The sequence below is a fragment of the Anser brachyrhynchus genome (assembly GCF_964034855.1).
Source record: "Anser brachyrhynchus genome assembly, contig: SCAFFOLD_246, whole genome shotgun sequence".
Classification (NCBI taxonomy): domain Eukaryota; kingdom Metazoa; phylum Chordata; class Aves; order Anseriformes; family Anatidae; genus Anser; species Anser brachyrhynchus.
In genome coordinates this window covers 1-72089 of record NW_027663494.1, presented here as the reverse complement: position 1 = coordinate 72089, position 72089 = coordinate 1, and the positions used below count along the sequence as shown (strand labels likewise).

Here is a 72089-nt window from a genome sequence, read left to right as displayed (position 1 = left end):
CGAGCTGGGTGATAGCTGGTTACCTGTGAAACGAATCTAAGTTCCCCCTTAATCCTCCCTACCGGACATCCTGAACCCTAATGAGATGATTAAGAGCTATTTAATGGAGGGACAGCTCCATTAAAAAAGGACACAACCTCGACTAGCGGATAATTCTTACTACTGATCCTACCGTGGGCCCTAAAGCAGCCATCAAAAAAGAGTGCGTCAAAGCTCCACCACCTAAAAATACCAAAATAAGATGATTCCCTTATCACAAACAGGTCAACCTATGAATATAGGAGAATTAATGCTAAAATAAGTAACTCAGGGCCACACCCCTCTAACGGCGCAAGCTTACATAGAAACATTATTAACAGACCTAGACAGATACAAAAACCCCTACAAGACCACGTATTAACTAACCCTGTTAACCCGACTCAGGAGCGCCTATAAGAGCGATTAAAATCTGTGAAAGGAACTCGGCAAATTAATAAGGCCCGACTGTTTACCAAAAACATAGCCTTCAGCAAATTAAACAAGTATTGAAGGTGATGCCTGCCCGGTGACTTAGGTTTAACGGCCGCGGTATCCTAACCGTGCAAAGGTAGCGCAATCAATTGTCCCATAAATCGAGACTTGTATGAATGGCTAAACGAGGTCTTAACTGTCTCTCACAGATAATCAGTGAAATTGATCTCCCCGTGCAAAAGCGGGGATGTGAACATAAGACGAGAAGACCCTGTGGAACTTAAAAATCAACGACCACCGCGAATCCTCAATCAACCCCACTGGGGCCACTACCATCGCAGAGCCTGGTCGATATTTTTCGGTTGGGGCGACCTTGGAGGAGAACAAATCCTCCAAAAACAAGACCATACCTCTTTACCTAGAGCTACCCCTCAAAGTGCTAACAGTGACCAGACCCAATATAATTGATTAATGGACCAAGCTACCCCAGGGATAACAGCGCAATCCCCCTCAAGAGCCCATATCGACAGGGGGGTTTACGACCTCGATGTTGGATCAGGACATCCTAATGGTGCAGCCGCTATTAAGGGTTCGTTTGTTCAACGATTAACAGTCCTACGTGATCTGAGTTCAGACCGGAGCAATCCGGGTCGGTTTCTATCTATGACACACTCTCCCCAGTACGAAAGGACCGGGAAAGTGGGGCCAATACCACAAGCACGCCCCCCCCCTCCAAGCAGTGAAACCAACTAAACCGTGAAGAGGGCCTTCCCCCACCACTTTCAATCCTAGAAAAGGACCAGCTAGAGTGGCAGAGCCCGGCAAGTGCAGAAGGCTTAAGCCCTTTCCCCAGAGGTTCAAATCCTCTCCCTAGCTTCACCCATGATTCAAATAACAACACTAAGCTGCCTCATTATATCCCTCCTATACATCATCCCAATCCTGATTGCCGTAGCCTTCCTAACCCTAGTAGAACGGAAAATCCTAAGCTACATACAATCCCGCAAAGGCCCTAACGTTGTCGGGCCTTTTGGCCTACTTCAACCATTTGCGGACGGACTGAAACTATTTACCAAAGAGCCCATCCGACCCTCTACCTCTTCCCCACTTCTATTCATTCTGATACCAATACTAGCCCTTGTCCTAGCCCTCACCACTTGAGCACCACTACCACTCCCATTTCCCCTAGCAGATCTAAACCTCGGAGTTCTCTTCCTAATAGCCATGTCAAGCCTAGCCGTCTACTCAGTCCTATGATCAGGCTGAGCCTCGAACTCAAAATACGCACTAATCGGAGCCCTACGGGCAGTAGCACAGACCATTTCATACGAAGTGACACTGGCCATAATCCTGCTATCAATAATCATACTAAGCGGAAGCTACACACTCAGCTCCTTTGCCGTCGCACAGGAGCCTCTATACTTCATTTTCTCCTCATGACCCCTAGCAATAATATGATACGTATCCACCCTAGCAGAGACAAACCGAGCTCCTTTTGACCTCACAGAGGGCGAATCTGAGCTAGTCTCAGGGTTTAACGTTGAATACGCCGCAGGACCCTTCGCCTTATTCTTCCTAGCTGAATATGCGAACATTATGCTAATAAATACACTTACAGCCATCATATTCCTAAACCCAAGCGCCCTAGGGCCACCCACAGAACTATTCCCCGTCATCCTAGCCACAAAAGTCCTCCTACTATCTTCTGGTTTCTTATGGGTCCGAGCTTCATACCCACGATTCCGATATGACCAACTAATGCACCTACTATGAAAAAACTTCCTACCCCTCACACTAGCTCTGTGCCTCTGACACATCAGCATACCTATCTGCTATGCAGGCCTACCTCCTTACATAAGGAAATGTGCCTGAACTACAAAGGGTCACTATGATAAAGTGAACATAGAGGTATAACAGCCCTCTCATTTCCTGTTGACCTTAGAAAAGTAGGAATTGAACCCACACAAGAGAAATCAAAATTCTCCATACTTCCCTTATATTATTTTCTAGTAGAGTCAGCTAATCAAGCTATCGGGCCCATACCCCGAAAATGATGGTTTAACCCCCTCCTCTACTAATGAACCCTTACGCGACCCCAATCATAACCTTCAGCCTCATCTTGGGCACCACAATCACAATTTCCAGCAACCACTGAGTTCTGGCCTGGACAGGACTGGAGATCAACACACTAGCCATCATTCCCCTAATTGCCAAATCCCACCACCCACGAGCAGTAGAAGCCGCAACGAAATACTTCCTAACCCAAGCAGCTGCTTCCGCCCTGGTCCTATTCTCTAGCATAACCAATGCCTGAGTCACTGGCCAATGAGACATCACACAAATAAACCACCCAACCTCCTGTCTACTACTGACAGCAGCAATCGCTACTAAACTGGGCCTAGTGCCATTTCACTTCTGATTCCCAGAAGTACTACAAGGATCGCCACTAATAACAGCCCTGCTACTCTCGACCCTCATAAAATTCCCCCCACTAACCCTGCTCCTACTAACATCCAAATCCCTCGACCCAGCTCTAATCACCGCCATGGCCCTAGCCTCAACAGCACTAGGAGGCTGAATAGGACTGAACCAAACACAAACACGCAAAATCCTAACTTCCGAACTTCCAAGCCCCCATAAACCCCCCAAACACCAACCCCCCAAAAACAATTGCCACAAACGCTACTGCACATCCAATCACCCGTCAATCCCCCCAAGCCCCAGGGAAAGGCTCCGCTGCTAAAGCTACTGAATAAACAAACACCACCAGCATACCCCCCAAATACACCATAAACAGCACTAAAGCCACGAACGAAACCCCAAGGCCCAGCAACCACCCGCACCCCGCCACAGACGCTAACACCAAACCAACAACCCCATAATACGGCGAAGGATTCGACGCCACACCCAAAACACCCACCGCAAAGCAAATCCCTAAAAAAAACATAAAATAAGTCATTATTCCTGCCCGGACACTACCCGAGGCCTGCGGCTCGAAAAGCCGCCATTGTTCTCAACTACAGGAACTAACCGCAAGCCCCCAATAATTCTACCCCATCTATGCCATTATGCTTAACCCCCCCCCCCTCCCCCCGAGGCGGGGGTATTTGGTTATGCATATTCGTGCATAAATTTATATACCCCATATACATACATACTATAGTACCAGTAATATACATTATATACGGACTATCTTATAAGCAGGTGCTAAACCCATACATGTACACGGCCATTAAACCCTTAAACACACTCCTACCAAACCACCCGGCATGAATGTTCTAGGACCATACCGCACAACACCCAATACAACTCCACTCAAGCGCATAACAAGACCCCATTTTAATGAATGCTCACAGGACATGCTCCAACAACAACTCTCCACCACATATCTCATGCAGTTCGTATCAGACGGATTTATTAATCGTACTCCTCACGTGAAATCAGCAACCCGTTGCACATAATGTCCGGTATGACTAGCTTCAGGCCCATACGTTCCCCCTAAACCCCTCGCCCTCCTCACATTTTTGCGCCTCTGGTTCCTCGGTCAGGGCCATCCATTGGGTTCACTCACCCCTCCTTGCCCTTCAAAGTGGCATCTGTGAGTACTTTCACCTTCTCAATGCGTAATCGCGGCATGTTCCAGCTTTTTGGCGCCTCTGGTTCCTCTTATTTTTTCCGGGGTTACCTCACAGGTGGCTATTCCCAGTGATCTCGGGGGTCCCACAATCTAAGCCTGGACACACCTGCCTCACGGCCTATCCTATATTTCAAGGGTCCCTCGATGAGACGGTTGGTGTATACGGGGAATCATCCTGACACTGATGCACTTTGACCACATTCAGTTAATGTTACCTCCACCCTCCGGGTTAAATGGGGCTATTGGATGAATGCTCGTTGGACATAGCACAAAACAGCAAATCATTAAGCGCAACCCCTGCGCTTCACAAACTAAACCAGTAAACTTTCGCTAACCACCATGTAGCATAAACCTTCATCGCCCAATCCCAGCAAACTACCTCTAAAACTCCATTAATCATCCCTTCCATGACATCATCGGAACGATGTATATATACACACAAACACATACAAAATAACTTAAACTTATTAGAGAAACTCCAGTACTAAAAATAGTAAACACAAGCAATAATTTCATATACTTCACTCTCACTCACCACTCAACTATCAGCTAACCACACCCCCGTCCACATAGCTTAACACAAAGCATGGCACTGAAGTTGCCAAGATGGCATAAAACATGCCTGCGGACAAAAGACTTAGTCCTAACCTTACGGTTGGTTTTTGCAAATATATACATGCAAGTATCCGCGCCCCAGTGTAAACGCCCTCGACCACCTACCCCCATACAGGCCTTGAGGAGCGGGTATCAGGCACACCCAAGTAGTAGCCCAAGACGCCTCGCTAAGCCACGCCCCCACGGGTATTCAGCAGTAATTAACATTAAGCAATGAGTGCAAACTTGACTTAGTTATAGCAACAGCCTAACTTCAAGGGTTGGTAAATCTTGTGCCAGCCACCGCGGTCATACAAGAAACCCAAATCAACCGTCCTATTGACACGGCGTAAAGAGTGGTAAAATGCCTATCCTAGCTAACTAAGATCAAAATGCAACTGAGCTGTCATAAGCCCAAGATGCACCTAAACACACCATTAAGATGATCTTAGGAACTAACGACTGATTTAAACCCACGAAAGCCAGGGCCCAAACTGGGATTAGATACCCCACTATGCCTGGCCCTAAATCTTGATACTTACTTTACCGAAGTATCCGCCAGAGAACTACGAGCACAAACGCTTAAAACTCTAAGGACTTGGCGGTGCCCCAAACCCACCTAGAGGAGCCTGTTCTACAATCGATAATCCCCGATTAACCCAACCACCCCTTGCCAACACAGCCTACATACCGCCGTCGCCAGCCCACCTCGAATGAGAGCACAACAGTGGACACAATAGCACCCCGCTAATAAGACAGGTCAAGGTATAGCCTATGGAGTGGAAGAAATGGGCTACATTCCCCATTCATAGGGCACACGGAAAGAAGCGTGAAACCACTTCTGGAAGGCGGATTTAGCAGTAAAGTGGGACAATAGAGCCTACTTTAAGCCGGCCCTGGGGCACGTACATACCGCCCGTCACCCTCCTCAAAAGCCACATCCCACATAACTAATACCATAAATACGCTGAAGATGAGGTAAGTCGTAACAAGGTAAGTGTACCGGAAGGTGTACTTAGAATATCAAGACGTAGCTATAACACCAAAGCACTCAGCTTACACCTGAAAGATATCTACTAGACCGGATCGTCTTGAAGCCCCCCCTCTAGCTCAACCACACAAATAGTACACCAAAACTAAAGAATTTACTAAACTAATTAAACTAAAGCATTTTACAGTCTTAGTATAGGCGATAGAAAAGACACTTAGACGCGATAGAGACCCCAGTACCGTAAGGGAAAGATGAAATAGCAGTGAAACAATCAAAGCGACAGACAGCAAAGATCAACCCTTGTACCTTTTGCATCATGGTTTAGCGAGAACAACCAAGCAAAGTGAACTAAAGTTTGCCCCCCCGAAACCCAAGCGAGCTACTTTCAAGCAGTTAAAGAGAGCGAACCCGTCTCTGTTGCAAAAGAGTGGGATGACTTGTCAGTAGAGGTGAAAAGCCAACCGAGCTGGGTGATAGCTGGTTACCTGTGAAACGAATCTAAGTTCCCCCTTAATCCTCCCTACCGGACATCCTGAACCCTAATGAGATGATTAAGAGCTATTTAATGGAGGGACAGCTCCATTAAAAAAGGACACAACCTCGACTAGCGGATAATTCTTACTACTGATCCTACCGTGGGCCCTAAAGCAGCCATCAAAAAAGAGTGCGTCAAAGCTCCACCACCTAAAAATACCAAAATAAGATGATTCCCTTATCACAAACAGGTCAACCTATGAATATAGGAGAATTAATGCTAAAATAAGTAACTCAGGGCCACACCCCTCTAACGGCGCAAGCTTACATAGAAACATTATTAACAGACCTAGACAGATACAAAAACCCCTACAAGACCACGTATTAACTAACCCTGTTAACCCGACTCAGGAGCGCCTATAAGAGCGATTAAAATCTGTGAAAGGAACTCGGCAAATTAATAAGGCCCGACTGTTTACCAAAAACATAGCCTTCAGCAAATTAAACAAGTATTGAAGGTGATGCCTGCCCGGTGACTTAGGTTTAACGGCCGCGGTATCCTAACCGTGCAAAGATAGCGCAATCAATTGTCCCATAAATCGAGACTTGTATGAATGGCTAAACGAGGTCTTAACTGTCTCTCACAGATAATCAGTGAAATTGATCTCCCCGTGCAAAAGCGGGGATGTGAACATAAGACGAGAAGACCCTGTGGAACTTAAAAATCAACGACCACCGCGAATCCTCAATCAACCCCACTGGGGCCACTACCATCGCAGAGCCTGGTCGATATTTTTCGGTTGGGGCGACCTTGGAGGAGAACAAATCCTCCAAAAACAAGACCATACCTCTTTACCTAGAGCTACCCCTCAAAGTGCTAACAGTGACCAGACCCAATATAATTGATTAATGGACCAAGCTACCCCAGGGATAACAGCGCAATCCCCCTCAAGAGCCCATATCGACAGGGGGGTTTACGACCTCGATGTTGGATCAGGACATCCTAATGGTGCAGCCGCTATTAAGGGTTCGTTTGTTCAACGATTAACAGTCCTACGTGATCTGAGTTCAGACCGGAGCAATCCGGGTCGGTTTCTATCTATGACACACTCTCCCCAGTACGAAAGGACCGGGAAAGTGGGGCCAATACCACAAGCACGCCCCCCCCCTCCAAGCAGTGAAACCAACTAAACCGTGAAGAGGGCCTTCCCCCACCACTTTCAATCCTAGAAAAGGACCAGCTAGAGTGGCAGAGCCCGGCAAGTGCAGAAGGCTTAAGCCCTTTCCCCAGAGGTTCAAATCCTCTCCCTAGCTTCACCCATGATTCAAATAACAACACTAAGCTGCCTCATTATATCCCTCCTATACATCATCCCAATCCTGATTGCCGTAGCCTTCCTAACCCTAGTAGAACGGAAAATCCTAAGCTACATACAATCCCGCAAAGGCCCTAACGTTGTCGGGCCTTTTGGCCTACTTCAACCATTTGCGGACGGACTGAAACTATTTACCAAAGAGCCCATCCGACCCTCTACCTCTTCCCCACTTCTATTCATTCTGATACCAATACTAGCCCTTGTCCTAGCCCTCACCACTTGAGCACCACTACCACTCCCATTTCCCCTAGCAGATCTAAACCTCGGAGTTCTCTTCCTAATAGCCATGTCAAGCCTAGCCGTCTACTCAGTCCTATGATCAGGCTGAGCCTCGAACTCAAAATACGCACTAATCGGAGCCCTACGGGCAGTAGCACAGACCATTTCATACGAAGTGACACTGGCCATAATCCTGCTATCAATAATCATACTAAGCGGAAGCTACACACTCAGCTCCTTTGCCGTCGCACAGGAGCCTCTATACTTCATTTTCTCCTCATGACCCCTAGCAATAATATGATACGTATCCACCCTAGCAGAGACAAACCGAGCTCCTTTTGACCTCACAGAGGGCGAATCTGAGCTAGTCTCAGGGTTTAACGTTGAATACGCCGCAGGACCCTTCGCCTTATTCTTCCTAGCTGAATATGCGAACATTATGCTAATAAATACACTTACAGCCATCATATTCCTAAACCCAAGCGCCCTAGGGCCACCCACAGAACTATTCCCCGTCATCCTAGCCACAAAAGTCCTCCTACTATCTTCTGGTTTCTTATGGGTCCGAGCTTCATACCCACGATTCCGATATGACCAACTAATGCACCTACTATGAAAAAACTTCCTACCCCTCACACTAGCTCTGTGCCTCTGACACATCAGCATACCTATCTGCTATGCAGGCCTACCTCCTTACATAAGGAAATGTGCCTGAACTACAAAGGGTCACTATGATAAAGTGAACATAGAGGTATAACAGCCCTCTCATTTCCTGTTGACCTTAGAAAAGTAGGAATTGAACCCACACAAGAGAAATCAAAATTCTCCATACTTCCCTTATATTATTTTCTAGTAGAGTCAGCTAATCAAGCTATCGGGCCCATACCCCGAAAATGATGGTTTAACCCCCTCCTCTACTAATGAACCCTTACGCGACCCCAATCATAACCTTCAGCCTCATCTTGGGCACCACAATCACAATTTCCAGCAACCACTGAGTTCTGGCCTGGACAGGACTGGAGATCAACACACTAGCCATCATTCCCCTAATTGCCAAATCCCACCACCCACGAGCAGTAGAAGCCGCAACGAAATACTTCCTAACCCAAGCAGCTGCTTCCGCCCTGGTCCTATTCTCTAGCATAACCAATGCCTGAGTCACCGGCCAATGAGACATCACACAAATAAACCACCCAACCTCCTGTCTACTACTGACAGCAGCAATCGCTATTAAACTGGGCCTAGTGCCATTTCACTTCTGATTCCCAGAAGTACTACAAGGATCGCCACTAATAACAGCCCTGCTACTCTCGACCCTCATAAAATTCCCCCCACTAACCCTGCTCCTACTAACATCCAAATCCCTCGACCCAGCTCTACTCACCGCCATGGCCCTAGCCTCAACAGCACTAGGAGGCTGAATAGGACTGAACCAAACACAAACACGCAAAATCCTAGCCTTCTCGTCCATCTCCCACTTAGGCTGAATCGCCATCATCCTAGTTTACAGCCCCAAATTGGCCTTACTTACCTTCTACCTATACACAATCATAACATCAGCCGTATTCCTAGCCCTTAACAAAATCAAAGCCCTTAACCTATCCATGATCACAACCTCATGAACAAAAACCCCAGTGCTAAACGCCACCCTAATACTAGTACTTTTATCCCTAGCAGGCCTCCCCCCATTAACAGGCTTTATACCAAAGTGACTTATCATCCAAGAACTAACTAAACAGGAAATAACACCAGCAGCCATGGCAATTGCCATGCTATCACTGCTCAGCCTCTTCTTCTACCTACGCCTCGCATACCACTCAACAATTACCCTTCCCCCCAACTCCTCTAACCACATAAAACAATGATACACTAGCAAAGCCCCAAGCACACCTACTGCGGTCCTTGCCTCACTATCAATCCTCTTACTTCCCCTGTCCCCAATAATACATGCCATTGTCTAGAAACTTAGGATAACACCCCAAACCGAAGGCCTTCAAAGCCTTAAATAAGAGTTAAACCCTCTTAGTTTCTGCACATTAAGACTTACAGAATATTAACCTGTATCTTCTGAATGCAAGTCAGACGCTTTAATTAAGCTAAAGCCTCCCTAGACAGATGGGCTTCGATCCCACAAAACTCTAGTTAACAGCTAAATGCCTAAACCAATTGGCTTCTGCCTACAAAGACCCTGACGCACCCTAGTGCGCATCGATGAGCTTGCAACTCAACATGAATTTCACTACAGAGCCGATAAGAAGAGGAATTAAACCTCTGTAAAAAGGACTACAGCCTAACGCTTCAACACTCAGCCATCTTACCCGTCACCTTCATCAACCGATGACTATTTTCCACTAACCATAAGGATATTGGCACCCTGTACCTCATCTTCGGGGCATGAGCAGGAATAGTCGGCACCGCACTCAGCCTATTAATCCGCGCAGAACTAGGACAACCAGGAACTCTCCTAGGCGACGACCAAATTTACAATGTAATCGTTACCGCTCACGCCTTTGTAATAAGCTTCTTTATAGTCATACCCATCATGATCGGAGGATTCGGCAACTGATTAGTCCCCCTCATAATCGGTGCCCCCGACATAGCATTCCCGCGAATAAACAACATAAGCTTTTGACTCCTCCCCCCATCATTCCTCCTCCTACTAGCCTCATCCACTGTAGAAGCTGGCGCCGGCACAGGCTGAACTGTCTACCCTCCCCTAGCAGGTAACCTTGCCCACGCCGGAGCTTCAGTAGACCTGGCTATCTTCTCACTCCACTTAGCCGGTATCTCCTCCATCCTTGGGGCCATCAACTTTATCACCACAGCCATCAACATAAAACCCCCCGCACTCTCACAATACCAAACCCCACTATTTGTCTGATCCGTACTAATTACCGCCATCCTACTCCTTCTATCACTCCCCGTACTCGCCGCCGGTATTACAATATTACTAACTGATCGAAACCTAAACACCACATTCTTCGACCCCGCTGGAGGAGGAGACCCAATCCTGTACCAACACCTATTCTGATTCTTCGGACACCCAGAAGTCTATATTCTGATCCTACCGGGGTTCGGAATCATCTCACACGTAGTCACGTACTACTCAGGCAAAAAGGAGCCCTTCGGCTACATGGGAATAGTCTGAGCCATACTATCCATCGGCTTCCTAGGATTCATCGTCTGAGCTCACCACATGTTTACAGTAGGAATAGACGTTGATACCCGAGCCTACTTTACATCAGCCACTATAATCATTGCCATCCCTACCGGAATCAAAGTATTTAGCTGACTAGCCACCCTGCACGGAGGAACAATCAAATGAGACCCCCCCAATACTATGAGCTCTAGGATTTATCTTCCTATTTACCATCGGAGGATTAACAGGAATCGTTCTTGCAAACTCTTCCCTAGACATCGCCCTGCACGACACGTACTACGTAGTTGCCCACTTCCACTACGTCCTATCCATAGGCGCCGTCTTTGCCATTCTAGCAGGATTTACTCACTGATTCCCACTACTCACTGGGTTTACCCTACACCAAACATGAGCAAAAGCCCACTTCGGGGTAATATTTACAGGAGTAAACCTAACGTTCTTCCCCCAGCACTTCCTAGGCCTAGCAGGAATACCCCGACGATACTCGGACTATCCCGACGCCTACACACTATGAAACACCATTTCCTCCTAGTCCTAGGACTTAGAGAAACTCCAGTACTAAAAATAGTAAACACAAGCAATAATTTCATATACTTCACTCTCACTCACCACTCAACTATCAGCTAACCACACCCCCGTCCACATAGCTTAACACAAAGCATGGCACTGAAGTTGCCAAGATGGCATAAAACATGCCTGCGGACAAAAGACTTAGTCCTAACCTTACGGTTGGTTTTTGCTAAATATATACATGCAAGTATCCGCGCCCCAGTGTAAACGCCCTCGACCACCTACCCCCATACAGGCCTTGAGGAGCGGGTATCAGGCACACCCAAGTAGTAGCCCAAGACGCCTCGCTAAGCCACGCCCCCACGGGTATTCAGCAGTAATTAACATTAAGCAATGAGTGCAAACTTGACTTAGTTATAGCAACAGCCTAACTTCAAGGGTTGGTAAATCTTGTGCCAGCCACCGCGGTCATACAAGAAACCCAAATCAACCGTCCTATTGACACGGCGTAAAGAGTGGTAAAATGCCTATCCTAGCTAACTAAGATCAAAATGCAACTAAGCTGTCATAAGCCCAAGATGCACCTAAACACACCATTAAGTTGATCTTAGGAACTAACGACTGATTTAAACCCACGAAAGCCAGGGCCCAAACTGGGATTAGATACCCCACTATGCCTGGCCCTAAATCTTGATACTTACTTTACCGAAGTATCCGCCAGAGAACTACGAGCACAAACGCTTAAAACTCTAAGGACTTGGCGGTGCCCCAAACCCACCTAGAGGAGCCTGTTCTACAATCGATAATCCCCGATTAACCCAACCACCCCTTGCCAACACAGCCTACATACCGCCGTCGCCAGCCCACCTCGAATGAGAGCACAACAGTGGACACAATAGCACCCCGCTAATAAGACAGGTCAAGGTATAGCCTATGGAGTTGAAGAAATGGGCTACATTCCCTATTCATAGGGCACACGGAAAGAAGCGTGAAACCACTTCTGGAAGGCGGATTTAGCAGTAAAGTGGGACAATAGAGCCTACTTTAAGCCGGCCCTGGGGCACGTACATGGTTAAACATGCCTGTTAGTAGTGTGGCGAGCCATAGTGGGAAGGCTAGGGCTATGTTCATAGATAGTTGGGTGGTTGGGGTGAATGTATATGGAAGGAGGCCTAGAAGGTTGATTGTAAGAAGTATGATTATTAGGGATGTAAATATTATGGCTCATTTGTGGCCATTTTTGTTGAGTGGGACTATTAGTTGTTTTGTGATTAGGTGAAGGAGTCATGTTTGGATAGTAGAAAGGCGGTTGTTGATTCATCGGTTGTTTGGGGACGGGAATAGTGGGGCTGGGAAGAGTAGGGATAGTAGGATTAAGGGGATGCCGAATAGATTGGGGCTGGAAAATTGGTCACAGAAGCTTAGGTTCATGGTCAGGATCATGGTGTGGGTTTGGTAGTGAGGGAGGTCTTATTTGATGGGGGGTTGGTTGTGGTGAAGGCTCGTAGTGTTGGTTGGATGAGGAGTGCTAGGGTTAATCAGGTTATAATTATGATTGAAAATCATGGTGCGGGGTTAAGCTGTGGCATATCATTATGGAGGGGGAAGTCCCTCTTTGGCTAGCTTAAAAGGCTAGTGCTGTTGCATAGCTTCTTAATGATTAGGATGATGATAGAAGGGACGATCAGGCCTCGAAATGTGGGAGTGGGGTTGATTCTACTACAATGGGTATGTAGCTGTGATTAGCCCCGCAAATTTCTGAGCATTGTCCGTAAAAAATCCCAGGCCGGGTGGTAATGAATGAAGTTTGGTTTAGTCGGCCTGGGATTGCGTCTGTTTTAACTCCGAGCGTTGGGACTGCTCAGGAGTGGAGTACGTCTCCTGCAGTAATGATTACGCGGATGGGGGATTCTGTTGGGATAACTACGCGGTGGTCAACTTCTAGCAGTCGGAAGTGGCCGTTGGGTAAGTCTGGGGTGGGCACTATGTAGGAGTCGAATGATAGGTCTTTGAAGTCTGTGTATTCGTAGCTTCAGTATCATTGGTGGCCGATGGCTTTTAGGGTGAGGTCTGGTTCGTCGATTTCGTCCATTATGTAGAGGATTTGTAGGGATGGGAGGGCGAGGAGTACCAGGACGATAGCAGGTAGGATTGTCCAGATCAGCTCTACTTCTTGGGCGTCTACAGCATTGGACGAGAGTTTTTCTGTTAGTATGTGGGCTAAAAGGTAGAGAACTAGGCTGTTTTTGTATCTGTCTAGGTCTGTTAATAATGTTTCTATGTAAGCTTGCGCCGTTAGAGGGGTGTGGCCCTGTACATGAGGGGCCTAGGATGATTCCTAGGATTGTTATGAGGATGGCAGCGGTTTTGGTGATAAGGGGTATGGTTATTGGGGGGGTTTTGGTTGGTGTGATGAAAGAGGTAATGATTATTCCTGCTGTAATGCTGCCTAGGGCGAGTCGGGTTAGGGGGGCGGTGATTAGTGGGTTGTTTTCGTTTATTGATACTTCTGGGGGGATTCGGGTTTGTCCAGCTTGGACTAGGATGGTTATGCGGATGCTGTAGGTTGCGGTGAATGCTGTGGCTATAAGGGTTAGGAGTAGGGCTCAAGTATTTAGGTATGATGTGTTTAAGCTTTCGATGATGAGGTCTTTTGAGTAGAATCCGGCTAGGAATGGGGTTCCTATCAGCGCCAGGTTTCCGATGGTTAGGCAGGAAGTAGTGACTGGGAGTATTTTCTGTAGGCCTCCTATCTTTCGGATATCTTGTTCTCCGTTTAGGTTGTGGATGATAGACCCTGAGCATAGGAATAGTATGGCTTTAAAGAAGGCATGGGTTGAGATGTGTAGGAAGGCTAGTTGTGGGAGGTTTAGTCCGATAGTGACTATTATTAGTCCTAGTTGGCTGGATGTTGAGAAAGCAATGATTTTTTTGATGTCATTTTGGGTTAGGGCGCATGTGGCAGCGAATAGGGTTGATAGAGCACCTAGGCATAGGCAGGCAGTTAGGGCTGTCTGGTTGGTGGCTAGCAGGGGGTGCATGCGGATGAGCAGGAAGATTCCGGCTACTACTATGGTACTGGAGTGCAGTAGGGCTGATACTGGGGTGGGGCCTTCTATTGCTGCGGGCAGTCATGGGTGGAGTCCAAATTGGGCGGATTTTCCTGCGGCTGCGAGGATTAATCCTATGAGGGGGAGGATTGGGGTTTGGTGGGGGTGTACGGCTTGTTGGATCTCTCAGGTGTTGAATGTTGAAGCTAGTCATGCTATGCTCAGGATCAGTCCGACGTCTCCGATTCGGTTGTAGATTACGGCTCGTAGGGCGGCGGTGTTGGCATCTGCTCGGCCTTGTCATCAGCCGATGAGAAGGAAGGACATGATTCGTACTCCTTCCCAGCCTACGAATAGGAGGAATATGTTGTTTGCGGTTGTTAGGAGGAGTATGGCGACTAGGAATGTCAGTAGGTAGGTGAAAAATTTTGTTACGTATGGCTCTGAGGCCATGTATCATATGGCGAATTGTAGGATTGATCATGTTACAAATAGGGCGATTGGAAGAAATGTTATTGAGTATTGGTCTATTTTTAGGCTCAGGGGGATTTTAAAGTTTATAATGAATTTTCACTCCCAGTGGCAGGTGACAGATTCTACTCCCGAGTAGATGAATGCGGTTGTAGGGGCTAGGCTAATTAGGAATGCGGTTTTAACAGCGCGGGTGGTGGCTTGTGGGGTGTTTTTAAAGTTTTTAAATAGAAATGGCAGGATGATTGGGGTTAGGAGGATTGTCAGCGTGAGTAGTGTGAGGGAGTTGATTAGTAGTGTGGGGTTCACTATTTTTACTTGGATTTGCACCAAGATGGGTGGTTCCTAAGACCAGTGGATTGCTGTTATCCTTTAAAAGTAAGGGGGCTGAGGTTTTAGGCTCAGATGTAAGAGTTAGCAGCTCTTGTTGGTTAAACCCTCCCCTCGGCAGGTAAGAAGGTTTGAACTTCTATTCTTAGAATCACAGTCTAATGTTTGGTTTAAACTATACTTGCATGAGGGGATTCCGGAGATCAGTTCGGGTTTGAGGATTAGGAGGAATATTGGGATAATGTGGAGTGTTATGAGCAGGTGTTCTCGCGTGGTTGAGTTTTGCATAGATGTGATGTGGGAGGGGATTGAGCCTCGTTGGGTCATTAGTAGTATGAATAAGGTGTAGGAGGCGGTTAGTAGGGTTGCGATTCCTGTTAGGATGATCGTGAAGGCAGATCAGTTGAATAAGGTGATTATAATGGTTAGCTCTGCTATGAGGTTTGTTGTTGGGGGTAAGGCTATGTTTGTTAGATTGGCCAGCAATCATCAGGTAGCTATGAGTGGTAGGAGAGGTTGTAGGCCTCGTGTGAGTAGTAGAATTCGGCTGTGCGTACGTTCATAGTTTGTGTTGGCTAGGCAGAATAGTATGGAGGAAGTTAGTCCATGGGAAATTATTAGGATCATTGCCCCTGAGAATGATCAGTGGGTTTGGATTATTCCTGCGGCGATAACTAGGCCTATGTGGCTAACGGATGAATAAGCGATTAGTGATTTTAGGTCTGTCTGTCGTAGGCAGATTGAGCTAGTCATTAGGGCGCCTCATAGGGCCAGGGTTAGGAAGGGGTAGTGCAGGAGGTTGGACAGTGGGCCCATAAATAGAGTGACTCGTATAATTCCGTATCCTCCTAGCTTTAGTAGTAGGGCGGCGAGGAGTATTGAGCCTGCGATGGGTGCTTCTACGTGGGCTTTTGGCAGTCAGAGGTGTAGGCCGTATAGTGGGGCTTTTACTATGAATGCTATGAGCAGTGCTAGACCTGATAGTATTCCTGTCCATGAGGTGGATAGGGTTGGGTGGGTTAGTTGTAGGGTTGGCAGGTGCAGGGTGCCAATTTTCACGTATAGGTGTATGATTGTGATTAGCAGGGGTAGAGAGCTTACTGGCGTGTAGAATAGCAGGTAGATGCCAGCGCTTAGGCGTTCTGGTTGGTTCCCCCATCGGGTGATTAAGATTAGGGTGGGAATGAGGGTTGCTTCAAATGAGATGTAAAATAGTGCTAGTTCTGTGGTGGAAAAGGCTAGTAGGATGAATGGCTGGACTGCGACTAAGGTTGAGATAAAGATTCGTTTGCGTTGTAGGGGTTCTTGTTGCAGGTGGTTTTGGCTTGCTATGATTATGAGTGGGAGTAGTCAGCAGGATAGTACTAGGAGGGGGGATGAGATTTGGTCAATTCCTGTTCAGTTGGATAAAAATTTGTAGGGGTAGTAGGTTGGGATTAATCACTGTAGGAGGCGATTAGGAGGCTGTATAAGGTGGTGTTAGTCCATAGAAATTTTGGTGGAGACAGCAGGGCTGTTGGAAGAAGTATGATTGTGGGTAGGATGATTTTTAGCATTGCAGGAGGTTTAGGTTGTGTAGATGGTCGGAGCCATGTGTGCGGGTGGAGGCTACTAGGATGGCCAGGCCTGTGCCCGCCTCACACGCTGAGAAGGTTAGCATGAGAATTGGTACCATGGTGAATGAGGAGACTTGGTTTTCGATGGATCATATTGATAGGCCTACGAATATCGATAATATTATGCTTTCAAGGCATAGTAGGGCGGATACTAGGTGGGTTCGGTGGAAGGCTAGTCCTAGTCCGCTGAAAATGAAGGCTGAGTAGAAGCTTAAATGTAGGGGCGACATAAGAAAGTTACAGGGTTGGCTGTAATCTGCTGGGTCGAAACCAGCTATCTTTTTGGTTAGACTAACTTTCTGTTATTCTGCTCATTCTAGGCCCCCTTGAATTCACTCGTAGGCCAGTCCGAGTGTTAGGAGAAGGAGGATCACTACAGTTCAGGTGAGGGTCATTAGGGGGGATTGGAGTTGGACGGCTCATGGCAGGGGGAGTAGGAGGGCGATTTCTAGGTCGAATAGGACGAACAGGATGGCTACTGAGAAAGAATCGGACTGAGAATGGTAATCGAGCAGATCCAAGTGGGTCGAATCCACATTCGTACGGTGAGAGTTTCTCTGAGTCGGGGTTTATTTGGGCGAGTCAGAAGTTTAATGCGGTTAGGGCGGCGCTTAGGATTGATGATAGGGCGAATATGAACATGAGTGCGTTCATTGCTCTCCTCTGGGTTTATACCAGATTCTAGAGATTGGAAGTCAATTGTAATTAATATACTAGAAGAGCAAGATCCTCATCAGTAGATGGTTATGTAGAGGAATAGTCAGATGACGTCTACGAAGTGTCAGTATCAGGCTGCTGCCTCGAATCCGAAGTGGTGGTCTGATGTAAAGTGGAACTTGATCAGTCGGAAGAGGCAGACGGTCAGGAAGGAGGATCCGATGATTACGTGGAGTCCGTGGAATCCAGTGGCAACGAAGAAGGTAGATCCGTAGACGCTATCGGCGATTGAGAATGGGGCTTCGTGGTATTCTATTGCTTGTAGGGCTGTGAAGTAGAATCCCAGGAGGATCGTTAGGGTTAGGGCGTGGATGGCGTGTTTTCGGTTTCCTTCTGTGATGCTGTGATGGGCTCACGTTACGGTAACGCCTGAGGCTAGTAGGATGGCTGTGTTTAGTAGGGGGACTTCTATCGGGTTGAGTGGTTTAATTCCTGTTGGGGGTCATTGGCCTCCTAGTTCTGGGGTTGGGGCCAGGCTCGAGTGGAAGAACGCTCAGAAGAACCCTAAGAAGAAGAATGCTTCGGATGTGATGAAAAGGATTATGCCGTATCGTAGGCCTTTTTGGACTGTGGGAGTGTGATGGCCTTGGAAGGTGCTTTCTCGTACAATGTCTCGTCATCATTGGAGTATTACTAGGAGTATTGAGATGAGGCCTAGGGTTAGTAGTATGGATGAGTTGTAGTGGAATCACATGATTAATCCTGAGGTTGTGAGTAGGGCGGCGGCTGCCCCGAAGATTGGTCAAGGGCTTGGGTCAACTATGTGGTATGAGTGTGCTTGGTGTGCCATTAGATGTTTTCTTGTAAGTATAGGCTTAGAAGGAGCACGAAGACGTAGGCCTGGATTATGGCTACTGCTACTTCTAGGATGGTTAGGAGTAGTAGGATGATTATTGTTAGGATGGATACTGCAGGAAGGGTGGGTATTAATGCAATGGAGGCTGTAGAGATGAGTTGGATGAGTAAGTGTCCTGCTGTAAGGTTGGCTGTAAGGCGGACTCCGAGGGCTAGGGGGCGGATTAGTAGGCTGGTTGTTTCGATCAGGATTAGTGCGGGGATTAGGGGTGTAGGGGTACCTTCGGGTAATAGGTGGGCTAAAGAGGCTGATGGTTGGTTTCGTAGGCCTGTTAGTAGTGTGGCGAGCCATAGTGGGAAGGCTAGGGCTATGTTCATAGATAGTTGGGTGGTTGGGGTGAATGTATATGGAAGGAGGCCTAGAAGGTTGATTGTAAGAAGTATGATTATTAGGGATGTAAATATTATGGCTCATTTGTGGCCATTTTTGTTGAGTGGGACTATTAGTTGTTTTGTGATTAGGTGAAGGAGTCATGTTTGGATAGTAGAAAGGCGGTTGTTGATTCATCGGTTGTTTGGGGACGGGAATAGTAGGGCTGGGAAGAGTAGGGATAGTAGGATTAAGGGGATGCCGAATAGATTGGGGCTGGAAAATTGGTCACAGAAGCTTAGGTTCATGGTCAGGATCATGGTGTGGGTTTGGTAGTGAGGGAGGTCTTATTTGATGGGGGGTTGGTTGTGGTGAAGGCTCGTAGTGTTGGTTGGATGAGGAGTGCTAGGGTTAATCAGGTTATAATTATGATTGAAAATCATGGTGCGGGGTTAAGCTGTGGCATATCATTAAGGAGGGGGAAGTCCCTCTTTGGCTAGCTTAAAAGGCTAGTGCTGTTGCATAGCTTCTTAATGATTAGGATGATGATAGAAGGGACGATCAGGCCTCGAAATGTGGGAGTGGGGTTGATTCTACTACAATGGGTATGTAGCTGTGATTAGCCCCGCAAATTTCTGAGCATTGTCCGTAAAAAATCCCAGGCCGGGTGGTAATGAATGAAGTTTGGTTTAGTCGGCCTGGGATTGCGTCTGTTTTAACTCCGAGCGTTGGGACTGCTCAGGAGTGGAGTACGTCTCCTGCAGTAATGATCACGCGGATGGGGGATTCTATTGGGATAACTACGCGGTGGTCAACTTCTAGCAGTCGGAAGTGGCCGTTGGGTAAGTCTGGGGTGGGCACTATGTAGGAGTCGAATGATAGGTCTTTGAAGTCTGTGTATTCGTAGCTTCAGTATCATTGGTGGCCGATGGCTTTTAGGGTGAGGTCTGGTTCATCGATTTTGTCCATTATGTAGAGGATTTGTAGGGATGGGAGGGCGAGGAGTACCAGGACGATAGCAGGTAGGATTGTCCAGATCAGCTCTACTTCTTGGGCGTCTACAGCATTGGACGAGAGTTTTTCTGTTAGTATGTGGGCTAAAAGGTAGAGAACTAGGCTGCAGATAGCTAGGGCAACGATTAGGGCGTGGTCGTGGAATTCAACGAGTTCTTCTATGATGGGTGATGAGGCGTCTTGGAATCCTAGTTGGGAGTGGTTGGCCACATGAGATGTACAGGATTTTTACCTGTGATTTAGTCTTGACAAGGCTATGTAATTGGTTTACTAACGTCTCATAAGAAAGAAGCATGAGCGGTTAATGCAGTTGGCTTGAAACCAGCATGTGAGGGTTCGATTCCTTCCTTTCTTGTACTTGGACGAAGGCCGGTTCCTCGAAAGTATGGTATGGGGGAGGGCAGCCGTGGATTCATTCAACGTTTGTGGTAGTTAGTTCTGGTTGTAGGACTTTTCGTTTGGCCGGAAAGGCTTCTCAGATGATGAATATTAGTATGATTACGGCTACTATTGAGATTAGGGAGCCGATGGAGGAAATGGTGTTTCATAGTGTGTAGGCGTCGGGATAGTCCGAGTATCGTCGGGGTATTCCTGCTAGGCCTAGGAAGTGCTGGGGGAAGAACGTTAGGTTTACTCCTGTAAATATTACCCCGAAGTGGGCTTTTGCTCATGTTTGGTGTAGGGTAAACCCAGTGAGTAGTGGGAATCAGTGAGTAAATCCTGCTAGAATGGCAAAGACGGCGCCTATGGATAGGACGTAGTGGAAGTGGGCAACTACGTAGTACGTGTCGTGCAGGGCGATGTCTAGGGAAGAGTTTGCAAGAACGATTCCTGTTAATCCTCCGATGGTAAATAGGAAGATAAATCCTAGAGCTCATAGTATTGGGGGGGTCTCATTTGATTGTTCCTCCGTGCAGGGTGGCTAGTCAGCTAAATACTTTGATTCCGGTAGGGATGGCAATGATTATAGTGGCTGATGTAAAGTAGGCTCGGGTATCAACGTCTATTCCTACTGTAAACATGTGGTGAGCTCAGACGATGAATCCTAGGAAGCCGATGGATAGTATGGCTCAGACTATTCCCATGTAGCCGAAGGGCTCCTTTTTGCCTGAGTAGTACGTGACTACGTGTGAGATGATTCCGAACCCCGGTAGGATCAGAATATAGACTTCTGGGTGTCCGAAGAATCAGAATAGGTGTTGGTACAGGATTGGGTCTCCTCCTCCAGCGGGGTCGAAGAATGTGGTGTTTAGGTTTCGATCAGTTAGTAATATTGTAATACCGGCGGCGAGTACGGGGAGTGATAGAAGGAGTAGGATGGCGGTAATTAGTACGGATCAGACAAATAGTGGGGTTTGGTATTGTGAGAGTGCGGGGGGTTTTATGTTGATGGCTGTGGTGATAAAGTTGATGGCCCCAAGGATGGAGGAGATACCGGCTAAGTGGAGTGAGAAGATAGCCAGGTCTACTGAAGCTCCGGCGTGGGCAAGGTTACCTGCTAGGGGAGGGTAGACAGTTCAGCCTGTGCCGGCGCCAGCTTCTACAGTGGATGAGGCTAGTAGGAGGAGGAATGATGGGGGGAGGAGTCAAAAGCTTATGTTGTTTATTCGCGGGAATGCTATGTCGGGGGCACCGATTATGAGGGGGACTAATCAGTTGCCGAATCCTCCGATCATGATGGGTATGACTATAAAGAAGCTTATTACAAAGGCGTGAGCGGTAACGATTACATTGTAAATTTGGTCGTCGCCTAGGAGAGTTCCTGGTTGTCCTAGTTCTGCGCGGATTAATAGGCTGAGTGCGGTGCCGACTATTCCTGCTCATGCCCCGAAGATGAGGTACAGGGTGCCAATATCCTTATGGTTAGTGGAAAATAGTCATCGGTTGATGAAGGTGACGGGTAAGATGGCTGAGTGTTGAAGCGTTAGGCTGTAGTCCTTTTTACAGAGGTTTAATTCCTCTTCTTATCGGCTCTGTAGTGAAATTCATGTTGAGTTGCAAGCTCATCGATGCGCACTAGGGTGCGTCAGGGTCTTTGTAGGCAGAAGCCAATTGGTTTAGGCATTTAGCTGTTAACTAGAGTTTTGTGGGATCGAAGCCCATCTGTCTAGGGAGGCTTTAGCTTAATTAAAGCGTCTGACTTGCATTCAGAAGATACAGGTTAATATTCTGTAAGTCTTAATGTGCAGAAACTAAGAGGGTTTAACTCTTATTTAAGGCTTTGAAGGCCTTCGGTTTGGGGTGTTATCCTAAGTTTCTAGACAATGGCATGTATTATTGGGGACAGGGGAAGTAAGAGGATTGATAGTGAGGCAAGGACCGCAGTAGGTGTGCTTGGGGCTTTGCTAGTGTATCATTGTTTTATGTGGTTAGAGGAGTTGGGGGGAAGGGTAATTGTTGAGTGGTATGCGAGGCGTAGGTAGAAGAAGAGGCTGAGCAGTGATAGCATGGCAATTGCCATGGCTGCTGGTGTTATTTCCTGTTTAGTTAGTTCTTGGATGATAAGTCACTTTGGTATAAAGCCTGTTAATGGGGGGAGGCCTGCTAGGGATAAAAGTACTAGTATTAGGGTGGCGTTTAGCACTGGGGTTTTTGTTCATGAGGTTGTGATCATGGATAGGTTAAGGGCTTTGATTTTGTTAAGGGCTAGGAATACGGCTGATGTTATGATTGTGTATAGGTAGAAGGTAAGTAAGGCCAATTTGGGGCTGTAAACTAGGATGATGGCGATTCAGCCTAAGTGGGAGATGGACGAGAAGGCTAGGATTTTGCGTGTTTGTGTTTGGTTCAGTCCTATTCAGCCTCCTAGTGCTGTTGAGGCTAGGGCCATGGCGGTGAGTAGAGCTGGGTCGAGGGATTTGGATGTTAGTAGGAGCAGGGTTAGTGGGGGGAATTTTATGAGGGTCGAGAGTAGCAGGGCTGTTATTAGTGGCGATCCTTGTAGTACTTCTGGGAATCAGAAGTGAAATGGCACTAGGCCCAGTTTAATAGCGATTGCTGCTGTCAGTAGTAGACAGGAGGTTGGGTGGTTTATTTGTGTGATGTCTCATTGGCCAGTGACTCAGGCATTGGTTATGCTAGAGAATAGGACCAGGGCGGAAGCAGCTGCTTGGGTTAGGAAGTATTTCGTTGCGGCTTCTACTGCTCGTGGGTGGTGGGATTTGGCAATTAGGGGAATGATGGCTAGTGCGTTGATCTCCAGTCCTGTCCAGGCCAGAACTCAGTGGTTGCTGGAAATTGTGATTGTGGTGCCCAAGATGAGGCTGAAGGTTATGATTGGGGTCGCGTAAGGGTTCATTAGTAGAGGAGGGGGTTAAACCATCATTTTCGGGGTATGGGCCCGATAGCTTGATTAGCTGACTCTACTAGAAAATAATATAAGGGAAGTATGGAGAATTTTGATTTCTCTTGTGTGGGTTCAATTCCTACTTTTCTAAGGTCAACAGGAAATGAGAGGGCTGTTATACCTCTATGTTCACTTTATCATAGTGACCCTTTGTAGTTCAGGCACATTTCCTTATGTAAGGAGGTAGGCCTGCATAGCAGATAGGTATGCTGATGTGTCAGAGGCACAGAGCTAGTGTGAGGGGTAGGAAGTTTTTTCATAGTAGGTGCATTAGTTGGTCATATCGGAATCGTGGGTATGAAGCTCGGACCCATAAGAAACCAGAAGATAGTAGGAGGACTTTTGTGGCTAGGATGACGGGGAATAGTTCTGTGGGTGGCCCTAGGGCGCTTGGGTTTAGGAATATGATGGCTGTAAGTGTATTTATTAGCATAATGTTCGCATATTCAGCTAGGAAGAATAAGGCGAAGGGTCCTGCGGCGTATTCAACGTTAAACCCTGAGACTAGCTCAGATTCACCCTCTGTGAGGTCAAAAGGAGCTCGGTTTGTCTCTGCTAGGGTGGATACGTATCATATTATTGCTAGGGGTCATGAGGAGAAAATGAAGTATAGAGGCTCCTGTGCGATGGCAAAGGAGCTGAGTGTGTAGCTTCCGCTTAGTATGATTATTGATAGCAGGATTATGGCCAGTGTCACTTCGTATGAAATGGTCTGTGCTACTGCCCGTAGGGCTCCGATTAGTGCGTATTTTGAGTTCGAGGCTCAGCCTGATCATAGGACTGAGTAGACGGCTAGGCTTGACATGGCTATTAGGAAGAGAACTCCGAGGTTTAGATCTGCTAGGGGAAATGGGAGTGGTAGTGGTGCTCAAGTGGTGAGGGCTAGGACAAGGGCTAGTATTGGTATCAGAATGAATAGAAGTGGGGAAGAGGTAGAGGGTCGGATGGGCTCTTTGGTAAATAGTTTCAGTCCGTCCGCAAATGGTTGAAGTAGGCCAAAAGGCCCGACAACGTTAGGGCCTTTGCGGGATTGTATGTAGCTTAGGATTTTCCGTTCTACTAGGGTTAGGAAGGCTACGGCAATCAGGATTGGGATGATGTATAGGAGGGATATAACGAGGCAGCTTAGTGTTGTTATTTGAATCATGGGTGAAGCTAGGGAGAGGATTTGAACCTCTGGGGAAAGGGCTTAAGCCTTCTGCACTTGCCGGGCTCTGCCACTCTAGCTGGTCCTTTTCTAGGATTGAAAGTGGTGGGGGAAGGCCCTCTTCACAGTTTAGTTGGTTTCACTGCTTGGAGGGGGGGGGCGTGCTTGTGGTATTGGCCCCACTTTCCCGGTCCTTTCGTACTGGGGAGAGTGTGTCATAGATAGAAACCGACCTGGATTGCTCCGGTCTGAACTCAGATCACGTAGGACTGTTAATCGTTGAACAAACGAACCCTTAATAGCGGCTGCACCATTAGGATGTCCTGATCCAACATCGAGGTCGTAAACCCCCCTGTCGATATGGGCTCTTGAGGGGGATTGCGCTGTTATCCCTGGGGTAGCTTGGTCCATTAATCAATTATATTGGGTCTGGTCACTGTTAGCACTTTGAGGGGTAGCTCTAGGTAAAGAGGTATGGTCTTGTTTTTGGAGGATTTGTTCTCCTCCAAGGTCGCCCCAACCGAAAAATATCGACCAGGCTCTGCGATGGTAGTGGCCCCAGTGGGGTTGATTGAGGATTCGCGGTGGTCGTTGATTTTTAAGTTCCACAGGGTCTTCTCGTCTTATGTTCACATCCCCGCTTTTGCACGGGGAGATCAATTTCACTGATTATCTGTGAGAGACAGTTAAGACCTCGTTTAGCCATTCATACAAGTCTCGATTTATGGGACAATTGATTGCGCTATCTTTGCACGGTTAGGATACCGCGGCCGTTAAACCTAAGTCACCGGGCAGGCATCACCTTCAATACTTGTTTAATTTGCTGAAGGCTATGTTTTTGGTAAACAGTCGGGCCTTATTAATTTGCCGAGTTCCTTTCACAGATTTTAATCGCTCTTATAGGCGCTCCTGAGTCGGGTTAACAGGGTTAGTTAATACGTGGTCTTGTAGGGGTTTTTGTATCTGTCTAGGTCTGTTAATAATGTTTCTATGTAAGCTTGCGCCGTTAGAGGGGTGTGGCCCTGTACATGAGGGGCCTAGGATGATTCCTAGGATTGTTATGAGGATGGCAGCGGTTTTGGTGATAAGGGGTATGGTTATTGGGGGGGTTTTGGTTGGTGTGATGAAAGAGGTAATGATTATTCCTGCTGTAATGCTGCCTAGGGCGAGTCGGGTTAGGGGGGCGGTGATTAGTGGGTTGTTTTCGTTTATTGATACTACTGGGGGGATTCGGGTTTGTCCAGCTTGGACTAGGATGGTTATGCGGATGCTGTAGGTTGCGGTGAATGCTGTGGCTATAAGGGTTAGGAGTAGGGCTCAAGTATTTAGGTATGATGTGTTTAAGCTTTCGATGATGAGGTCTTTTGAGTAGAATCCGGCTAGGAATGGGGTTCCTATCAGCGCCAGGTTTCCGATGGTTAGGCAGGAAGTAGTGACTGGGAGTATTTTCTGTAGGCCTCCTATCTTTCGGATATCTTGTTCTCCGTTTAGGTTGTGGATGATAGACCCTGAGCATAGGAATAGTATGGCTTTAAAGAAGGCATGGGTTGAGATGTGTAGGAAGGCTAGTTGTGGGAGGTTTAGTCCGATAGTGACTATTATTAGTCCTAGTTGGCTGGATGTTGAGAAAGCAATGATTTTTTTGATGTCATTTTGGGTTAGGGCGCATGTGGCAGCGAATAGGGTTGATAGAGCACCTAGGCATAGGCAGGCAGTTAGGGCTGTCTGGTTGGTGGCTAGCAGGGGGTGCATGCGGATGAGCAGGAAGATTCCGGCTACTACTATGGTACTGGAGTGCAGTAGGGCTGATACTGGGGTGGGGCCTTCTATTGCTGCGGGCAGTCATGGGTGGAGTCCAAATTGGGCGGATTTTCCTGCGGCTGCGAGGATTAATCCTATGAGGGGGAGGATTGGGGTTTGGTGGGGGTGTACGGCTTGTTGGATCTCTCAGGTGTTGAATGTTGAAGCTAGTCATGCTATGCTCAGGATCAGTCCGATGTCTCCGATTCGGTTGTAGATTACGGCTCGTAGGGCGGCGGTGTTGGCATCTGCTCGGCCTTGTCATCAGCCGATGAGAAGGAAGGACATGATTCGTACTCCTTCCCAGCCTACGAATAGGAGGAATATGTTGTTTGCGGTTGTTAGGAGGAGTATGGCGACTAGGAATGTCAGTAGGTAGGTGAAAAATTTTGTTACGTATGGCTCTGAGGCCATGTATCATATGGCGAATTGTAGGATTGATCATGTTACAAATAGGGCGATTGGAAGAAATGTTATTGAGTATTGGTCTATTTTTAGGCTCAGGGGGATTTTAAAGTTTATAATGAATTTTCACTCCCAGTGGCAGGTGACAGATTCTACTCCCGAGTAGATGAATGCGGTTGTAGGGGCTAGGCTAATTAGGAATGCGGTTTTAACAGCGCGGGTGGTGGCTTGTGGGGTGTTTTTAAAGTTTTTAAATAGAAATGGCAGGATGATTGGGGTTAGGAGGATTGTCAGCGTGAGTAGTGTGAGGGAGTTGATTAGTAGTGTGGGGTTCACTATTTTTACTTGGATTTGCACCAAGATGGGTGGTTCCTAAGACCAGTGGATTGCTGTTATCCTTTAAAAGTAAGGGGGCTGAGGTTTTAGGCTCAGATGTAAGAGTTAGCAGCTCTTGTTGGTTAAACCCTCCCCTCGGCAGGTAAGAAGGTTTGAACTTCTATTCTTAGAATCACAGTCTAATGTTTGGTTTAAACTATACTTGCATGAGGGGATTCCGGAGATCAGTTCGGGTTTGAGGATTAGGAGGAATATTGGGATAATGTGGAGTGTTATGAGCAGGTGTTCTCGCGTGGTTGAGTTTTGCATAGATGTGATGTGGGAGGGGATTGAGCCTCGTTGGGTCATTAGTAGTATGAATAAGGTGTAGGAGGCGGTTAGTAGGGTTGCGATTCCTGTTAGGATGATCGTGAAGGCAGATCAGTTGAATAAGGTGATTATAATGGTTAGCTCTGCTATGAGGTTTGTTGTTGGGGGTAAGGCTATGTTTGTTAGATTGGCCAGCAATCATCAGGTAGCTATGAGTGGTAGGAGAGGTTGTAGGCCTCGTGTGAGTAGTAGAATTCGGCTGTGCGTACGTTCATAGTTTGTGTTGGCTAGGCAGAATAGTATGGAGGAAGTTAGTCCATGGGAAATTATTAGGATCATTGCCCCTGAGAATGATCAGTGGGTTTGGATTATTCCTGCGGCGATAACTAGGCCTATGTGGCTAACGGATGAATAAGCGATTAGTGATTTTAGGTCTGTCTGTCGTAGGCAGATTGAGCTAGTCATTAGGGCGCCTCATAGGGCCAGGGTTAGGAAGGGGTAGTGCAGGAGGTTGGACAGTGGGCCCATAAATAGAGTGACTCGTATAATTCCGTATCCTCCTAGCTTTAGTAGTAGGGCGGCGAGGAGTATTGAGCCTGCGATGGGTGCTTCTACGTGGGCTTTTGGCAGTCAGAGGTGTAGGCCGTATAGTGGGGCTTTTACTATGAATGCTATGAGCAGTGCTAGACCTGATAGTATTCCTGTCCATGAGGTGGATAGGGTTGGGTGGGTTACTTGTAGGGTTGGCAGGTGCAGGGTGCCAATTTTCACGTATAGGTGTATGATTGTGATTAGCAGGGGTAGAGAGCTTACTGGCGTGTAGAATAGCAGGTAGATGCCAGCGCTTAGGCGTTCTGGTTGGTTCCCCCATCGGGTGATTAAGATTAGGGTGGGAATGAGGGTTGCTTCAAATGAGATGTAAAATAGTGCTAGTTCTGTGGTGGAAAAGGCTAGTAGGATGAATGGCTGGACTGCGACTAAGGTTGAGATAAAGATTCGTTTGCGTTGTAGGGGTTCTTGTTGCAGGTGGTTTTGGCTTGCTATGATTATGAGTGGGAGTAGTCAGCAGGATAGTACTAGGAGGGGGGATGAGATTTGGTCAATTCCTGTTCAGTTGGATAAAAATTTGTAGGGGTAGTAGGTTGGGATTAATCACTGTAGGCTTAGGGCAGCGATTAGGAGGCTGTATAAGGTGGTGTTAGTCCATAGAAATTTTGGTGGAGACAGCAGGGCTGTTGGAAGAAGTATGATTGTGGGTAGGATGATTTTTAGCATTGCAGGAGGTTTAGGTTGTGTAGATGGTCGGAGCCATGTGTGCGGGTGGAGGCTACTAGGATGGCCAGGCCTGTGCCCGCCTCACACGCTGAGAAGGTTAGCATGAGAATTGGTACCATGGTGAATGAGGAGACTTGGTTTTCGATGGATCATATTGATAGGCCTACGAATATCGATAATATTATGCTTTCAAGGCATAGTAGGGCGGATACTAGGTGGGTTCGGTGGAAGGCTAGTCCTAGTCCGCTGAAAATGAAGGCTGAGTAGAAGCTTAAATGTAGGGGCGACATAAGAAAGTTACAGGGTTGGCTGTAATCTGCTGGGTCGAAACCAGCTATCTTTTTGGTTAGACTAACTTTCTGTTATTCTGCTCATTCTAGGCCCCCTTGAATTCACTCGTAGGCCAGTCCGAGTGTTAGGAGAAGGAGGATCACTACAGTTCAGGTGAGGGTCATTAGGGGGGATTGGAGTTGGACGGCTCATGGCAGGGGGAGTAGGAGGGCGATTTCTAGGTCGAATAGGACGAACAGGATGGCTACTGAGGAAGAATCGGACTGAGAATGGTAATCGAGCAGATCCAAGTGGGTCGAAGCCACATTCGTACGGTGAGAGTTTCTCTGAGTCGGGGTTTATTTGGGCGAGTCAGAAGTTTAATGCGGTTAGGGCGGCGCTTAGGATTGATGATAGGGCGAATATGAACATGAGTGCGTTCATTGCTCTCCTCTGGGTTTATACCAGATTCTAGAGATTGGAAGTCAATTGTAATTAATATACTAGAAGAGCAAGATCCTCATCAGTAGATGGTTATGTAGAGGAATAGTCAGATGATGTCTACGAAGTGTCAGTATCAGGCTGCTGCCTCGAATCCGAAGTGGTGGTCTGATGTAAAGTGGAACTTGATCAGTCGGAAGAGGCAGACGGTCAGGAAGGAGGATCCGATGATTACGTGGAGTCCGTGGAATCCAGTGGCAACGAAGAAGGTAGATCCGTAGACGCTATCGGCGATTGAGAATGGGGCTTCGTGGTATTCTATTGCTTGTAGGGCTGTGAAGTAGAATCCCAGGAGGATCGTTAGGGTTAGGGCGTGGATGGCGTGTTTTCGGTTTCCTTCTGTGATGCTGTGATGGGCTCACGTTACGGTAACGCCTGAGGCTAGTAGGATGGCTGTGTTTAGTAGGGGGACTTCTATCGGGTTGAGTGGTTTAATTCCTGTTGGGGGTCGTTGGCCTCCTAGTTCTGGGGTTGGGGCCAGGCTCGAGTGGAAGAACGCTCAGAAGAACCCTAAGAAGAAGAATGCTTCGGATGTGATGAAAAGGATTATGCCGTATCGTAGGCCTTTTTGGACTGTGGGAGTGTGATGGCCTTGGAAGGTGCTTTCTCGTACAATGTCTCGTCATCATTGGAGTATTACTAGGAGTATTGAGATGAGGCCTAGGGTTAGTAGTATGGATGAGTTGTAGTGGAATCACATGATTAATCCTGAGGTTGTGAGTAGGGCGGCAGCTGCCCCGAAGATTGGTCAAGGGCTTGGGTCAACTATGTGGTATGAGTGTGCTTGGTGTGCCATTAGATGTTTTCTTGTAAGTATAGGCTTAGAAGGAGCACGAAGACGTAGGCCTGGATTATGGCTACTGCTACTTCTAGGATGGTTAGGAGTAGTAGGATGATTATTGTTAGGATGGATACTGCAGGAAGGGTGGGTATTAATGCAATGGAGGCTGTAGAGATGAGTTGGATGAGTAAGTGTCCTGCTGTAAGGTTGGCTGTAAGGCGGACTCCGAGGGCTAGGGGGCGGATTAGTAGGCTGGTTGTTTCGATCAGGATTAGTGCGGGGATTAGGGGTGTAGGGGTACCTTCGGGTAATAGGTGGGCTAAAGAGGCTGATGGTTGGTTTCGTAGGCCTGTTAGTAGTGTGGCGAGCCATAGTGGGAAGGCTAGGGCTATGTTCATAGATAGTTGGGTGGTTGGGGTGAATGTATATGGAAGGAGGCCTAGAAGGTTGATTGTAAGAAGTATGATTATTAGGGATGTAAATATTATGGCTCATTTGTGGCCATTTTTGTTGAGTGGGACTATTAGTTGTTTTGTGATTAGGTGAAGGAGTCATGTTTGGATAGTAGAAAGGCGGTTGTTGATTCATCGGTTGTTTGGGGACGGGAATAGTAGGGCTGGGAAGAGTAGGGATAGTAGGATTAAGGGGATGCCGAATAGATTGGGGCTGGAAAATTGGTCAAAGAAGCTTAGGTTCATGGTCAGGATCATGGTGTGGGTTTGGTAGTGAGGGAGGTCTTATTTGATGGGGGGTTGGTTGTGGTGAAGGCTAGTAGTTTTGGTTGGATGAGGAGTGCTAGGGTTAATCAGGTTATAATTATGATTGAAAATCATGGTGCGGGGTTAAGCTGTGGCATATCATTAAGGAGGGGGAAGTCCCTCTTTGGCTAGCTTAAAAGGCTAGTGCTGTTGCATAGCTTCTTAATGATTAGGATGATGATAGAAGGGACGATCAGGCCTCGAAATGTGGGAGTGGGGTTGATTCTACTACAATGGGTATGTAGCTGTGATTAGCCCCGCAAATTTCTGAGCATTGTCCGTAAAAAATCCCAGGCCGGGTGGTAATGAATGAAGTTTGGTTTAGTCGGCCTGGGATTGCGTCTGTTTTAACTCCGAGCGTTGGGACTGCTCAGGAGTGGAGTACGTCTCCTGCAGTAATGATCACGCGGATGGGGGATTCTATTGGGATAACTACGCGGTGGTCAACTTCTAGCAGTCGGAAGTGGCCGTTGGGTAAGTCTGGGGTGGGCACTATGTAGGAGTCGAATGATAGGTCTTTGAAGTCTGTGTATTCGTAGCTTCAGTATCATTGGTGGCCGATGGCTTTTAGGGTGAGGTCTGGTTCATCGATTTTGTCCATTATGTAGAGGATTTGTAGGGATGGGAGGGCGAGGAGTACCAGGACGATAGCAGGTAGGATTGTCCAGATCAGCTCTACTTCTTGGGCGTCTACAGCATTGGACGAGAGTTTTTCTGTTAGTATGTGGGCTAAAAGGTAGAGAACTAGGCTGCAGATAGCTAGGGCAACGATTAGGGCGTGGTCGTGGAATTCAACGAGTTCTTCTATGATGGGTGATGAGGCGTCTTGGAATCCTAGTTGGGAGTGGTTGGCCACATGAGATGTACAGGATTTTTACCTGTGATTTAGTCTTGACAAGGCTATGTAATTGGTTTACTAACGTCTCATAAGAAAGAAGCATGAGCGGTTAATGCAGTTGGCTTGAAACCAGCATGTGAGGGTTCGATTCCTTCCTTTCTTGTACTTGGACGAAGGCCGGTTCCTCGAAAGTATGGTATGGGGGAGGGCAGCCGTGGATTCATTCAACGTTTGTGGTAGTTAGTTCTGGTTGTAGGACTTTTCGTTTGGCCGGAAAGGCTTCTCAGATGATGAATATTAGTATGATTACGGCTACTATTGAGATTAGGGAGCCGATGGAGGAAATGGTGTTTCATAGTGTGTAGGCGTCGGGATAGTCCGAGTATCGTCGGGGTATTCCTGCTAGGCCTAGGAAGTGCTGGGGGAAGAACGTTAGGTTTACTCCTGTAAATATTACCCCGAAGTGGGCTTTTGCTCATGTTTGGTGTAGGGTAAACCCAGTGAGTAGTGGGAATCAGTGAGTAAATCCTGCTAGAATGGCAAAGACGGCGCCTATGGATAGGACGTAGTGGAAGTGGGCAACTACGTAGTACGTGTCGTGCAGGGCGATGTCTAGGGAAGAGTTTGCAAGAACGATTCCTGTTAATCCTCCGATGGTAAATAGGAAGATAAATCCTAGAGCTCATAGTATTGGGGGGGTCTCATTTGATTGTTCCTCCGTGCAGGGTGGCTAGTCAGCTAAATACTTTGATTCCGGTAGGGATGGCAATGATTATAGTGGCTGATGTAAAGTAGGCTCGGGTATCAACGTCTATTCCTACTGTAAACATGTGGTGAGCTCAGACGATGAATCCTAGGAAGCCGATGGATAGTATGGCTCAGACTATTCCCATGTAGCCGAAGGGCTCCTTTTTGCCTGAGTAGTACGTGACTACGTGTGAGATGATTCCGAACCCCGGTAGGATCAGAATATAGACTTCTGGGTGTCCGAAGAATCAGAATAGGTGTTGGTACAGGATTGGGTCTCCTCCTCCAGCGGGGTCGAAGAATGTGGTGTTTAGGTTTCGATCAGTTAGTAATATTGTAATACCGGCGGCGAGTACGGGGAGTGATAGAAGGAGTAGGATGGCGGTAATTAGTACGGATCAGACAAATAGTGGGGTTTGGTATTGTGAGAGTGCGGGGGGTTTTATGTTGATGGCTGTGGTGATAAAGTTGATGGCCCCAAGGATGGAGGAGATACCGGCTAAGTGGAGTGAGAAGATAGCCAGGTCTACTGAAGCTCCGGCGTGGGCAAGGTTACCTGCTAGGGGAGGGTAGACAGTTCAGCCTGTGCCGGCGCCAGCTTCTACAGTGGATGAGGCTAGTAGGAGGAGGAATGATGGGGGGAGGAGTCAAAAGCTTATGTTGTTTATTCGCGGGAATGCTATGTCGGGGGCACCGATTATGAGGGGGACTAATCAGTTGCCGAATCCTCCGATCATGATGGGTATGACTATAAAGAAGCTTATTACAAAGGCGTGAGCGGTAACGATTACATTGTAAATTTGGTCGTCGCCTAGGAGAGTTCCTGGTTGTCCTAGTTCTGCGCGGATTAATAGGCTGAGTGCGGTGCCGACTATTCCTGCTCATGCCCCGAAGATGAGGTACAGGGTGCCAATATCCTTATGGTTAGTGGAAAATAGTCATCGGTTGATGAAGGTGACGGGTAAGATGGCTGAGTGTTGAAGCGTTAGGCTGTAGTCCTTTTTACAGAGGTTTAATTCCTCTTCTTATCGGCTCTGTAGTGAAATTCATGTTGAGTTGCAAGCTCATCGATGCGCACTAGGGTGCGTCAGGGTCTTTGTAGGCAGAAGCCAATTGGTTTAGGCATTTAGCTGTTAACTAGAGTTTTGTGGGATCGAAGCCCATCTGTCTAGGGAGGCTTTAGCTTAATTAAAGCGTCTGACTTGCATTCAGAAGATACAGGTTAATATTCTGTAAGTCTTAATGTGCAGAAACTAAGAGGGTTTAACTCTTATTTAAGGCTTTGAAGGCCTTCGGTTTGGGGTGTTATCCTAAGTTTCTAGACAATGGCATGTATTATTGGGGACAGGGGAAGTAAGAGGATTGATAGTGAGGCAAGGACCGCAGTAGGTGTGCTTGGGGCTTTGCTAGTGTATCATTGTTTTATGTGGTTAGAGGAGTTGGGGGGAAGGGTAATTGTTGAGTGGTATGCGAGGCGTAGGTAGAAGAAGAGGCTGAGCAGTGATAGCATGGCAATTGCCATGGCTGCTGGTGTTATTTCCTGTTTAGTTAGTTCTTGGATGATAAGTCACTTTGGTATAAAGCCTGTTAATGGGGGGAGGCCTGCTAGGGATAAAAGTACTAGTATTAGGGTGGCGTTTAGCACTGGGGTTTTTGTTCATGAGGTTGTGATCATGGATAGGTTAAGGGCTTTGATTTTGTTAAGGGCTAGGAATACGGCTGATGTTATGATTGTGTATAGGTAGAAGGTAAGTAAGGCCAATTTGGGGCTGTAAACTAGGATGATGGCGATTCAGCCTAAGTGGGAGATGGACGAGAAGGCTAGGATTTTGCGTGTTTGTGTTTGGTTCAGTCCTATTCAGCCTCCTAGTGCTGTTGAGGCTAGGGCCATGGCGGTGAGTAGAGCTGGGTCGAGGGATTTGGATGTTAGTAGGAGCAGGGTTAGTGGGGGGAATTTTATGAGGGTCGAGAGTAGCAGGGCTGTTATTAGTGGCGATCCTTGTAGTACTTCTGGGAATCAGAAGTGAAATGGCACTAGGCCCAGTTTAATAGCGATTGCTGCTGTCAGTAGTAGACAGGAGGTTGGGTGGTTTATTTGTGTGATGTCTCATTGGCCGGTGACTCAGGCATTGGTTATGCTAGAGAATAGGACCAGGGCGGAAGCAGCTGCTTGGGTTAGGAAGTATTTCGTTGCGGCTTCTACTGCTCGTGGGTGGTGGGATTTGGCAATTAGGGGAATGATGGCTAGTGCGTTGATCTCCAGTCCTGTCCAGGCCAGAACTCAGTGGTTGCTGGAAATTGTGATTGTGGTGCCCAAGATGAGGCTGAAGGTTATGATTGGGGTCGCGTAAGGGTTCATTAGTAGAGGAGGGGGTTAAACCATCATTTTCGGGGTATGGGCCCGATAGCTTGATTAGCTGACTCTACTAGAAAATAATATAAGGGAAGTATGGAGAATTTTGATTTCTCTTGTGTGGGTTCAATTCCTACTTTTCTAAGGTCAACAGGAAATGAGAGGGCTGTTATACCTCTATGTTCACTTTATCATAGTGACCCTTTGTAGTTCAGGCACATTTCCTTATGTAAGGAGGTAGGCCTGCATAGCAGATAGGTATGCTGATGTGTCAGAGGCACAGAGCTAGTGTGAGGGGTAGGAAGTTTTTTCATAGTAGGTGCATTAGTTGGTCATATCGGAATCGTGGGTATGAAGCTCGGACCCATAAGAAACCAGAAGATAGTAGGAGGACTTTTGTGGCTAGGATGACGGGGAATAGTTCTGTGGGTGGCCCTAGGGCGCTTGGGTTTAGGAATATGATGGCTGTAAGTGTATTTATTAGCATAATGTTCGCATATTCAGCTAGGAAGAATAAGGCGAAGGGTCCTGCGGCGTATTCAACGTTAAACCCTGAGACTAGCTCAGATTCACCCTCTGTGAGGTCAAAAGGAGCTCGGTTTGTCTCTGCTAGGGTGGATACGTATCATATTATTGCTAGGGGTCATGAGGAGAAAATGAAGTATAGAGGCTCCTGTGCGATGGCAAAGGAGCTGAGTGTGTAGCTTCCGCTTAGTATGATTATTGATAGCAGGATTATGGCCAGTGTCACTTCGTATGAAATGGTCTGTGCTACTGCCCGTAGGGCTCCGGTTAGTGCGTATTTTGAGTTCGAGGCTCAGCCTGATCATAGGACTGAGTAGACGGCTAGGCTTGACATGGCTATTAGGAAGAGAACTCCGAGGTTTAGATCTGCTAGGGGAAATGGGAGTGGTAGTGGTGCTCAAGTGGTGAGGGCTAGGACAAGGGCTAGTATTGGTATCAGAATGAATAGAAGTGGGGAAGAGGTAGAGGGTCGGATGGGCTCTTTGGTAAATAGTTTCAGTCCGTCCGCAAATGGTTGAAGTAGGCCAAAAGGCCCGACAACGTTAGGGCCTTTGCGGGATTGTATGTAGCTTAGGATTTTCCGTTCTACTAGGGTTAGGAAGGCTACGGCAATCAGGATTGGGATGATGTATAGGAGGGATATAACGAGGCAGCTTAGTGTTGTTATTTGAATCATGGGTGAAGCTAGGGAGAGGATTTGAACCTCTGGGGAAAGGGCTTAAGCCTTCTGCACTTGCCGGGCTCTGCCACTCTAGCTGGTCCTTTTCTAGGATTGAAAGTGGTGGGGGAAGGCCCTCTTCACGGTTTAGTTGGTTTCACTGCTTGGAGGGGGGGGGCGTGCTTGTGGTATTGGCCCCACTTTCCCGGTCCTTTCGTACTGGGGAGAGTGTGTCATAGATAGAAACCGACCTGGATTGCTCCGGTCTGAACTCAGATCACGTAGGACTGTTAATCGTTGAACAAACGAACCCTTAATAGCGGCTGCACCATTAGGATGTCCTGATCCAACATCGAGGTCGTAAACCCCCCTGTCGATATGGGCTCTTGAGGGGGATTGCGCTGTTATCCCTGGGGTAGCTTGGTCCATTAATCAATTATATTGGGTCTGGTCACTGTTAGCACTTTGAGGGGTAGCTCTAGGTAAAGAGGTATGGTCTTGTTTTTGGAGGATTTGTTCTCCTCCAAGGTCGCCCCAACCGAAAAATATCGACCAGGCTCTGCGATGGTAGTGGCCCCAGTGGGGTTGATTGAGGATTCGCGGTGGTCGTTGATTTTTAAGTTCCACAGGGTCTTCTCGTCTTATGTTCACATCCCCGCTTTTGCACGGGGAGATCAATTTCACTGATTATCTGTGAGAGACAGTTAAGACCTCGTTTAGCCATTCATACAAGTCTCGATTTATGGGACAATTGATTGCGCTACCTTTGCACGGTTAGGATACCGCGGCCGTTAAACCTAAGTCACCGGGCAGGCATCACCTTCAATACTTGTTTAATTTGCTGAAGGCTATGTTTTTGGTAAACAGTCGGGCCTTATTAATTTGCCGAGTTCCTTTCACAGATTTTAATCGCTCTTATAGGCGCTCCTGAGTCGGGTTAACAGGGTTAGTTAATACGTGGTCTTGTAGGGGTTTTTGTATCTGTCTAGGTCTGTTAATAATGTTTCTATGTAAGCTTGCGCCGTTAGAGGGGTGTGGCCCTGTACATGAGGGGCCTAGGATGATTCCTAGGATTGTTATGAGGATGGCAGCGGTTTTGGTGATAAGGGGTATGGTTATTGGGGGGGTTTTGGTTGGTGTGATGAAAGAGGTAATGATTATTCCTGCTGTAATGCTGCCTAGGGCGAGTCGGGTTAGGGGGGCGGTGATTAGTGGGTTGTTTTCGTTTATTGATACTACTGGGGGGATTCGGGTTTGTCCAGCTTGGACTAGGATGGTTATGTGGATGCTGTAGGTTGCGGTGAATGCTGTGGCTATAAGGGTTAGGAGTAGGGCTCAAGTATTTAGGTATGATGTGTTTAAGCTTTCGATGATGAGGTCTTTTGAGTAGAATCCGGCTAGGAATGGGGTTCCTATCAGCGCCAGGTTTCCGATGGTTAGGCAGGAAGTAGTGACTGGGAGTATTTTCTGTAGGCCTCCTATCTTTCGGATATCTTGTTCTCCGTTTAGGTTGTGGATGATAGACCCTGAGCATAGGAATAGTATGGCTTTAAAGAAGGCATGGGTTGAGATGTGTAGGAAGGCTAGTTGTGGGAGGTTTAGTCCGATAGTGACTATTATTAGTCCTAGTTGGCTGGATGTTGAGAAAGCAATGATTTTTTTGATGTCATTTTGGGTTAGGGCGCATGTGGCAGCGAATAGGGTTGATAGAGCACCTAGGCATAGGCAGGCAGTTAGGGCTGTCTGGTTGGTGGCTAGCAGGGGGTGCATGCGGATGAGCAGGAAGATTCCGGCTACTACTATGGTACTGGAGTGCAGTAGGGCTGATACTGGGGTGGGGCCTTCTATTGCTGCGGGCAGTCATGGGTGGAGTCCAAATTGGGCGGATTTTCCTGCGGCTGCGAGGATTAATCCTATGAGGGGGAGGATTGGGGTTTGGTGGGGGTGTACGGCTTGTTGGATCTCTCAGGTGTTGAATGTTGAAGCTAGTCATGCTATGCTCAGGATCAGTCCGACGTCTCCGATTCGGTTGTAGATTGCGGCTCGTAGGGCGGCGGTGTTGGCATCTGCTCGGCCTTGTCATCAGCCGATGAGAAGGAAGGACATGATTCGTACTCCTTCCCAGCCTACGAATAGGAGGAATATGTTGTTTGCGGTTGTTAGGAGGAGTATGGCGACTAGGAATGTCAGTAGGTAGGTGAAAAATTTTGTTACGTATGGCTCTGAGGCCATGTATCATATGGCGAATTGTAGGATTGATCATGTTACAAATAGGGCGATTGGAAGAAATGTTATTGAGTATTGGTCTATTTTTAGGCTCAGGGGGATTTTAAAGTTTATAATGAATTTTCACTCCCAGTGGCAGGTGACAGATTCTACTCCCGAGTAGATGAATGCGGTTGTAGGGGCTAGGCTAATTAGGAATGCGGTTTTAACAGCGCGGGTGGTGGCTTGTGGGGTGTTTTTAAAGTTTTTAAATAGAAATGGCAGGATGATTGGGGTTAGGAGGATTGTCAGCGTGAGTAGTGTGAGGGAGTTGATTAGTAGTGTGGGGTTCACTATTTTTACTTGGATTTGCACCAAGATGGGTGGTTCCTAAGACCAGTGGATTGCTGTTATCCTTTAAAAGTAAGGGGGCTGAGGTTTTAGGCTCAGATGTAAGAGTTAGCAGCTCTTGTTGGTTAAACCCTCCCCTCGGCAGGTAAGAAGGTTTGAACTTCTATTCTTAGAATCACAGTCTAATGTTTGGTTTAAACTATACTTGCATGAGGGGATTCCGGAGATCAGTTCGGGTTTGAGGATTAGGAGGAATATTGGGATAATGTGGAGTGTTATGAGCAGGTGTTCTCGCGTGGTTGAGTTTTGCATAGATGTGATGTGGGAGGGGATTGAGCCTCGTTGGGTCATTAGTAGTATGAATAAGGTGTAGGAGGCGGTTAGTAGGGTTGCGATTCCTGTTAGGATGATCGTGAAGGCAGATCAGTTGAATAAGGTGATTATAATGGTTAGCTCTGCTATGAGGTTTGTTGTTGGGGGTAAGGCTATGTTTGTTAGATTGGCCAGCAATCATCAGGTAGCTATGAGTGGTAGGAGAGGTTGTAGGCCTCGTGTGAGTAGTAGAATTCGGCTGTGCGTACGTTCATAGTTTGTGTTGGCTAGGCAGAATAGTATGGAGGAAGTTAGTCCATGGGAAATTATTAGGATCATTGCCCCTGAGAATGATCAGTGGGTTTGGATTATTCCTGCGGCGATAACTAGGCCTATGTGGCTAACGGATGAATAAGCGATTAGTGATTTTAGGTCTGTCTGTCGTAGGCAGATTGAGCTAGTCATTAGGGCGCCTCATAGGGCCAGGGTTAGGAAGGGGTAGTGCAGGAGGTTGGACAGTGGGCCCATAAATAGAGTGACTCGTATAATTCCGTATCCTCCTAGCTTTAGTAGTAGGGCGGCGAGGAGTATTGAGCCTGCGATGGGTGCTTCTACGTGGGCTTTTGGCAGTCAGAGGTGTAGGCCGTATAGTGGGGCTTTTACTATGAATGCTATGAGCAGTGCTAGACCTGATAGTATTCCTGTCCATGAGGTGGATAGGGTTGGGTGGGTTAGTTGTAGGGTTGGCAGGTGCAGGGTGCCAATTTTCACGTATAGGTGTATGATTGTGATTAGCAGGGGTAGAGAGCTTACTGGCGTGTAGAATAGCAGGTAGATGCCAGCGCTTAGGCGTTCTGGTTGGTTCCCCCATCGGGTGATTAAGATTAGGGTGGGAATGAGGGTTGCTTCAAATGAGATGTAAAATAGTGCTAGTTCTGTGGTGGAAAAGGCTAGTAGGATGAATGGCTGGACTGCGACTAAGGTTGAGATAAAGATTCGTTTGCGTTGTAGGGGTTCTTGTTGCAGGTGGTTTTGGCTTGCTATGATTATGAGTGGGAGTAGTCAGCAGGATAGTACTAGGAGGGGGGATGAGATTTGGTCAATTCCTGTTCAGTTGGATAAAAATTTGTAGGGGTAGTAGGTTGGGATTAATCACTGTAGGCTTAGGGCAGCGATTAGGAGGCTGTATAAGGTGGTGTTAGTCCATAGAAATTTTGGTGGAGACAGCAGGGCTGTTGGAAGAAGTATGATTGTGGGTAGGATGATTTTTAGCATTGCAGGAGGTTTAGGTTGTGTAGATGGTCGGAGCCATGTGTGCGGGTGGAGGCTACTAGGATGGCCAGGCCTGTGCCCGCCTCACACGCTGAGAAGGTTAGCATGAGAATTGGTACCATGGTGAATGAGGAGACTTGGTTTTCGATGGATCATATTGATAGGCCTACGAATATCGATAATATTATGCTTTCAAGGCATAGTAGGGCGGATACTAGGTGGGTTCGGTGGAAGGCTAGTCCTAGTCCGCTGAAAATGAAGGCTGAGTAGAAGCTTAAATGTAGGGGCGACATAAGAAAGTTACAGGGTTGGCTGTAATCTGCTGGGTCGAAACCAGCTATCTTTTTGGTTAGACTAACTTTCTGTTATTCTGCTCATTCTAGGCCCCCTTGAATTCACTCGTAGGCCAGTCCGAGTGTTAGGAGAAGGAGGATCACTACAGTTCAGGTGAGGGTCATTAGGGGGGATTGGAGTTGGACGGCTCATGGCAGGGGGAGTAGGAGGGCGATTTCTAGGTCGAATAGGACGAACAGGATGGCTACTGAGGAAGAATCGGACTGAGAATGGTAATCGAGCAGATCCAAGTGGGTCGAATCCACATTCGTACGGTGAGAGTTTCTCTGAGTCGGGGTTTATTTGGGCGAGTCAGAAGTTTAATGCGGTTAGGGCGGCGCTTAGGATTGATGATAGGGCGAATATGAACATGAGTGCGTTCATTGCTCTCCTCTGGGTTTATACCAGATTCTAGAGATTGGAAGTCAATTGTAATTAATATACTAGAAGAGCAAGATCCTCATCAGTAGATGGTTATGTAGAGGAATAGTCAGATGACGTCTACGAAGTGTCAGTATCAGGCTGCTGCCTCGAATCCGAAGTGGTGGTCTGATGTAAAGTGGAACTTGATCAGTCAGAACAGGCAGACGGTCAGGAAGGAGGATCCGATGATTACGTGGAGTCCGTGGAATCCAGTGGCAACGAAGAAGGTAGATCCGTAGACGCTATCGGCGATTGAGAATGGGGCTTCATGGTATTCTATTGCTTGTAGGGCTGTGAAGTAGAATCCCAGGAGGATCGTTAGGGTTAGGGCGTGGATGGCGTGTTTTCGGTTTCCTTCTGTGATGCTGTGATGGGCTCACGTTACGGTAACGCCTGAGGCTAGTAGGATGGCTGTGTTTAGTAGGGGGACTTCTATCGGGTTGAGTGGTTTAATTCCTGTTGGGGGTCATTGGCCTCCTAGTTCTGGGGTTGGGGCCAGGCTCGAGTGGAAGAACGCTCAGAAGAACCCTAAGAAGAAGAATGCTTCGGATGTGATGAAAAGGATTATGCCGTATCGTAGGCCTTTTTGGACTGTGGGAGTGTGATGGCCTTGGAAGGTGCTTTCTCGTACAATGTCTCGTCATCATTGGAGTATTACTAGGAGTATTGAGATGAGGCCTAGGGTTAGTAGTATGGATGAGTTGTAGTGGAATCACATGATTAATCCTGAGGTTGTGAGTAGGGCGGCGGCTGCCCCGAAGATTGGTCAAGGGCTTGGGTCAACTATGTGGTATGAGTGTGCTTGGTGTGCCATTAGATGTTTTCTTGTAAGTATAGGCTTAGAAGGAGCACGAAGACGTAGGCCTGGATTATGGCTACTGCTACTTCTAGGATGGTTAGGAGTAGTAGGATGATTATTGTTAGGATGGATACTGCAGGAAGGGTGGGTATTAATGCAATGGAGGCTGTAGAGACGAGTTGGATGAGTAAGTGTCCTGCTGTAAGGTTGGCTGTAAGGCGGACTCCGAGGGCTAGGGGGCGGATTAGTAGGCTGGTTGTTTCGATCAGGATTAGTGTGGGGATTAGGGGTGTAGGGGTACCTTCGGGTAATAGGTGGGCTAAAGAGGCTGATGGTTGGTTTCGTAGGCCTGTTAGTAGTGTGGCGAGCCATAGTGGGAAGGCTAGGGCTATGTTCATAGATAGTTCATAGATAGTTGTTCATAGAAGCCTTTCCGGCCAAACGAAAAGTCCTACAACCAGAACTAACTACCACAAACGTTGAATGAATCCACGGCTGCCCTCCCCCATACCATACTTTCGAGGAACCGGCCTTCGTCCAAGTACAAGAAAGGAAGGAATCGAACCCTCACATGCTGGTTTCAAGCCAACTGCATTAACCGCTCATGCTTCATTCTTATGAGACGTTAGTAAACCAATTACATAGCCTTGTCAAGACTAAATCACAGGTAAAAATCCTGTACATCTCCAATAAGTCACCAAAGTGACTTATCATCCAAGAACTAACTAAACAGGAAATAACACCAGCAGCCATGGCAATTGCCATGCTATCACTGCTCAGCCTCTTCTTCTACCTACGCCTCGCATACCACTCAACAATTACCCTTCCCCCCAACTCCTCTAACCACATAAAACAATGATACACTAGCAAAGCCCCAAGCACACCTACTGCGGTCCTTGCCTCACTATCAATCCTCTTACTTCCCCTGTCCCCAATAATACATGCCATTGTCTAGAAACTTAGGATAACACCCCAAACCGAAGGCCTTCAAAGCCTTAAATAAGAGTTAAACCCTCTTAGTTTCTGCACATTAAGACTTACAGAATATTAACCTGTATCTTCTGAATGCAAGTCAGACGCTTTAATTAAGCTAAAGCCTCCCTAGACAGATGGGCTTCGATCCCACAAAACTCTAGTTAACAGCTAAATGCCTAAACCAATTGGCTTCTGCCTACAAAGACCCTGACGCACCCTAGTGCGCATCGATGAGCTTGCAACTCAACATGAATTTCACTACAGAGCCGATAAGAAGAGGAATTAAACCTCTGTAAAAAGGACTACAGCCTAACGCTTCAACACTCAGCCATCTTACCCGTCACCTTCATCAACCGATGACTATTTTCCACTAACCATAAGGATATTGGCACCCTGTACCTCATCTTCGGGGCATGAGCAGGAATAGTCGGCACCGCACTCAGCCTATTAATCCGCGCAGAACTAGGACAACCAGGAACTCTCCTAGGCGACGACCAAATTTACAATGTAATCGTTACCGCTCACGCCTTTGTAATAAGCTTCTTTATAGTCATACCCATCATGATCGGAGGATTCGGCAACTGATTAGTCCCCCTCATAATCGGTGCCCCCGACATAGCATTCCCGCGAATAAACAACATAAGCTTTTGACTCCTCCCCCCATCATTCCTCCTCCTACTAGCCTCATCCACTGTAGAAGCTGGCGCCGGCACAGGCTGAACTGTCTACCCTCCCCTAGCAGGTGACCTTGCCCACGCCGGAGCTTCAGTAGACCTGGCTATCTTCTCACTCCACTTAGCCGGTATCTCCTCCATCCTTGGGGCCATCAACTTTATCACCACAGCCATCAACATAAAACCCCCCGCACTCTCACAATACCAAACCCCACTATTTGTCTGATCCGTACTAATTACCGCCATCCTACTCCTTCTATCACTCCCCGTACTCGCCGCCGGTATTACAATATTACTAACTGATCGAAACCTAAACACCACATTCTTCGACCCCGCTGGAGGAGGAGACCCAATCCTGTACCAACACCTATTCTGATTCTTCGGACACCCAGAAGTCTATATTCTGATCCTACCGGGGTTCGGAATCATCTCACACGTAGTCACGTACTACTCAGGCAAAAAGGAGCCCTTCGGCTACATGGGAATAGTCTGAGCCATACTATCCATCGGCTTCCTAGGATTCATCGTCTGAGCTCACCACATGTTTACAGTAGGAATAGACGTTGATACCCGAGCCTACTTTACATCAGCCACTATAATCATTGCCATCCCTACCGGAATCAAAGTATTTAGCTGACTAGCCACCCTGCACGGAGGAACAATCAAATGAGACCCCCCCAATACTATGAGCTCTAGGATTTATCTTCCTATTTACCATCGGAGGATTAACAGGAATCGTTCTTGCAAACTCTTCCCTAGACATCGCCCTGCACGACACGTACTACGTAGTTGCCCACTTCCACTACGTCCTATCCATAGGCGCCGTCTTTGCCATTCTAGCAGGATTTACTCACTGATTCCCACTACTCACTGGGTTTACCCTACACCAAACATGAGCAAAAGCCCACTTCGGGGTAATATTTACAGGAGTAAACCTAACGTTCTTCCCCCAGCACTTCCTAGGCCTAGCAGGAATACCCCGACGATACTCGGACTATCCCGACGCCTACACACTATGAAACACCATTTCCTCCATCGGCTCCCTAATCTCAATAGTAGCCGTAATCATACTAATATTCATCATCTGAGAAGCCTTTCCGGCCAAACGAAAAGTCCTACAACCAGAACTAACTACCACAAACGTTGAATGAATCCACGGCTGCCCTCCCCCATACCATACTTTCGAGGAACCGGCCTTCGTCCAAGTACAAGAAAGGAAGGAATCGAACCCTCACATGCTGGTTTCAAGCCAACTGCATTAACCGCTCATGCTTCTTTCTTATGAGACGTTAGTAAACCAATTACATAGCCTTGTCAAGACTAAATCACAGGTAAAAATCCTGTACATCTCATGTGGCCAACCACTCCCAACTAGGATTCCAAGACGCCTCATCACCCATCATAGAAGAACTCGTTGAATTCCACGACCACGCCCTAATCGTTGCCCTAGCTATCTGCAGCCTAGTTCTCTACCTTTTAGCCCACATACTAACAGAAAAACTCTCGTCCAATGCTGTAGACGCCCAAGAAGTAGAGCTGATCTGGACAATCCTACCTGCTATCGTCCTGGTACTCCTCGCCCTCCCATCCCTACAAATCCTCTACATAATGGACAAAATCGATGAACCAGACCTCACCCTAAAAGCCATCGGCCACCAATGATACTGAAGCTACGAATACACAGACTTCAAAGACCTATCATTCGACTCCTACATAGTGCCCACCCCAGACTTACCCAACGGCCACTTCCGACTGCTAGAAGTTGACCACCGCGTAGTTATCCCAATAGAATCCCCCATCCGCGTGATCATTACTGCAGGAGACGTACTCCACTCCTGAGCAGTCCCAACGCTCGGAGTTAAAACAGACGCAATCCCAGGCCGACTAAACCAAACTTCATTCATTACCACCCGGCCTGGGATTTTTTACGGACAATGCTCAGAAATTTGCGGGGCTAATCACAGCTACATACCCATTGTAGTAGAATCAACCCCACTCCCACATTTCGAGGCCTGATCGTCCCTTCTATCATCATCCTAATCATTAAGAAGCTATGCAACAGCACTAGCCTTTTAAGCTAGCCAAAGAGGGACTTCCCCCTCCTTAATGATATGCCACAGCTTAACCCCGCACCATGATTTTCAATCATAATTATAACCTGATTAACCCTAGCACTCCTCATCCAACCAAAACTACTAGCCTTCACCACAACCAACCCCCCATCAAATAAGACCTCCCTCACTACCAAACCCACACCATGATCCTGACCATGAACCTAAGCTTCTTTGACCAATTTTCCAGCCCCAATCTATTCGGCATCCCCTTAATCCTACTATCCCTACTCTTCCCAGCCCTACTATTCCCGTCCCCAAACAACCGATGAATCAACAACCGCCTTTCTACTATCCAAACATGACTCCTTCACCTAATCACAAAACAACTAATAGTCCCACTCAACAAAAATGGCCACAAATGAGCCATAATATTTACATCCCTAATAATCATACTTCTTACAATCAACCTTCTAGGCCTCCTTCCATATACATTCACCCCAACCACCCAACTATCTATGAACATAGCCCTAGCCTTCCCACTATGGCTCGCCACACTACTAACAGGCCTACGAAACCAACCATCAGCCTCTTTAGCCCACCTATTACCCGAAGGTACCCCTACACCCCTAATCCCCGCACTAATCCTGATCGAAACAACCAGCCTACTAATCCGCCCCCTAGCCCTCGGAGTCCGCCTTACAGCCAACCTTACAGCAGGACACTTACTCATCCAACTCATCTCTACAGCCTCCATTGCATTAATACCCACCCTTCCTGCAGTATCCATCCTAACAATAATCATCCTACTACTCCTAACCATCCTAGAAGTAGCAGTAGCCATAATCCAGGCCTACGTCTTCGTGCTCCTTCTAAGCCTATACTTACAAGAAAACATCTAATGGCACACCAAGCACACTCATACCACATAGTTGACCCAAGCCCTTGACCAATCTTCGGGGCAGCCGCCGCCCTACTCACAACCTCAGGATTAATCATGTGATTCCACTACAACTCATCCATACTACTAACCCTAGGCCTCATCTCAATACTCCTAGTAATACTCCAATGATGACGAGACATTGTACGAGAAAGCACCTTCCAAGGCCATCACACTCCCACAGTCCAAAAAGGCCTACGATACGGCATAATCCTTTTCATCACATCCGAAGCATTCTTCTTCTTAGGGTTCTTCTGAGCGTTCTTCCACTCGAGCCTGGCCCCAACCCCAGAACTAGGAGGCCAACGACCCCCAACAGGAATTAAACCACTCAACCCGATAGAAGTCCCCCTACTAAACACAGCCATCCTACTAGCCTCAGGCGTTACCGTAACGTGAGCCCATCACAGCATCACAGAAGGAAACCGAAAACACGCCATCCACGCCCTAACCCTAACGATCCTCCTGGGATTCTACTTCACAGCCCTACAAGCAATAGAATACCACGAAGCCCCATTCTCAATCGCCGATAGCGTCTACGGATCTACCTTCTTCGTTGCCACTGGATTCCACGGACTCCACGTAATCATCGGATCCTCCTTCCTGACCGTCTGCCTCTTCCAACTGATCAAGTTCCACTTTACATCAGACCACCACTTCGGATTCGAGGCAGCAGCCTGATACTGACACTTCGTAGACATCATCTGACTATTCCTCTACATAACCATCTACTGATGAGGATCTTGCTCTTCTAGTATATTAATTACAATTGACTTCCAATCTCTAGAATCTGGTATAAACCCAGAGGAGAGCAATGAACGCACTCATGTTCATATTTGCCCTATCATCAATCCTAAGCGCCGCCCTAACCGCATTAAACTTCTGACTCGCCCAAATAAACCCCGACTCAGAGAAACTCTCACCGTACGAATGTGGATTCGACCCACTTGGATCTGCTCGATTACCATTCTCAGTCCGATTCTTCCTCAGTAGCCATCCTGTTCGTCCTATTCGACCTAGAAATCGCCCTCCTACTCCCCCTGCCATGAGCCGTCCAACTCCAATCCCCCCTAATGACCCTCACCTGAACTGTAGTGATCCTCCTTCTCCTAACACTCGGACTGGCCTACGAGTGAATTCAAGGGGGCCTAGAATGAGCAGAATAACAGAAAGTTAGTCTAACCAAAAAGATAGCTGGTTTCGACCCAGCAGATTACAGCCAACCCTGTAACTTTCTTATGTCGCCCCTACATTTAAGCTTCTACTCAGCCTTCATTTTCAGCGGACTAGGACTAGCCTTCCACCGAACCCACCTAGTATCCGCCCTACTATGCCTTGAAAGCATAATATTATCGATATTCGTAGGCCTATCAATATGATCCATCGAAAACCAAGTCTCCTCATTCACCATGGTACCAATTCTCATGCTAACCTTCTCAGCGTGTGAGGCGGGCACAGGCCTGGCCATCCTAGTAGCCTCCACCCGCACACATGGCTCCGACCATCTACACAACCTAAACCTCCTGCAATGCTAAAAATCATCCTACCCACAATCATACTTCTTCCAACAGCCCTGCTGTCTCCACCAAAATTTCTATGGACTAACACCACCTTATACAGCCTCCTAATCGCTGCCCTAAGCCTACAGTGATTAATCCCAACCTACTACCCCTACAAATTTTTATCCAACTGAACAGGAATTGACCAAATCTCATCCCCCCTCCTAGTACTATCCTGCTGACTACTCCCACTCATAATCATAGCAAGCCAAAACCACCTGCAACAAGAACCCCTACAACGCAAACGAATCTTTATCTCAACCTTAGTCGCAGTCCAGCCATTCATCCTACTAGCCTTTTCCACCACAGAACTAGCACTATTTTACATCTCATTTGAAGCAACCCTCATTCCCACCCTAATCTTAATCACCCGATGGGGGAACCAACCAGAACGCCTAAGCGCTGGCATCTACCTGCTATTCTACACGCCAGTAAGCTCTCTACCCCTGCTAATCACAATCATACACCTATACGTGAAAATTGGCACCCTGCACCTGCCAACCCTACAACTAACCCACCCAACCCTATCCACCTCATGGACAGGAATACTATCAGGTCTAGCACTGCTCATAGCATTCATAGTAAAAGCCCCACTATACGGCCTACACCTCTGACTGCCAAAAGCCCACGTAGAAGCACCCATCGCAGGCTCAATACTCCTCGCCGCCCTACTACTAAAGCTAGGAGGATACGGAATTATACGAGTCACTCTATTTATGGGCCCACTGTCCAACCTCCTGCACTACCCCTTCCTAACCCTGGCCCTATGAGGCGCCCTAATGACTAGCTCAATCTGCCTACGACAGACAGACCTAAAATCACTAATCGCTTATTCATCCGTTAGCCACATAGGCCTAGTTATCGCCGCAGGAATAATCCAAACCCACTGATCATTCTCAGGGGCAATGATCCTAATAATTTCCCATGGACTAACTTCCTCCATACTATTCTGCCTAGCCAACACAAACTATGAACGTACGCACAGCCGAATTCTACTACTCACACGAGGCCTACAACCTCTCCTACCACTCATAGCTACCTGATGATTGCTGGCCAATCTAACAAACATAGCCTTACCCCCAACAACAAACCTCATAGCAGAGCTAACCATTATAATCACCTTATTCAACTGATCTGCCTTCACGATCATCCTAACAGGAATCGCAACCCTACTAACCGCCTCCTACACCTTATTCATACTACTAATGACCCAACGAGGCTCAATCCCCTCCCACATCACATCTATGCAAAACTCAACCACGCGAGAACACCTGCTCATAACACTCCACATTATCCCAATATTCCTCCTAATCCTCAAACCCGAACTGATCTCCGGAATCCCCTCATGCAAGTATAGTTTAAACCAAACATTAGACTGTGATTCTAAGAATAGAAGTTCAAACCTTCTTACCTGCCGAGGGGAGGGTTTAACCAACAAGAGCTGCTAACTCTTACATCTGAGCCTAAAACCTCAGCCCCCTTACTTTTAAAGGATAACAGCAATCCACTGGTCTTAGGAACCACCCATCTTGGTGCAAATCCAAGTAAAAGTAGTGAACCCCACACTACTAATCAACTCCCTCACACTACTCACGCTGACAATCCTCCTAACCCCAATCATCCTGCCATTTCTATTTAAAAACTTTAAAAACACCCCAAAAGCCACCACCCGCGCTGTTAAAACCGCATTCCTAATTAGCCTAGCCCCTACAACCGCATTCATCTACTCGGGAGTAGAATCTGTCACCTGCCACTGGGAGTGAAAATTCATTATAAACTTTAAAATCCCCCTGAGCCTAAAAATAGACCAATACTCAATAACATTTCTTCCAATCGCCCTATTTGTAACATGATCAATCCTACAATTCGCCATATGATACATGGCCTCAGAGCCATACGTAACAAAATTTTTCACCTACCTACTGACATTCCTAGTCGCCATACTCCTCCTAACAACCGCAAACAACATATTCCTCCTATTCGTAGGCTGGGAAGGAGTACGAATCATGTCCTTCCTTCTCATCGGCTGATGACAAGGCCGAGCAGATGCCAACACCGCCGCCCTACGAGCCGTAATCTACAACCGAATCGGAGACGTCGGACTGATCCTGAGCATAGCATGACTAGCTTCAACATTCAACACCTGAGAGATCCAACAAGCCGTACACCCCCACCAAACCCCAATCCTCCCCCTCATAGGATTAATCCTCGCAGCCGCAGGAAAATCCGCCCAATTTGGACTCCACCCATGACTGCCCGCAGCAATAGAAGGCCCCACCCCAGTATCAGCCCTACTGCACTCCAGTACCATAGTAGTAGCCGGAATCTTCCTGCTCATCCGCATGCACCCCCTGCTAGCCACCAACCAGACAGCCCTAACTGCCTGCCTATGCCTAGGTGCTCTATCAACCCTATTCGCTGCCACATGCGCCCTAACCCAAAATGACATCAAAAAAATCATTGCTTTCTCAACATCCAGCCAACTAGGACTAATAATAGTCACTATCGGACTAAACCTCCCACAACTAGCCTTCCTACACATCTCAACCCATGCCTTCTTTAAAGCCATACTATTCCTATGCTCAGGGTCTATCATCCACAACCTAAACGGAGAACAAGATATCCGAAAGATAGGAGGCCTACAGAAAATACTCCCAGTCACTACTTCCTGCCTAACCATCGGAAACCTGGCGCTGATAGGAACCCCATTCCTAGCCGGATTCTACTCAAAAGACCTCATCATCGAAAGCTTAAACACATCATACCTAAATACTTGAGCCCTACTCCTAACCCTTATAGCCACAGCATTCACCGCAACCTACAGCATCCGCATAACCATCCTAGTCCAAGCTGGACAAACCCGAATCCCCCCAATAGTATCAATAAACGAAAACAACCCACTAATCACCGCCCCCCTAACCCGACTCGCCCCAGGCAGCATTACAGCAGGAATAATCATTACCTCTTTCATCACACCAACCAAAACCCCCCCAATAACCATACCCCTTATCACCAAAACCGCTGCCATCCTCATAACAATCCTAGGAATCATCCTAGGCCCCTCATGTACAGGGCCACACCCCTCTAACGGCGCAAGCTTACATAGAAACATTATTAACAGACCTAGACAGATACAAAAACCCCTACAAGACCACGTATTAACTAACCCTGTTAACCCGACTCAGGAGCGCCTATAAGAGCGATTAAAATCTGTGAAAGGAACTCGGCAAATTAATAAGGCCCGACTGTTTACCAAAAACATAGCCTTCAGCAAATTAAACAAGTATTGAAGGTGATGCCTGCCCGGTGACTTAGGTTTAACGGCCGCGGTATCCTAACCGTGCAAAGATAGCGCAATCAATTGTCCCATAAATCGAGACTTGTATGAATGGCTAAACGAGGTCTTAACTGTCTCTCACAGATAATCAGTGAAATTGATCTCCCCGTGCAAAAGCGGGGATGTGAACATAAGACGAGAAGACCCTGTGGAACTTAAAAATCAACGACCACCGCGAATCCTCAATCAACCCCACTGGGGCCACTACCATCGCAGAGCCTGGTCGATATTTTTCGGTTGGGGCGACCTTGGAGGAGAACAAATCCTCCAAAAACAAGACCATACCTCTTTACCTAGAGCTACCCCTCAAAGTGCTAACAGTGACCAGACCCAATATAATTGATTAATGGACCAAGCTACCCCAGGGATAACAGCGCAATCCCCCTCAAGAGCCCATATCGACAGGGGGGTTTACGACCTCGATGTTGGATCAGGACATCCTAATGGTGCAGCCGCTATTAAGGGTTCGTTTGTTCAACGATTAACAGTCCTACGTGATCTGAGTTCAGACCGGAGCAATCCAGGTCGGTTTCTATCTATGACACACTCTCCCCAGTACGAAAGGACCGGGAAAGTGGGGCCAATACCACAAGCACGCCCCCCCCCTCTAAGCAGTGAAACCAACTAAACCGTGAAGAGGGCCTTCCCCCACCACTTTCAATCCTAGAAAAGGACCAGCTAGAGTGGCAGAGCCCGGCAAGTGCAGAAGGCTTAAGCCCTTTCCCCAGAGGTTCAAATCCTCTCCCTAGCTTCACCCATGATTCAAATAACAACACTAAGCTGCCTCGTTATATCCCTCCTATACATCATCCCAATCCTGATTGCCGTAGCCTTCCTAACCCTAGTAGAACGGAAAATCCTAAGCTACATACAATCCCGCAAAGGCCCTAACGTTGTCGGGCCTTTTGGCCTACTTCAACCATTTGCGGACGGACTGAAACTATTTACCAAAGAGCCCATCCGACCCTCTACCTCTTCCCCACTTCTATTCATTCTGATACCAATACTAGCCCTTGTCCTAGCCCTCACCACTTGAGCACCACTACCACTCCCATTTCCCCTAGCAGATCTAAACCTCGGAGTTCTCTTCCTAATAGCCATGTCAAGCCTAGCCGTCTACTCAGTCCTATGATCGGGCTGAGCCTCGAACTCAAAATACGCACTAATCGGAGCCCTACGGGCAGTAGCACAGACCATTTCATACGAAGTGACACTGGCCATAATCCTGCTATCAATAATCATACTAAGCGGAAGCTACACACTCAGCTCCTTTGCCATCGCACAGGAGCCTCTATACTTCATTTTCTCCTCATGACCCCTAGCAATAATATGATACGTATCCACCCTAGCAGAGACAAACCGAGCTCCTTTTGACCTCACAGAGGGTGAATCTGAGCTAGTCTCAGGGTTTAACGTTGAATACGCCGCAGGACCCTTCGCCTTATTCTTCCTAGCTGAATATGCGAACATTATGCTAATAAATACACTTACAGCCATCATATTCCTAAACCCAAGCGCCCTAGGGCCACCCACAGAACTATTCCCCGTCATCCTAGCCACAAAAGTCCTCCTACTATCTTCTGGTTTCTTATGGGTCCGAGCTTCATACCCACGATTCCGATATGACCAACTAATGCACCTACTATGAAAAAACTTCCTACCCCTCACACTAGCTCTGTGCCTCTGACACATCAGCATACCTATCTGCTATGCAGGCCTACCTCCTTACATAAGGAAATGTGCCTGAACTACAAAGGGTCACTATGATAAAGTGAACATAGAGGTATAACAGCCCTCTCATTTCCTGTTGACCTTAGAAAAGTAGGAATTGAACCCACACAAGAGAAATCAAAATTCTCCATACTTCCCTTATATTATTTTCTAGTAGAGTCAGCTAATCAAGCTATCGGGCCCATACCCCGAAAATGATGGTTTAACCCCCTCCTCTACTAATGAACCCTTACGCGACCCCAATCATAACCTTCAGCCTCATCTTGGGCACCACAATCACAATTTCCAGCAACCACTGAGTTCTGGCCTGGACAGGACTGGAGATCAACGCACTAGCCATCATTCCCCTAATTGCCAAATCCCACCACCCACGAGCAGTAGAAGCCGCAACGAAATACTTCCTAACCCAAGCAGCTGCTTCCGCCCTGGTCCTATTCTCTAGCATAACCAATGCCTGAGTCACCGGCCAATGAGACATCACACAAATAAACCACCCAACCTCCTGTCTACCACTGACAGCAGCAATCGCTATTAAACTGGGCCTAGTGCCATTTCACTTCTGATTCCCAGAAGTACTACAAGGATCGCCACTAATAACAGCCCTGCTACTCTCGACCCTCATAAAATTCCCCCCACTAACCCTGCTCCTACTAACATCCAAATCCCTCGACCCAGCTCTACTCACCGCCATGGCCCTAGCCTCAACAGCACTAGGAGGCTGAATAGGACTGAACCAAACACAAACACGCAAAATCCTAGCCTTCTCGTCCATCTCCCACTTAGGCTGAATCGCCATCATCCTAGTTTACAGCCCCAAATTGGCCTTACTTACCTTCTACCTATACACAATCATAACATCAGCCGTATTCCTAGCCCTTAACAAAATCAAAGCCCTTAACCTATCCATGATCACAACCTCATGAACAAAAACCCCAGTGCTAAACGCCACCCTAATACTAGTACTTTTATCCCTAGCAGGCCTCCCCCCATTAACAGGCTTTATACCAAAGTGACTTATCATCCAAGAACTAACTAAACAGGAAATAACACCAGCAGCCATGGCAATTGCCATGCTATCACTGCTCAGCCTCTTCTTCTACCTACGCCTCGCATACCACTCAACAATTACCCTTCCCCCCAACTCCTCTAACCACATAAAACAATGATACACTAGCAAAGCCCCAAGCACACCTACTGCGGTCCTTGCCTCACTATCAATCCTCTTACTTCCCCTGTCCCCAATAATACATGCCATTGTCTAGAAACTTAGGATAACACCCCAAACCGAAGGCCTTCAAAGCCTTAAATAAGAGTTAAACCCTCTTAGTTTCTGCACATTAAGACTTACAGAATATTAACCTGTATCTTCTGAATGCAAGTCAGACGCTTTAATTAAGCTAAAGCCTCCCTAGACAGATGGGCTTCGATCCCACAAAACTCTAGTTAACAGCTAAATGCCTAAACCAATTGGCTTCTGCCTACAAAGACCCTGACGCACCCTAGTGCGCATCGATGAGCTTGCAACTCAACATGAATTTCACTACAGAGCCGATAAGAAGAGGAATTAAACCTCTGTAAAAAGGACTACAGCCTAACGCTTCAACACTCAGCCATCTTACCCGTCACCTTCATCAACCGATGACTATTTTCCACTAACCATAAGGATATTGGCACCCTGTACCTCATCTTCGGGGCATGAGCAGGAATAGTCGGCACCGCACTCAGCCTATTAATCCGCGCAGAACTAGGACAACCAGGAACTCTCCTAGGCGACGACCAAATTTACAATGTAATCGTTACCGCTCACGCCTTTGTAATAAGCTTCTTTATAGTCATACCCATCATGATCGGAGGATTCGGCAACTGATTAGTCCCCCTCATAATCGGTGCCCCCGACATAGCATTCCCGCGAATAAACAACATAAGCTTTTGACTCCTCCCCCCATCATTCCTCCTCCTACTAGCCTCATCCACTGTAGAAGCTGGCGCCGGCACAGGCTGAACTGTCTACCCTCCCCTAGCAGGTGACCTTGCCCACGCCGGAGCTTCAGTAGACCTGGCTATCTTCTCACTCCACTTAGCCGGTATCTCCTCCATCCTTGGGGCCATCAACTTTATCACCACAGCCATCAACATAAAACCCCCCGCACTCTCACAATACCAAACCCCACTATTTGTCTGATCCGTACTAATTACCGCCATCCTACTCCTTCTATCACTCCCCGTACTCGCCGCCGGTATTACAATATTACTAACTGATCGAAACCTAAACACCACATTCTTCGACCCCGCTGGAGGAGGAGACCCAATCCTGTACCAACACCTATTCTGATTCTTCGGACACCCAGAAGTCTATATTCTGATCCTACCGGGGTTCGGAATCATCTCACACGTAGTCACGTACTACTCAGGCAAAAAGGAGCCCTTCGGCTACATGGGAATAGTCTGAGCCATACTATCCATCGGCTTCCTAGGATTCATCGTCTGAGCTCACCACATGTTTACAGTAGGAATAGACGTTGATACCCGAGCCTACTTTACATCAGCCACTATAATCATTGCCATCCCTACCGGAATCAAAGTATTTAGCTGACTAGCCACCCTGCACGGAGGAACAATCAAATGAGACCCCCCCCAATACTATGAGCTCTAGGATTTATCTTCCTATTTACCATCGGAGGATTAACAGGAATCGTTCTTGCAAACTCTTCCCTAGACATCGCCCTGCACGACACGTACTACGTAGTTGCCCACTTCCACTACGTCCTATCCATAGGCGCCGTCTTTGCCATTCTAGCAGGATTTACTCACTGATTCCCACTACTCACTGGGTTTACCCTACACCAAACATGAGCAAAAGCCCACTTCGGGGTAATATTTACAGGAGTAAACCTAACGTTCTTCCCCCAGCACTTCCTAGGCCTAGCAGGAATACCCCGACGATACTCGGACTATCCCGACGCCTACACACTATGAAACACCATTTCCTCCATCGGCTCCCTAATCTCAATAGTAGCCGTAATCATACTAATATTCATCATCTGAGAAGCCTTTCCGGCCAAACGAAAAGTCCTACAACCAGAACTAACTACCACAAACGTTGAATGAATCCACGGCTGCCCTCCCCCATACCATACTTTCGAGGAACCGGCCTTCGTCCAAGTACAAGAAAGGAAGGAATCGAACCCTCACATGCTGGTTTCAAGCCAACTGCATTAACCGCTCATGCTTCTTTCTTATGAGACGTTAGTAAACCAATTACATAGCCTTGTCAAGACTAAATCACAGGTAAAAATCCTGTACATCTCATGTGGCCAACCACTCCCAACTAGGATTCCAAGACGCCTCATCACCCATCATAGAAGAACTCGTTGAATTCCACGACCACGCCCTAATCGTTGCCCTAGCTATCTGCAGCCTAGTTCTCTACCTTTTAGCCCACATACTAACAGAAAAACTCTCGTCCAATGCTGTAGACGCCCAAGAAGTAGAGCTGATCTGGACAATCCTACCTGCTATCGTCCTGGTACTCCTCGCCCTCCCATCCCTACAAATCCTCTACATAATGGACAAAATCGATGAACCAGACCTCACCCTAAAAGCCATCGGCCACCAATGATACTGAAGCTACGAATACACAGACTTCAAAGACCTATCATTCGACTCCTACATAGTGCCCACCCCAGACTTACCCAACGGCCACTTCCGACTGCTAGAAGTTGACCACCGCGTAGTTATCCCAATAGAATCCCCCATCCGCGTGATCATTACTGCAGGAGACGTACTCCACTCCTGAGCAGTCCCAACGCTCGGAGTTAAAACAGACGCAATCCCAGGCCGACTAAACCAAACTTCATTCATTACCACCCGGCCTGGGATTTTTTACGGACAATGCTCAGAAATTTGCGGGGCTAATCACAGCTACATACCCATTGTAGTAGAATCAACCCCACTCCCACATTTCGAGGCCTGATCGTCCCTTCTATCATCATCCTAATCATTAAGAAGCTATGCAACAGCACTAGCCTTTTAAGCTAGCCAAAGAGGGACTTCCCCCTCCTTAATGATATGCCACAGCTTAACCCCGCACCATGATTTTCAATCATAATTATAACCTGATTAACCCTAGCACTCCTCATCCAACCAAAACTACTAGCCTTCACCACAACCAACCCCCCATCAAATAAGACCTCCCTCACTACCAAACCCACACCATGATCCTGACCATGAACCTAAGCTTCTTTGACCAATTTTCCAGCCCCAATCTATTCGGCATCCCCTTAATCCTACTATCCCTACTCTTCCCAGCCCTACTATTCCCGTCCCCAAACAACCGATGAATCAACAACCGCCTTTCTACTATCCAAACATGACTCCTTCACCTAATCACAAAACAACTAATAGTCCCACTCAACAAAAATGGCCACAAATGAGCCATAATATTTACATCCCTAATAATCATACTTCTTACAATCAACCTTCTAGGCCTCCTTCCATATACATTCACCCCAACCACCCAACTATCTATGAACATAGCCCTAGCCTTCCCACTATGGCTCGCCACACTACTAACAGGCCTACGAAACCAACCATCAGCCTCTTTAGCCCACCTATTACCCGAAGGTACCCCTACACCCCTAATCCCCGCACTAATCCTGATCGAAACAACCAGCCTACTAATCCGCCCCCTAGCCCTCGGAGTCCGCCTTACAGCCAACCTTACAGCAGGACACTTACTCATCCAACTCATCTCTACAGCCTCCATTGCATTAATACCCACCCTTCCTGCAGTATCCATCCTAACAATAATCATCCTACTACTCCTAACCATCCTAGAAGTAGCAGTAGCCATAATCCAGGCCTACGTCTTCGTGCTCCTTCTAAGCCTATACTTACAAGAAAACATCTAATGGCACACCAAGCACACTCATACCACATAGTTGACCCAAGCCCTTGACCAATCTTCGGGGCAGCCGCCGCCCTACTCACAACCTCAGGATTAATCATGTGATTCCACTACAACTCATCCATACTACTAACCCTAGGCCTCATCTCAATACTCCTAGTAATACTCCAATGATGACGAGACATTGTACGAGAAAGCACCTTCCAAGGCCATCACACTCCCACAGTCCAAAAAGGCCTACGATACGGCATAATCCTTTTCATCACATCCGAAGCATTCTTCTTCTTAGGGTTCTTCTGAGCGTTCTTCCACTCGAGCCTGGCCCCAACCCCAGAACTAGGAGGCCAACGACCCCCAACAGGAATTAAACCACTCAACCCGATAGAAGTCCCCCTACTAAACACAGCCATCCTACTAGCCTCAGGCGTTACCGTAACGTGAGCCCATCACAGCATCACAGAAGGAAACCGAAAACACGCCATCCACGCCCTAACCCTAACGATCCTCCTGGGATTCTACTTCACAGCCCTACAAGCAATAGAATACCACGAAGCCCCATTCTCAATCGCCGATAGCGTCTACGGATCTACCTTCTTCGTTGCCACTGGATTCCACGGACTCCACGTAATCATCGGATCCTCCTTCCTGACCGTCTGCCTCTTCCAACTGATCAAGTTCCACTTTACATCAGACCACCACTTCGGATTCGAGGCAGCAGCCTGATACTGACACTTCGTAGACATCATCTGACTATTCCTCTACATAACCATCTACTGATGAGGATCTTGCTCTTCTAGTATATTAATTACAATTGACTTCCAATCTCTAGAATCTGGTATAAACCCAGAGGAGAGCAATGAACGCACTCATGTTCATATTTGCCCTATCATCAATCCTAAGCGCCGCCCTAACCGCATTAAACTTCTGACTCGCCCAAATAAACCCCGACTCAGAGAAACTCTCACCGTACGAATGTGGATTCGACCCACTTGGATCTGCTCGATTACCATTCTCAGTCCGATTCTTCCTCAGTAGCCATCCTGTTCGTCCTATTCGACCTAGAAATCGCCCTCCTACTCCCCCTGCCATGAGCCGTCCAACTCCAATCCCCCCTAATGACCCTCACCTGAACTGTAGTGATCCTCCTTCTCCTAACACTCGGACTGGCCTACGAGTGAATTCAAGGGGGCCTAGAATGAGCAGAATAACAGAAAGTTAGTCTAACCAAAAAGATAGCTGGTTTCGACCCAGCAGATTACAGCCAACCCTGTAACTTTCTTATGTCGCCCCTACATTTAAGCTTCTACTCAGCCTTCATTTTCAGCGGACTAGGACTAGCCTTCCACCGAACCCACCTAGTATCCGCCCTACTATGCCTTGAAAGCATAATATTATCGATATTCGTAGGCCTATCAATATGATCCATCGAAAACCAAGTCTCCTCATTCACCATGGTACCAATTCTCATGCTAACCTTCTCAGCGTGTGAGGCGGGCACAGGCCTGGCCATCCTAGTAGCCTCCACCCGCACACATGGCTCCGACCATCTACACAACCTAAACCTCCTGCAATGCTAAAAATCATCCTACCCACAATCATACTTCTTCCAACAGCCCTGCTGTCTCCACCAAAATTTCTATGGACTAACACCACCTTATACAGCCTCCTAATCGCTGCCCTAAGCCTACAGTGATTAATCCCAACCTACTACCCCTACAAATTTTTATCCAACTGAACAGGAATTGACCAAATCTCATCCCCCCTCCTAGTACTATCCTGCTGACTACTCCCACTCATAATCATAGCAAGCCAAAACCACCTGCAACAAGAACCCCTACAACGCAAACGAATCTTTATCTCAACCTTAGTCGCAGTCCAGCCATTCATCCTACTAGCCTTTTCCACCACAGAACTAGCACTATTTTACATCTCATTTGAAGCAACCCTCATTCCCACCCTAATCTTAATCACCCGATGGGGGAACCAACCAGAACGCCTAAGCGCTGGCATCTACCTGCTATTCTACACGCCAGTAAGCTCTCTACCCCTGCTAATCACAATCATACACCTATACGTGAAAATTGGCACCCTGCACCTGCCAACCCTACAACTAACCCACCCAACCCTATCCACCTCATGGACAGGAATACTATCAGGTCTAGCACTGCTCATAGCATTCATAGTAAAAGCCCCACTATACGGCCTACACCTCTGACTGCCAAAAGCCCACGTAGAAGCACCCATCGCAGGCTCAATACTCCTCGCCGCCCTACTACTAAAGCTAGGAGGATACGGAATTATACGAGTCACTCTATTTATGGGCCCACTGTCCAACCTCCTGCACTACCCCTTCCTAACCCTGGCCCTATGAGGCGCCCTAATGACTAGCTCAATCTGCCTACGACAGACAGACCTAAAATCACTAATCGCTTATTCATCCGTTAGCCACATAGGCCTAGTTATCGCCGCAGGAATAATCCAAACCCACTGATCATTCTCAGGGGCAATGATCCTAATAATTTCCCATGGACTAACTTCCTCCATACTATTCTGCCTAGCCAACACAAACTATGAACGTACGCACAGCCGAATTCTACTACTCACACGAGGCCTACAACCTCTCCTACCACTCATAGCTACCTGATGATTGCTGGCCAATCTAACAAACATAGCCTTACCCCCAACAACAAACCTCATAGCAGAGCTAACCATTATAATCACCTTATTCAACTGATCTGCCTTCACGATCATCCTAACAGGAATCGCAACCCTACTAACCGCCTCCTACACCTTATTCATACTACTAATGACCCAACGAGGCTCAATCCCCTCCCACATCACATCTATGCAAAACTCAACCACGCGAGAACACCTGCTCATAACACTCCACATTATCCCAATATTCCTCCTAATCCTCAAACCCGAACTGATCTCCGGAATCCCCTCATGCAAGTATAGTTTAAACCAAACATTAGACTGTGATTCTAAGAATAGAAGTTCAAACCTTCTTACCTGCCGAGGGGAGGGTTTAACCAACAAGAGCTGCTAACTCTTACATCTGAGCCTAAAACCTCAGCCCCCTTACTTTTAAAGGATAACAGCAATCCACTGGTCTTAGGAACCACCCATCTTGGTGCAAATCCAAGTAAAAGTAGTGAACCCCACACTACTAATCAACTCCCTCACACTACTCACGCTGACAATCCTCCTAACCCCAATCATCCTGCCATTTCTATTTAAAAACTTTAAAAACACCCCAAAAGCCACCACCCGCGCTGTTAAAACCGCATTCCTAATTAGCCTAGCCCCTACAACCGCATTCATCTACTCGGGAGTAGAATCTGTCACCTGCCACTGGGAGTGAAAATTCATTATAAACTTTAAAATCCCCCTGAGCCTAAAAATAGACCAATACTCAATAACATTTCTTCCAATCGCCCTATTTGTAACATGATCAATCCTACAATTCGCCATATGATACATGGCCTCAGAGCCATACGTAACAAAATTTTTCACCTACCTACTGACATTCCTAGTCGCCATACTCCTCCTAACAACCGCAAACAACATATTCCTCCTATTCGTAGGCTGGGAAGGAGTACGAATCATGTCCTTCCTTCTCATCGGCTGATGACAAGGCCGAGCAGATGCCAACACCGCCGCCCTACGAGCCGTAATCTACAACCGAATCGGAGACGTCGGACTGATCCTGAGCATAGCATGACTAGCTTCAACATTCAACACCTGAGAGATCCAACAAGCCGTACACCCCCACCAAACCCCAATCCTCCCCCTCATAGGATTAATCCTCGCAGCCGCAGGAAAATCCGCCCAATTTGGACTCCACCCATGACTGCCCGCAGCAATAGAAGGCCCCACCCCAGTATCAGCCCTACTGCACTCCAGTACCATAGTAGTAGCCGGAATCTTCCTGCTCATCCGCATGCACCCCCTGCTAGCCACCAACCAGACAGCCCTAACTGCCTGCCTATGCCTAGGTGCTCTATCAACCCTATTCGCTGCCACATGCGCCCTAACCCAAAATGACATCAAAAAAATCATTGCTTTCTCAACATCCAGCCAACTAGGACTAATAATAGTCACTATCGGACTAAACCTCCCACAACTAGCCTTCCTACACATCTCAACCCATGCCTTCTTTAAAGCCATACTATTCCTATGCTCAGGGTCTATCATCCACAACCTAAACGGAGAACAAGATATCCGAAAGATAGGAGGCCTACAGAAAATACTCCCAGTCACTACTTCCTGCCTAACCATCGGAAACCTGGCGCTGATAGGAACCCCATTCCTAGCCGGATTCTACTCAAAAGACCTCATCATCGAAAGCTTAAACACATCATACCTAAATACTTGAGCCCTACTCCTAACCCTTATAGCCACAGCATTCACCGCAACCTACAGCATCCGCATAACCATCCTAGTCCAAGCTGGACAAACCCGAATCCCCCCAATAGTATCAATAAACGAAAACAACCCACTAATCACCGCCCCCCTAACCCGACTCGCCCCAGGCAGCATTACAGCAGGAATAATCATTACCTCTTTCATCACACCAACCAAAACCCCCCCAATAACCATACCCCTTATCACCAAAACCGCTGCCATCCTCATAACAATCCTAGGAATCATCCTAGGCCCCTCATGTACAGGGCCACACCCCTCTAACGGCGCAAGCTTACATAGAAACATTATTAACAGACCTAGACAGATACAAAAACCCCTACAAGACCACGTATTAACTAACCCTGTTAACCCGACTCAGGAGCGCCTATAAGAGCGATTAAAATCTGTGAAAGGAACTCGGCAAATTAATAAGGCCCGACTGTTTACCAAAAACATAGCCTTCAGCAAATTAAACAAGTATTGAAGGTGATGCCTGCCCGGTGACTTAGGTTTAACGGCCGCGGTATCCTAACCGTGCAAAGATAGCGCAATCAATTGTCCCATAAATCGAGACTTGTATGAATGGCTAAACGAGGTCTTAACTGTCTCTCACAGATAATCAGTGAAATTGATCTCCCCGTGCAAAAGCGGGGATGTGAACATAAGACGAGAAGACCCTGTGGAACTTAAAAATCAACGACCACCGCGAATCCTCAATCAACCCCACTGGGGCCACTACCATCGCAGAGCCTGGTCGATATTTTTCGGTTGGGGCGACCTTGGAGGAGAACAAATCCTCCAAAAACAAGACCATACCTCTTTACCTAGAGCTACCCCTCAAAGTGCTAACAGTGACCAGACCCAATATAATTGATTAATGGACCAAGCTACCCCAGGGATAACAGCGCAATCCCCCTCAAGAGCCCATATCGACAGGGGGGTTTACGACCTCGATGTTGGATCAGGACATCCTAATGGTGCAGCCGCTATTAAGGGTTCGTTTGTTCAACGATTAACAGTCCTACGTGATCTGAGTTCAGACCGGAGCAATCCAGGTCGGTTTCTATCTATGACACACTCTCCCCAGTACGAAAGGACCGGGAAAGTGGGGCCAATACCACAAGCACGCCCCCCCCCTCTAAGCAGTGAAACCAACTAAACCGTGAAGAGGGCCTTCCCCCACCACTTTCAATCCTAGAAAAGGACCAGCTAGAGTGGCAGAGCCCGGCAAGTGCAGAAGGCTTAAGCCCTTTCCCCAGAGGTTCAAATCCTCTCCCTAGCTTCACCCATGATTCAAATAACAACACTAAGCTGCCTCGTTATATCCCTCCTATACATCATCCCAATCCTGATTGCCGTAGCCTTCCTAACCCTAGTAGAACGGAAAATCCTAAGCTACATACAATCCCGCAAAGGCCCTAACGTTGTCGGGCCTTTTGGCCTACTTCAACCATTTGCGGACGGACTGAAACTATTTACCAAAGAGCCCATCCGACCCTCTACCTCTTCCCCACTTCTATTCATTCTGATACCAATACTAGCCCTTGTCCTAGCCCTCACCACTTGAGCACCACTACCACTCCCATTTCCCCTAGCAGATCTAAACCTCGGAGTTCTCTTCCTAATAGCCATGTCAAGCCTAGCCGTCTACTCAGTCCTATGATCAGGCTGAGCCTCGAACTCAAAATACGCACTAATCGGAGCCCTACGGGCAGTAGCACAGACCATTTCATACGAAGTGACACTGGCCATAATCCTGCTATCAATAATCATACTAAGCGGAAGCTACACACTCAGCTCCTTTGCCATCGCACAGGAGCCTCTATACTTCATTTTCTCCTCATGACCCCTAGCAATAATATGATACGTATCCACCCTAGCAGAGACAAACCGAGCTCCTTTTGACCTCACAGAGGGTGAATCTGAGCTAGTCTCAGGGTTTAACGTTGAATACGCCGCAGGACCCTTCGCCTTATTCTTCCTAGCTGAATATGCGAACATTATGCTAATAAATACACTTACAGCCATCATATTCCTAAACCCAAGCGCCCTAGGGCCACCCACAGAACTATTCCCCGTCATCCTAGCCACAAAAGTCCTCCTACTATCTTCTGGTTTCTTATGGGTCCGAGCTTCATACCCACGATTCCGATATGACCAACTAATGCACCTACTATGAAAAAACTTCCTACCCCTCACACTAGCTCTGTGCCTCTGACACATCAGCATACCTATCTGCTATGCAGGCCTACCTCCTTACATAAGGAAATGTGCCTGAACTACAAAGGGTCACTATGATAAAGTGAACATAGAGGTATAACAGCCCTCTCATTTCCTGTTGACCTTAGAAAAGTAGGAATTGAACCCACACAAGAGAAATCAAAATTCTCCATACTTCCCTTATATTATTTTCTAGTAGAGTCAGCTAATCAAGCTATCGGGCCCATACCCCGAAAATGATGGTTTAACCCCCTCCTCTACTAATGAACCCTTACGCGACCCCAATCATAACCTTCAGCCTCATCTTGGGCACCACAATCACAATTTCCAGCAACCACTGAGTTCTGGCCTGGACAGGACTGGAGATCAACGCACTAGCCATCATTCCCCTAATTGCCAAATCCCACCACCCACGAGCAGTAGAAGCCGCAACGAAATACTTCCTAACCCAAGCAGCTGCTTCCGCCCTGGTCCTATTCTCTAGCATAACCAATGCCTGAGTCACCGGCCAATGAGACATCACACAAATAAACCACCCAACCTCCTGTCTACTACTGACAGCAGCAATCGCTATTAAACTGGGCCTAGTGCCATTTCACTTCTGATTCCCAGAAGTACTACAAGGATCGCCACTAATAACAGCCCTGCTACTCTCGACCCTCATAAAATTCCCCCCACTAACCCTGCTCCTACTAACATCCAAATCCCTCGACCCAGCTCTACTCACCGCCATGGCCCTAGCCTCAACAGCACTAGGAGGCTGAATAGGACTGAACCAAACACAAACACGCAAAATCCTAGCCTTCTCGTCCATCTCCCACTTAGGCTGAATCGCCATCATCCTAGTTTACAGCCCCAAATTGGCCTTACTTACCTTCTACCTATACACAATCATAACATCAGCCGTATTCCTAGCCCTTAACAAAATCAAAGCCCTTAACCTATCCATGATCACAACCTCATGAACAAAAACCCCAGTGCTAAACGCCACCCTAATACTAGTACTTTTATCCCTAGCAGGCCTCCCCCCATTAACAGGCTTTATACCAAAGTGACTTATCATCCAAGAACTAACTAAACAGGAAATAACACCAGCAGCCATGGCAATTGCCATGCTATCACTGCTCAGCCTCTTCTTCTACCTACGCCTCGCATACCACTCAACAATTACCCTTCCCCCCAACTCCTCTAACCACATAAAACAATGATACACTAGCAAAGCCCCAAGCACACCTACTGCGGTCCTTGCCTCACTATCAATCCTCTTACTTCCCCTGTCCCCAATAATACATGCCATTGTCTAGAAACTTAGGATAACACCCCAAACCGAAGGCCTTCAAAGCCTTAAATAAGAGTTAAACCCTCTTAGTTTCTGCACATTAAGACTTACAGAATATTAACCTGTATCTTCTGAATGCAAGTCAGACGCTTTAATTAAGCTAAAGCCTCCCTAGACAGATGGGCTTCGATCCCACAAAACTCTAGTTAACAGCTAAATGCCTAAACCAATTGGCTTCTGCCTACAAAGACCCTGACGCACCCTAGTGCGCATCGATGAGCTTGCAACTCAACATGAATTTCACTACAGAGCCGATAAGAAGAGGAATTAAACCTCTGTAAAAAGGACTACAGCCTAACGCTTCAACACTCAGCCATCTTACCCGTCACCTTCATCAACCGATGACTATTTTCCACTAACCATAAGGATATTGGCACCCTGTACCTCATCTTCGGGGCATGAGCAGGAATAGTCGGCACCGCACTCAGCCTATTAATCCGCGCAGAACTAGGACAACCAGGAACTCTCCTAGGCGACGACCAAATTTACAATGTAATCGTTACCGCTCACGCCTTTGTAATAAGCTTCTTTATAGTCATACCCATCATGATCGGAGGATTCGGCAACTGATTAGTCCCCCTCATAATCGGTGCCCCCGACATAGCATTCCCGCGAATAAACAACATAAGCTTTTGACTCCTCCCCCCATCATTCCTCCTCCTACTAGCCTCATCCACTGTAGAAGCTGGCGCCGGCACAGGCTGAACTGTCTACCCTCCCCTAGCAGGTGACCTTGCCCACGCCGGAGCTTCAGTAGACCTGGCTATCTTCTCACTCCACTTAGCCGGTATCTCCTCCATCCTTGGGGCCATCAACTTTATCACCACAGCCATCAACATAAAACCCCCCGCACTCTCACAATACCAAACCCCACTATTTGTCTGATCCGTACTAATTACCGCCATCCTACTCCTTCTATCACTCCCCGTACTCGCCGCCGGTATTACAATATTACTAACTGATCGAAACCTAAACACCACATTCTTCGACCCCGCTGGAGGAGGAGACCCAATCCTGTACCAACACCTATTCTGATTCTTCGGACACCCAGAAGTCTATATTCTGATCCTACCGGGGTTCGGAATCATCTCACACGTAGTCACGTACTACTCAGGCAAAAAGGAGCCCTTCGGCTACATGGGAATAGTCTGAGCCATACTATCCATCGGCTTCCTAGGATTCATCGTCTGAGCTCACCACATGTTTACAGTAGGAATAGACGTTGATACCCGAGCCTACTTTACATCAGCCACTATAATCATTGCCATCCCTACCGGAATCAAAGTATTTAGCTGACTAGCCACCCTGCACGGAGGAACAATCAAATGAGACCCCCCCCAATACTATGAGCTCTAGGATTTATCTTCCTATTTACCATCGGAGGATTAACAGGAATCGTTCTTGCAAACTCTTCCCTAGACATCGCCCTGCACGACACGTACTACGTAGTTGCCCACTTCCACTACGTCCTATCCATAGGCGCCGTCTTTGCCATTCTAGCAGGATTTACTCACTGATTCCCACTACTCACTGGGTTTACCCTACACCAAACATGAGCAAAAGCCCACTTCGGGGTAATATTTACAGGAGTAAACCTAACGTTCTTCCCCCAGCACTTCCTAGGCCTAGCAGGAATACCCCGACGATACTCGGACTATCCCGACGCCTACACACTATGAAACACCATTTCCTCCATCGGCTCCCTAATCTCAATAGTAGCCGTAATCATACTAATATTCATCATCTGAGAAGCCTTTCCGGCCAAACGAAAAGTCCTACAACCAGAACTAACTACCACAAACGTTGAATGAATCCACGGCTGCCCTCCCCCATACCATACTTTCGAGGAACCGGCCTTCGTCCAAGTACAAGAAAGGAAGGAATCGAACCCTCACATGCTGGTTTCAAGCCAACTGCATTAACCGCTCATGCTTCTTTCTTATGAGACGTTAGTAAACCAATTACATAGCCTTGTCAAGACTAAATCACAGGTAAAAATCCTGTACATCTCATGTGGCCAACCACTCCCAACTAGGATTCCAAGACGCCTCATCACCCATCATAGAAGAACTCGTTGAATTCCACGACCACGCCCTAATCGTTGCCCTAGCTATCTGCAGCCTAGTTCTCTACCTTTTAGCCCACATGTGTGCAAGTTGACCCCGCAGAGGGTATTCCAACCCCTGTGGCAGACCCTGTGTCTGGGTCAGAGAAACGAGCTGTAGCAGTGCAAGTTGCCCCTGTAGACAAGGTGAAAAAATGGTATAGAGGCTCAGGTCGTTTAAAACGCAGACAGTCTTCTGCTAAGTCTGGGCGTAGTGAAGACGAGGCTGGGCCATCAAAGGTGCAGGAGACTGAAGATGAGGATGAGGATGGCGAAAAATCAACAGTAACTACCCGGACTCCATACCAGCCATCAAAGGTGCAGGAGACTGAAGATGAGGATGAGGATGTCGGAAAATCAACAGTAACTACCCGGACTCTACACCGGCCATCAAAGGTGCAGAAGACTGAAGATGAGGATGAGGATGTCGAAAAATCAACAGTAATTACCCGGACTCTATACCAGCGTGAGCTACGAGATGTGCGAAAAGATTTTGGTCGCTGTATAGGCGAGCAGCTTGTCACCTGGCTGCTCCGGTGCTGGGACACGGGAGCCAATTATGTGGAATTGGAGGGCAAGGAAGCCAGGCGGCTGGGATCCCTTGCTAGGGACGCATGCATTGACAAAGCAATTGGAGATGGAGCACAATCTCGCAGCCTCTGGAGGCGTCTCCTGTCAGCTGTGAAGGAAAGGTATCCCTTCAAGGAAGAACTTGTATGTTTACCAAGCAAATGGACCACCATGGAGAAGGGAATTCAGTACCTGAGGGAATTGTCCGTACGGGAAGTAATTTATAAGGACCTAGACGACGCACAAACATCCGCAGATCCAGATGCAGTCCGGTGTACACTACCCATGTGGCGGAAGTTTGTACAGAGTGCCCCATCATCATATGCCAGCTCATTGGCAATGCTAGCCTGGAAAACGGAGGAGAATCCCACAGTGAATGAAGTGACTAAAATACTCCGGCAGTACGAAGGAAATCTCTCCTCTTCCCTAAAGGCCTGTGTCTCAGCTGTGGAGAAACTCTCTGAAGAGGTCCACCAACTTAAAGAGAATTTATCTTCCCCTCCACCTGAACGAACCAGTGTCCACCAGCTAAAAGAGAATGCTTTAGAGAAACTTTCTGAAAAGATCCACCAACTTGAAGAAAGATTATCTTCCCCTTCACCTGAACGAACCAGTGTCCACCAGCTAAAAGAGAATGCTTTGGAGAAACTTTCTGAAAAGATCCACCAACTTGAAGAAAGATTATCTTCCCCTTCACCTGAACGAACCAGTGTCCACCAGCTAAAAGAGAATGCTTTGGAGAAACTTTCTGAAAAGATCCACCAACTTGAAGAAAGATTATCTTCCCCTTCACCTGAACGAACCAGTGTCCACCAGCTAAAAGAGAATACCTTGGAGAAACTTTCTGAAGAGATCCACCAACTTAAAGAGAGTTTATTTTCCTCCCCACCTGTACAAACCAGTGTCTCAGCTATTAGGGGTAAACGTTCATCTATGCAAGGAAGACAATATGGTGGGCACACACACCGCGCCACCCTGTGGTTTTACCTACGTGACCATGGAGAGGACATGAGAAAATGGGATGGAAAATCTACTGCGACCCTAGAGGCACGGGTACGTGAATTGCAAAGGAAAACAATTGGGAAAAAGGAGTTCTCTGAAAGGTTTGCTGCTCCAACTTCCAGCAGGCAGTCCTTTAAACACAGAAATGAAGATTCTGACCAGGACTAGAGGGGCCCTGCCTCCAGCCAGGGGGAGGAAAGGGACAATCGAGTTTATTGGACTGTGTGGATTCGATGGCCTGGCACGTCAGACGCACAGAAGTATAAGGCTTTGGTAGACACCGGTGCACAATGTACTCTAATGCCATCAAGCTATAAAGGGCCAGAGCCCATCTGTATTTATGGTGTGACGGGGGGATCCCAGCAGTTAACTGTATTGGAGGCTGAAGTGAGTCTAACCGGTAATGAGTGGCAAAAGCACCGTATTGTGACTGGCCCAGATGCTCCGTGCATCCTTGGCATAGACTATCTTAGAAGAGGATATTTCAAGGACCCAAAAGGGTTCCGCTGGGCTTTTGGCATAGCTGCTTTGGAGACAGAGGACATTAAACAGTTGTCTACCTTGCCTGGTCTCTCAGAGGACCCTTCTGTTGTGGGGTTGCTGAGGGTTGAAGAACAGCAAGTGCCGATCGCTACCACAACTGTGCACCGGCGGCAATATCGCACCAACCGAGACTCCCTGAGTCCCATCCATAAGCTAATTCGTCAACTGGAGAGCCAAGGAGTGATCAGCAAGACTCATTCACCTTTTAATAGTCCCATATGGCCAGTGCGAAAGTCTAATGGTGAGTGGAGACTAACAGTGGACTATCGTGGCCTGAACGAAGTCACGCCACCACTGAGTGCTGCAGTGCCGGACATGCTAGAACTCCAGTATGAACTGGAATCAAAGGCAGCCAAGTGGTATGCCACAATTGATATCGCTAATGCATTTTTCTCCATCCCTCTAGCAGCACAGTGCAGGCCACAGTTTGCTTTCACTTGGAGGGGAGTCCAATATACTTGGAATCGGCTGCCCCAGGGGTGGAAACACAGCCCTACCATTTGCCATGGACTGATCCAGTCTGCGCTGGAGCAGGGGGAAGCTCCTGAACACCTGCAGTACATCGATGACATCATTGTGTGGGGTGACACTGCAGAAGAAGTTTTCGAGAAAGGGAAGAAAATAGTCCAAATCCTTCTGAAGGCTGGTTTTGCCATAAAACAGAATAAAGTTAAAGGACCTGCACGAGAGATCCAGTTTTTAGGAATAAAATGGCAAGATGGACGCCGTCAAATCCCAATGGATGTGATCAACAAAATAACAGCTATGTCTCCACCAACTAGCAAAAAAGAAACACAAACTTTCCTAGGTGTCGTGGGGTTTTGGAGAATGCATATTCCAAATTACAGTCTGATTGTAAACCCGCTCTACCAAGTAACCCGTAAGAAGAATGCTTTTGAATGGGGCCCTGAGCAACGACAAGCCTTTGAACAAATTAAGCAGGAAATAGTTCATGCAGTAGCCCTCGGGCCAGTCCGAACAGGACCAGATGTAAAGAATGTGCTCTACACCGCAGCCGGAGAGAATGGTCCCACCTGGAGCCTCTGGCAGAAAGAACCTGGGGAAACTCGAGGTCGACCCCTGGGGTTTTGGAGTCGGGGATACAGAGGATCTGAAGCCCGCTATACTCCAACTGAAAAGGAGATATTGGCAGCATATGAAGGAGTTCGATCTGCTTCGGAAGTGGTCGGTACTGAAGCGCAGCTCCTCCTGGCACCCCGACTGCCGGTACTAGGCTGGATGTTCAAAGGAAGGGTCCCCTCTACGCATCATGCAACTGATGCTACATGGAGCAAGTGGGTTGCACTGATTACTCAGCGGGCTCGAATAGGAAACCCCAGTCGCCCAGGAATCTTGGAGGTGATTATGGACTGGCCAGAAGGCAAATACTTTGGGATATCACCAGAGGAGGAGGTGGTTCGTGCTGAAGAAGCCCCCCTGTACAACAAGCTACCAGAAAATGAGAAGAAATATGCCTTGTTCACTGACGGGTCCTGTCGTATTGTGGGAAAGCATCGGAGATGGAAAGCTGCTGTATGGAGTCCTACACGACGAGTTGCAGAAGCTGCTGAGGGAGAAGGTGAATCGAGTCAGTTTGCAGAAGTAAAAGCCATTCAGCTGGCTTTAGATATTGCTGAACGAGAAAAGTGGCCAGTTCTCTATCTCTATACTGATTCATGGATGGTAGCAAATGCCCTGTGGGGGTGGTTACAGCAATGGAAGCAGAACAACTGGCAGCGCAGGGGCAAGCCCATCTGGGCTGCGGCATTGTGGCAAGATATTGCTGCCCGGGTAGAGAACCTGGTTGTAAAGGTACGCCATGTAGATGCTCATGTGCCCAAGAATCGGGCTACTGAAGAACACCAAAACAACCAGCAGGTGGATCAGGCTGCTAAGATTGAAGTGGCTCAGGTGGACCTGGACTGGCAACATAAAGGTGAATTATTTATAGCCCGATGGGCCCATGACACCTCAGGCCATCAAGGTAGAGATGCAACCTACAGATGGGCTCGTGATCGAGGGGTGGACCTGACCATGGACACTACAGCACAGGTTATTCATGACTGTGAAACATGTGCTGCAATCAAGCAAGCCAAACGGTCAAAACCTCTTTGGTATGGAGGACGATGGCTGAAATATAAATATGGAGAGGCCTGGCAGATTGATTACATCACACTCCCTCAAACCCGCAACGGCAAGCGCCACGTACTTAC

At 47.5% G+C, this 72089-nt stretch overlaps 1 long non-coding RNA gene across 2 annotated transcripts; it reads right to left on the bottom strand.

The window, feature by feature from the left end:
- Positions 1-30743: 30743 nt before the first annotated feature.
- On the bottom strand, positions 30744-67759 carry LOC308187386. 2 transcript variants are annotated; one of them, XR_013944649.1, is made up of 4 exons: positions 67704-67737; positions 56129-56437; positions 44514-44862; positions 30744-31134 (listed from the first exon to the last, which is right to left on the bottom strand). It is a non-coding gene; the product is annotated as an uncharacterized lncRNA (long non-coding RNA). The 2 variants fall into 2 exon arrangements; XR_013944648.1 differs by lacking the exon at positions 30744-31134 and adding an exon at positions 32535-33110 and having other exon boundaries at positions 43268-44862; positions 67704-67759.
- Between the last annotated feature and the right edge of the window lie 4330 nt (positions 67760-72089).